Source organism: Nycticebus coucang, chromosome 3, assembly GCF_027406575.1.
Source record: "Nycticebus coucang isolate mNycCou1 chromosome 3, mNycCou1.pri, whole genome shotgun sequence".
Taxonomy (NCBI): Eukaryota; Metazoa; Chordata; class Mammalia; order Primates; family Lorisidae; genus Nycticebus; species Nycticebus coucang.
The window spans coordinates 160,885,192-160,937,960 of record NC_069782.1 but is presented as its reverse complement, the minus strand read 5'-3'; the positions used below and the strand labels follow the sequence as shown (position 1 = coordinate 160,937,960).

At 43.6% G+C, this 52,769-nt stretch overlaps 2 protein-coding genes across 2 annotated transcripts; one reads left to right on the top strand and one right to left on the bottom strand.

Annotated features, from left to right (window-relative positions):
• Positions 1-37,044: 37,044 nt before the first annotated feature.
• LOC128581520 (sterol carrier protein 2-like) lies at positions 37,045-37,778 on the top strand. Its single transcript, XM_053584487.1, has one exon. The coding sequence runs from the start codon at positions 37,084-37,086 to the stop codon at positions 37,513-37,515; it is 432 nt and encodes a 143-aa protein (XP_053440462.1). The 5' UTR covers positions 37,045-37,083; the 3' UTR covers positions 37,516-37,778.
• Positions 37,779-44,902: 7,124 nt separating this feature from the next.
• LOC128581156 (olfactory receptor 287-like) lies at positions 44,903-48,251 on the bottom strand. The gene is made up of 5 exons (XM_053583534.1): positions 47,331-48,251; positions 46,982-47,140; positions 45,343-45,583; positions 45,068-45,141; positions 44,903-44,983 (listed from the first exon to the last, which is right to left on the bottom strand). The coding sequence occupies exons 1-5, from the start codon at positions 48,249-48,251 to the stop codon at positions 44,903-44,905; spliced, it is 1,476 nt and encodes a 491-aa protein (XP_053439509.1).
• Between the last annotated feature and the right edge of the window lie 4,518 nt (positions 48,252-52,769).

Below are 52,769 nucleotides of genomic sequence, written 5' to 3'. Positions count from 1 at the left end.
CAAGGAGTACCAGTTAATTTTTGTAAGAGTGCCCGAGCCTCATGGGGATTACCGAAACCACCTTCATTTTTTCATATCAGGAGAGAGATTCCCAGCAGTAGCCACATCCAGGTGCTCATAGTTACCTGCAAAGAAAAGGAAAGAAAGCCTTCTCAGGGGGTCTCTTGCTCCCTGGATTTAGAGGTAATGATGTTATCTACTTGTTTGACCAGTCGTTCAGGTAACCATCGTGCTGCTTCCACCTTCTGTGAATATATGCACACGGCACATCTACCCCAAATTAAAACTGGATCAGGGCCGTGCCATTTATTAGCTAATGGATCTTTCCATATGGCAGTGGCAAAATCCCGTTTAGTATCTGGGTGCCTGAAGCAGTCTGCTGCAGACCGGCTGTCTTGGTCCAGTGTGAAAAAATTTAAAATGAGTAATGAATGGGATAAGAGATTTCTTGGGGACCCCTTAACAGGGTACCATTCCCCCTTCTTTATTTCTTCCAGAGTGTTTTTAAGAGATAGGTGGGCACGTTCTACTATGCCTTGCCCTTGTCTATGTTTGCCGGCCTCCCCTGACTGGCCAGTGGCATAAATAAATCCACTGAAGGTATCTATGGTTACATGAACATACTTGAGTTTTCCAAATTCAGGTAGGTGAGTAACATCCATTTGCCAGATGGGATTGGGTATGAGACCTCGAGGATTTACTCCTAGATGGGGAGTAGGGAGTAGAATTACACAAGAAGGGCATTGCTTTGCGATGTGGCAGGCTTGTTCCCAGGTAATTTGAAACATGAGTCTAAGGGTGTGAGCGTTTAGATGATGTAATTGGTGGGGAGCGGAGGCTAATGCAATCCTATCGGGCTCTGTGGTGGTTTGGGCAGTACAGACTAAGTGAGTGGCTTCGTCCACTCTGCAATTACCATCAGTTAGGGGGCCAGGTAAATTGGAATGAGCTCTAAGGTGTCCAGTGAAAAAGGGGAGGGTCCTTTGGTGTATAAGATTTTGAAGTTGCAAGAAAAAGGTAGCAGTTTCTCATACATATTTGATTTGCACTGCTGTCTCTAATAAGGGAACTGAATGAGCTAAATAAGCACTATCAGTATAAATATTCAAAGCTCAATTGGGAAATGCAGAGAAAACTGCAATAACTGCTTGAAGTTCTACAATTTGTGCAGAATTTGATTTTACCTGAAATTGTACAATCTCTGTATTAAAGGCGTAAGCTGCATGACCAGAAGAGGAGCCATCTGTGAAAACTAATAAGGCATTGGGCAATGGGGAATTGGAGGTTCTTGTGGGAAATACAAAGTCATGTGTACTAATAAATTGTAATAATATATTGGGTGGATAATGATTGTCAAGTTTACCTGAATAAGAAGCACAAGCAATAGGCCAATGTTCTGTAGTTTGAAATAACCAATTAATTTGTGCCTGAGAATAAGGCTGTATAATGATATCTGGTTCTTTACCAAAGTATTTTTTACTATTTTCTCTTCCTATAATGATGATATCCGTGACAGCCTGATAATAGGTATAAATAACTTTCATGGGAGAAGCAGGTAAGTGGATCCACATTATGGGGGCAGTTTGTCAAAATACTGCTGTGGGTGTAAGAGAAGTTTTACAAATGATGTAGCTCAGGGGCTGAATGTAATCTATGGTTGTAACAAATTGTGAATGAATAGCTTGTTGTACTAATACTAAAGCCTGATGGCCTTCTTCTGTTAATGTTCTAGGAGAATTGGGGTTGCTATTGCCTTGTAAAATAGCAAATAAAGGTTTTAAATCCCTTGTGGTTAGTTTTAAGTAAGGTCTAAGCCAGTTTATATTCCCTAAGAGCTTTTGAAAATCATTTAGTGTTTTTAATTTGTCCAATCTGAGGGCAGCTTGAGTATTAGTAATTCTTGGTCCAGTTAGGTGGAAACCAAGGTAAAGGTAGGGATCTTTTAGCTGAACTTTTTCCGGGGCTATTTGAAGTCCCTGGTTTGTGAGGGAGGATGATAAATCACTGTAACATAGTAAAACCTGCTAAGCATTCTGTCCAGCAATAAGAATATCATCCATATAATGAATGATGTACATGGAGTTCCAGCAAAGCTTAGTTTCCTGAATAGTTGTGGCAACAAATTTTTGGCATAAGGTGGGGCTGTTGGCCATGCCCTGTGGTAAAACTTTCCATTGGAATCTTTTCATAGGTTCCTTGAAGTTAATAGAGGGGTAACTGAATGCAAATCTTTTTTGATCTAATGGATGGAGTGGTATAGTGAAAAAACAGTCTTTAAGATCAATGATAATTTTATAGTAACCAAGAGGGATGGCCACAGGAGTGGGCAATCCAGGTTGCAACACCCCCATGAGGACCATAGTGGAGTTTACAGCTCTCAAATCTTGTAATAGTCTCCATCGCCCTGATTTCTTCTTTATGACAAAGATTGGAGTGTTCCATGGGGAGTTGCTTTCCTCTATATGCCCAGCTTTTAATTGTTCCTGCACTAACTGCTGAGCGGCTTCTAATTTTTGTTTTAAGACAGGCCATTGATCAACCCATACAGGCTCGTCACTTTTCCAAGTGATCCTATCTGCATGGTGTGCAGGAATGTCAATAGCCCTTAAGATAAATTTCCTAGCTCTTTTTGTCTGTTTTTCCAGTAATTTGTAAAGGGCTGGGAATGCCTGATTCCTCTTTTCCTAATCCTTTTCCTGGTCGAAAACCCTGGGCAAGCATTTGCACTGTCACTACATCATTAGGGCTACACATTATGAGTCCCATTTGGGACAAGAGATCTCGTCCCCAAAGGTTGACAGGGATGCCAGGTATAACAAAAGGCTGTATGGTTTACTGATTGCCATCTTTATCTTTCCAAGTAAGTATCTTGGTGCTTTTCTCAGGGTTTTGGCTTTGACCAATTCCTGTTAAATGAGTTAAGGTTGGAGAAAGGGGCCACTGGCTCGGCCATAGTTCTTTGTTAATTATAGTGACATCAGCTCCAGTGTCCACAAGGCCATGAAATTCCTTGCCATCTAGGCTTAGAGTAAGCATTGGTTTCTGGGGTGAGATAGGCTGAGCCCAGTAAACATCAGAGGAGTCAAAGCCTCCCGCGCCTCGGTGCTTTATTTTAATCTTATTATTAGTTGACAAGAAGGGTAATAGTAATAACTGGGCTATTCCTTGGCCATGGGGTATGGTGGAGATATGTCGGGGGGAAGCAGCCATTAATTTAATTTCCCCCTCATAATCATTGTCAATTACACCTGGGAAAATCTGGAGTCCTTGGACGGCACTCCTGCTGCGTCCAATAATTAGCCCAAAGGTGTTTGGGGGTAGAGGACAAAACACACCTGTGGGTAAAATTTGCACTCCAATTTCAGGGGTTAATTCTGTGTGGGAGGTGGAACAGAGGTCCAATCCTGCGCTTCCTGGGGTGGCTCTGCAGAGGTCTGAAACGGATTGCTGTTGGCTGGAACAAAGCTAACTGCCCCATAAACTTGTTTGGGTTTTGGGGCCTGGGGCTGGCCCCTCTCCCCGTTTCCCTGCTGAGAGGGGAGGGGATTTCCTTGATTGTCTGTTTTAGATCTGCACTCATTAGCCCAGTGACGGCCCTTGCGGCATTTAGGGCATAAGCCAGGGGGTGGTTTTTTAGGAGTTGAATATATATCCAGACAAATCTGTCTTCTTTTTGTATGGTTGAATAGCTGCCTGGCATGCCGCATTGGCATTTTCATAAGCCAATTGTTTAACAAAGTCCATTCCAGCTTCTGCGCTACCAAAAATCCTGCCTGCAGCTGTCAAAAGTCTGTAGACAAACTCTGAAAATGGCTCATCAGGGCCCTGTTTCACTGCGGTGAGGGAAGAACTAAAATCCCCTTTCACTGGGAGTTTTCTCCAAGCCCCGGTTCCCGCGGCTTGGATTTGCGCATACAGACCTGGATCATATTGCATTTGAGCGTCTGTACTAGCAAAATGCCCCTCGCCAAGAAGCATATCATAAATCCAGCCATTTCCCGCCTGAGCATTTCTTTTGGCAGTGTCTTTGCAAAATTCAGCATATTCAGATTTCCATAATAAGTAATCTCCCCCAGATAAGGCAGCCCTGGCTAGGGTATACCAGTCACCAGGAGTGAGCCATTTCTCTGCTTCTGATTCTAGTATAGCTAGTGTATAGGGAGCAGTGGCTCCACATTGGGCCACTGCCATTTTTAATTCCTTAACCACCTGAAAATCAAATCCACTGTGATGTCTCCATACCTGACCCTGATTGTCTGTGGTCTCTGTGACCGGGAATGCCTCTGTTCTCTCCTGGTTAACAGGGGCCTCCTCATAACTACACCTCTAACGGAAGATTGGGATACGGGGCCAGCGGATTCTTGTTCTCGAGGCCTCTGCTCCTTACGGTCCAATTTGCCTGTTTTAAGCTTCTCTAATTCACTGATTAGCTCCTGATGTTCCCTCTCAAGTTTTATTTGTTCTTGTAAATGTGCAATTTTGTTCTCTAGATCCCTTTTTGGGTCTATAGCGGCCATTGCCACGGACGGCACGGAGGACACTGCACTGTACAGGGAGGCCGTTTTCCAAGTGGGGGCCGATCTGGATTATGATACTTGGCCGCCTCCTCCTCTAACTCATTCCATTCCTCATCTGAAAGCTTATCATAAGAGTCTATTTTGAAAACTTTCAAGTCTGGGTAGACCCTTCGTTTTGGCTCCGGTACCTTGACCTTGAGCTGTTTTACTCTCTGTTTGTTCTCCAGCTTAACTTTTGGCCGGACAGCAGGGGTCTTTTGTTCCTCCCTGTCTGATTCCTCATCACTCTCTAGTGAGATAAGATCTTCTTGCTCATTAAGCTGACAGCTAGGAGGAGTGCCTCCAGCAGCTCTGAAATCCTGGGATGGATCTTGAGATTTAATATCCTTTTCTTTGCGGTGATGTAACAGTTCTTCTCCCTTTTTTATGACATCCGCAACCACAGGACAAACACTGCAATAGCTAATAATATCATTAATGAGATTCCAGTACGAGAAAGCAGTGACTGGTATTTTTTCAGGTCCAAATACCTGATAAAAAGCATTTAAAGCATCACCTACTCTTTTCCATCTTTTCTCATCTATGGTTCCTTCTTGGGGAAACCAAGGACAGACTTCTTTTAAGAAGTCAAAAAATTGAAATAGCTGTTTAATTTTGACCTTTACTCCTCGCGTCTTGAGTGCATATCTTAACTGTTCCACAAATAACTCATGCTGACTGACTTCTTGCCCCATGATCGCTACTACTCACTGAGATCCTCGTTCCAGCGCAGCAGGCTACTGCGTGGCCAGGTCCCGATGTTTCTCTGAGCCGGCCGGCTGCCTCCAGTAGCTTCTTCACCATTTTCCCTCGTATCTGGGTCCCTGGTCGGGCACCATGTGACCCGGCCTGCCGGTCAGTTGACAGGGATACCTGGAGGAGGGGGTCAGAATGGGAAGGGGCAAGAGGCTCAAAGAATGGAGACAAGACGGGAGTCTGATCAAGTCTTGTTTATTACAATGTTATCTCAGGGTATATAAGGGTGGGTGAAGGAGGAGGTTTGCATCACTGGGTATCCAAGCAACCCGGCCGCAGCACCTGGCCACAGCAGAAAATTCCCACAGGCAAGTTTCCAAGTTTTGCTCGCATGATTTATGAGAAGAGGCCTAGCGTTTGCAGGAAAATAGAAACATAAGTCTGTTAGTATGGGAAATGGCACTTGGCCTACAAAATACATGCTGTGGTGTCAGCCTTCCACAACCTACAAGGGGAAGAATATCAGAATAACTGCAGATCTCTCTGCTGAAACCTTTTGAGCTAGAAGAGGATGGTCATCGACTTTTAATCTCCTAAAACAAAATAACCTTCAACCTGGGATCCTGTACCCAGCTAAACTGAGCTTCATTTATGATGGAGAAATTAAATACTTCAACAACATTCACATGTTGAAGAAATTTGCCACAACTAAACCAGCTCTCCAGGACATTCTTAGACCTATCCTCCATAAAGACAAGCATAATTCTCCACCACAAAAGTAAACCCACCCAAAAAATTTTGGATCAAATTCCAACTTCCACAGTCGCAAAAGGATTAAAAATGTCCATCGGTCTCTCGAAAGGCTTATCAATACTCTCAATTAATGTGAATGGTTTAAATTGTCCTCTAAAGAGGCATAGGTTGGCGAACTGGATACAAAAACTCAAGCCAGATATCTGCTGCATCCAAGAATCGCATCTTACATTAAAAGACAGATATAGACTCAAGGTGAAGGGATGGCCATCTATATTCCAGGCAAATGGAAAGCAGAAAAAAGCAGGGGTTGCAATCCTGTTCACAGACACAATAGGCTTTAAACCAACCAAAATAATTAAGGATAAGGATGGACACTTCATATTTGTTAAAGGTAATACTCAATATGATGAGATCTCAATTATTAATATTTATGCACCCAACCACAATGCACCTCAATTTATAAGAGAAACTCTAACAGACATGAGCAACTAGATTTCCTCCACTTCCATAGTACTTGGAGATATTAACACCCCTTTAGCAGTCCTGGATAGATCCTCCAAAAAGAAGCTAAGCAAAGAAATTTTAGATTTACACTCAATCATTCAACATCCGGACTTAACAGACATCTACAGAACATTTCATCCCGAAAAAACTGAATACACATTCTTCTCATCAGCCCACGGAACATACTCCAAAATCGACCACATCCTAGGCCACAAATCTAACCTCAGCAAATTTTTAAAAAATAGAAATTATTCCTTGCATCTTCTCAGACCATCATGGAATAAAAGTTGAACTAAATAGCAACAGGAACCTGCATACCCATACAAAAACATGGAAGCTAAACAACCTTATGCTGAAGGATACATGGGTTATAGATGAGATTAAGAAGGAAATCACCATATTTTTGGAACAAAACAACAATGAAGACACGAATTACCAGAACCTCTGGGATACTGCAAAGGCAGTCCTAAGAGGGAAATTTATAGCACTGCAAGCCTTCCTCAAGAAAACAGAAAGAGAGGAAGTCAATAACTTAATGGAACATCTCAAGCAAGTGTAGAAAGAAGAACCCTTCAACCCCAAACGCAGCAGAAGAAAAGAAATAACCAAAATCAGAGCAGAATTAAATGAAATTGAAAAACAAAAGAATTATACAACAGACCAATAAATCCAAAAGCTGGTTTTTTGAAAAGATTAATAAAATAGATAAACCTTTGGCCAACCTAACCAGGAAAAAAAAGAGTAAAATCTCTAATTTCATCAATCAGAAATGGTAATGATGAAATAACAACAGACCCCTCAGAAATTCAAAAAATCCTTAAAGAATACTACAAGAAACTCTAGTCTCACAAATATGAAAATCTGAAAGAAATCGACCAATACCTGGAAGCACACCACCTACCAAGACTTAGCCAGAACGAAGTGGAAATGTTGAACAGGCCTATATCAAGTTCTGAAATAGCATCAACTGTACAAAATCTCCATAGAAAGAAAAGCCCAGGACCTGATGGCTTTACGTCAGAATTCTACCAAACATTTAAAGAAGAACTAGTACCTATGCTACTAAACCTCTTCCAAAGTATAGAAAAAGAAGGAATATTACCCAGCACATTCTATGAAGCAAACATCACCTTGATCCCCAAATCAGGGAAAGACCCAACAAGAAAAGAAAATTATAGACCAGTATCACTAATGAATATAGATGCTAAAATACTCAATAAGATCCTAACAAACAGAATCCAAAAACACATCCAAAAAATCATACACCATGACCAAGTCCGATTTATCCCAGGGCCTCAAGGCTGGTTCAATATACGTAAATCTATAAATGTAATTCAACACATAAACAAACTTAAAAGTAAAGACCATATGATTCTTTCAATTGATGCAGAAAAAGCTTTTGATAATATCCAGCATCCCTTCATGATCAGAGCACTTAAGAAAATTGGTATAGAAGGGACATTTCTTAAACTAATAGAGGCCATCTACAGCAAACCCACAGCCAATATCGTATTGAATGGAGTTAAATTGAAATCATTTCCACTTAGATCAGGAACCAGGCAAGGTTGCCCATTGTCTCCATTGCTCTTTAACATTGTAATGGAAGTTTTAGCCATTGCAATTAGGGAAGAAAAGGCGATCAAGGGTATCCACATAGGGTCAGAAGAGATTAAACTTTCACTCTTCACAGATGATATGATCGTATATCTGGAAAACAGTAGGGATTCTACTACAAAACTTTTAGAAGTGATCAAGGAATATAGCAATATCTCAGGCTACAAAATCAACACCCATAAATCTGTAGCCTTTATATATATCAACAATAACCAAGCCGAACAAACAGTCAAGGACTCTATTCCTTTCACAGTAGTGCCAAAGAAGATGAAATATTTGGGAGTATACCTAACAAAGGACGTGAAAGATCTCTACAAAGAGAACTATGAAACTCTAAGAAAAGAAATAGCTGAAGATGTTAACAGATGGAAAAACATACCATGCTCATGGCTGGGAAGAATCAACATTGTTAAAATGTCCATACTGCCCAAAGCAATATATAACTTTAATGCAATTCCTATTAAAGCTCCACTGTCATACTTTAAAGATCTTGAAAAAATAATACTTCGTTTTATATGGAATCAGAAAAAACCTTGAATAGCCAAAACATTACTCAGCAATAAAAACAAAGCAGGAGGAATCACACTACCAGACCTGAGACTGTACTATAAATCCATAGTGATCAAAACAGCATGGTACTGGCACAAAAGCAGAGAAGTAGATGTCTGGAACAGAATAGAGAACCAAGAGATGGATCCAGCTACTTACCGTTATTTGATCTTTGACAAGCCAATTAAAAACATTCAGTGGGGAACAGATCCCCTATTTAAAAAATGGTGCTGGGTGAACTGGCTGGCAACCTGCAGAAGACTGAAACTGGACCCACACCTTTCACCATTAACTAAGATAGACTCTCATTGGATAAAAGATTTAAACTTAAGACATGAAACTATAAAAATACTTGAAGAAAGTGCAGGGAAAACTCTTGAAGGAATTGGCCTGGGTGAATATTTTATGAGGAGGACTCCCCAGGCAATTGAAGCAGTATCAAAAATACACTACTGGGACCTGATCAAACTAAAAAGCTTCTGCACAGCCAAGAACATAGTGAGTAAAGCAAGCAGATAGCCCTCAGAATGGGAGAAAATATTTGCAGGTTATACCTCCGATAAAGGTCTAATAACCAGAATTCACAGAGAACTCAAATTTATTAGCAAGAAAAGAACACGTGACCCCATTTCAGGGTGGGCAAGGGACTTAAAGAAAAACTTCTCTAAAGAAGACCAACCAAAATCTACAAACACATGAAAAGAAGCTCATCATCCTTAATCATCAGAGAAATGCAAATCAAAACTACTCTGAGATACCACCTAACCCCAGTAAGAATAGCCCACATCACAAAATCCCAAAACCAGAATGTTGGCGTGGATGTGGAGGAAAGGGCACACTTCTACACTGCTGGTGGGAATGCCCACTAATACGTTCCTTCTGGAAGGATGTTTGGAGAATACTTAGAGACCTAAAAATAGACCTGCCATTCGATCCTATAATTCCTTTACTAGGTTTATACCCAGAAGACCAAAAGTCACAATATAACAAAGACATCTGTACCAGAATGTTTATTGCAGCCCAATTCATAATTGCTAAGTCATGGAAGAAGCCCAAGTGCCCATCGACCCACGAATGGACTAGCAAATTGTGGTACATGTATACCATGGAATACTATGCAGCCTTAAAGAAAGATGGAGACTTTACCTCTTTCATGTTTACATGGATGGAGCTGGAACATATTCTTCTTAGCAAAGTATCTCAGGAATGGAAGAAAAAGTATCCAATGTACTCAGCCCTACTATGAAGCTAAATTATAGCTTTCACATGAAGACTATAACCCAACTGTAGCACAAGACTATGGGGAAAGGGCCAAGGAAGGGGAAGGGAGGGGGGAGGTTTTGGTGGAGGGAGGGTAATGGCTGGGGCCACATCTATGGTGCATCTTAGAATGGGTACAGGCAATTGCACTAATGTACACAGCTATGATTTAACAATAAAATACATAAATAAATAAATAAATAAATAAAGTTGGTGGTAAAAAAAATAAATAAAATACAGACTGTGGGCTCAGCGCCCATATCACAGTGGTTACAGTGCCAGCCACATACACCAAAGCTGGCAGGTTTGAATCCGGCCTGGGCCAGCTACAACAACAATGACAACCGCAATAAAAAATAGCTGGGCACTGTGGCAGGTGCCTGTAGTCCCAGCTTCTGGGAGGCTGAGGCAAGAGAATCGCTTCAGCCCAAGAGTTCAAGGTTGCTGTGAGCTGCGACACCATTGCACTCTACCGAGGGCAACATAGTGAGACTCTGTCTAAAATATAATAATAATAAAATAAAATACAGACTGGGAGGTACACAGAAGTGGCAGGGAATCCACTCACTCCAAAATGAGGTTTGGGCCCAGAGATCCTTTTCATGCCTTGGATATGTTCAGGTTCCTTAAGGTGTGAGGAATGCTGGCGTCCTGGCATGGGTTAGGTTTTCATGGCCTAGTCGGGGACAACTCTGGGGTAAGCTCTGATGTTGCCAAAAACCATGCCAGGCTAAGCAGACAGCCTGCTCCTTGCAGGAAAACTCCATGGAGACCAGGAATGAGTAGCTGTCCCACAGAGGCCCAGCCCCAGGTGAGGCTGGGGAGGGAACCCACCAGGGAGTTGAAGCATCTATCTCTCCATGCTTCCTGCCTGGCACAAAACCTGCCCTGGAGGGATGGATGTCTCTTGGTAGTAGTTGCCTGTTTGAAATTAATTGATCCCTCTGAGCTGAGTCCCATAGTGACTTTGAAGTTATTAATTGGGATGCATTCAAGTCCCTGAAGATGCTGCCTAATGAGCCAGAGCCGTGCCAGGCCCGCCACCCTCCCACCTTCCTTGTAACAATGCCCCAGGGAGAGCTGCACACTGATCTCCCAGCTCTTAAAAACTTCTCACATCAAGGTTTCCTGGAATCCTTTTGTGAACAGTAAAGTTGATTGGGTACCAAGAGGTTTGTGCACTATTCCCTGACAGCCTGAAGAGCAAGCTATTTCTCAGAATCAGGGTTCAGAACAGAAATATTCCTCGTGCATGCTGGCCCCTGGGGGAGTAGGCCAAAGAAGAGGCAAAGGGTGGGGGTGCCAAGGCTGCCATTCTGAAGGGCAGTGGAGGGAGCAGGGCCTCCTTGGATCTCAGCTCCATGCAGGTGAAGCTGCTGCCAACAGCCACCTACAGAAGCTTGGTAGAACACATCTGCAGAAAGGATGTAATTCTGGGTCACGAAAAGACCCAGGTGTGTCCAAAACCCCCAGGTAGTGATGGGCCAGTCTCCCACAGGTGTCCTCTGTCATTGCCCCTGCAGACACGAGCAGTGCCTGCCTCATGGACAGGCAGGCTGAGGAACTGAGGTGAGGTGTGGGGGCTCCAGGGATGCCCTGCATCCCCACCTGGCTGCACCCCAGACCTAGGGCCTCAGTGTCTCAAGGCACCTTGGGAAGAGTCAGTAGCCCCAGCAGGAAGCCCCCACACTTCCTATGGAGCCCCTGTGATGGCCACGTCCACACCAAGCATGTGCACCCAAAGGCCAGGGGCTGCAAGATCCTGTGTGCAGACCACGTTTCAATCCCAATGCCAACAGGCCAACAGTAAAGGGTAATCACAGAAATTTGGACATACATGATGAAATTGAGGGGATGGCATTTCTTTAGGTGCAATAATCATATTGTGTCATGTTTTTAAAGTGTCTTCACCTCTTAAAAACTCTGTGTAGATAAATATAGTAAATAGATCATGTACTAAAGTTACTTTGCAATAAACCAGCAAGGGAGTGGGAGGGATAACTTACTGGCATCTGATAGGTACAGACTGGTTGATGATGATGTTCCCTACTTGTATGCATGTTTGGATGTGTCTCTTACCAGAGGGTTTGTTTAAGCAGAGCCCTCCCAGGCCTGTGCCCCTGTGGCCTCACCCTGCCTTGCTGCACCATGGCCCAGCAGCTCCTGCCTAGGCCCCCATGGCCACCAGCAGCCCTCCCCCTCCACCCCCCAAGGGTTCCTGGCCCATTAGTGTGCCCCCAAACTCATCCTTCAAATCTCTCCCAAAGGGGGGTTCTACCTTCCAAAGCTTTTCACACATTTGCATGTGTGCTGGAGCACCTGACCCTGACCACAGCAGCCTCCAGAGGGACTCTTTAAAGACAAACAGGATAGGGAACAGGCTCCTTGTCCCCTGTGTGATCACCACAGTCCTTAAGAGAGAAGTTATGCTGGTCCTTGCCTTTCCCTGACAGGTGAGTGACCTCAGGCCTGTCTTCTTAATCAGACCTGCTCTCACACGCAGGCCTTCATGTGACTCTGGCTCTGATGAGACCACCCCTGCCCTTCAACGATGCAGAACCTCTCTGAGGGCTGCTCTTGACTGCAGGCTTCAGTCTATAGTCCTCAGCAAGATTTCTGAATACAACTAGCTTTAATTCTTTGAAAATTTGACTTTTTTTCTTTAGTCCACAACACAATCACGGAAACCCCAAAAGGACTCAATGCAGACTTCTCAGTGTCACCTGGAACATTATGGAGATGCAGGGCCCTGGTACTAACATAATGTTTATGTAACCAGATAAAAGAATCAAAAACACATAAACATCGATGGCAAAATTAAGATTTGATGTGAATTTCTGGGAACAGGGGTATATTTCCCAAACTGGTTCCATGAAGTTTGACTCCTAACCCAAACTGCCCTTTATAAAATTAATAATTATAAAATTAATAAGAGGCTATAAAGTGGCTGGTAGGGCCTGCACTCTGTAAAGTTTTGGGGCATAGTTAGAATATATAGATAACCAGCCATTGTCCCCTCACTTACTTTCCTGTAATTCCTTCCACTCAAGAGTCAAAGCGCTGATGGTCATGAAGATTCTTAGCTTTCCCCATTGCTCCATGGATCATCCTTGTGAAACCTAAGGCTGGTCTGAGACATCTCCCAGATCCTGTGTTCAGGTAGAACTGCTGAACCACCCAGACCAGTGCCCAAGACCTAAGAACCAACCCAGCTGGTGACCTGGGAACTGACTCAGCACAAGATTTCTGCCCCCCAACCCTGTGGGTTCATACCAGGCAATCAATAGATCAGTTCCCCAGCCCTTTGCTCCCCAAACTTATCTTAAGAACCTTGGCCCCCAAATTCTCAGGGAGACGGAAATGAGAACTTCCTCCTATCTCCTTGGTGGGACCTGCAATATTCAACTCTCTGCAGTGCCTTACTGTCTCCATGTGCTAGCTTCCTTGTGAGCAGCAGCAATGAAGCCAGTTGGGTGATTACAAAACAACCAGGACAACACTCACTGAGGACAAAGGAAGCCTTTCTGCAGAGCTACAGGGCCACACCACTGAACTGAAAGGAGGGCCCAGTTGTTCAGAGAAGCTGGCTACTAGGGGATATTTGTTGACTAACTGAAAGTTCTGCAGAGCAAAACATCCTGAAAAAAAAAATGGTGAGAAGAGCAGGGCCTCTCTAACTTTTAAGATCTAAGTAAAATTAGATTAAAACATAAGGCTTTTTCAGTCCCCAGAGTTAGTCAATGTTCAAGTCAGTTTTACAGAGACCCTGGAGACAAGCCCACCATCCAACATCTGTTAGACTGGAAATTGACAAGGACTATGTCAGACCTCAGACAACACAAAGACAGGACATCTAGTAACATAGACACAACAAGACTGGAGCCCTTCTCAAGTCCCTATGGGGTGAACACCAGAGTCTGGGGTTTCCAGATCCAAGAGAAACAACCCTTGCATTTCCCTTGCCCTCAGAGGATTGCTGAAACATTCCAAAAGTCTCAAACACCCAGCTCTCAATGACCAGTGCAAAATAGGAGCTGCTTTCCAGGGTGGGGAAGTTGCTCCAGACCCCCATGCATGCATCCTGGGTGGTGGCACCAGGCTGGCCCCAGCACTGTCCCCTCCATCTCCTGCAGCATGGTCATCCCCAACACCCACTGAGACCATGGTGGCCAGGAGTGAGAAGATGCCTCTCAGCACCAAGAATGGGGCCAATGCTCCTGTCCTTGTCGGTCACCTCCAGCCCGTGACCTCCTGAGCTCCCCCAGGCCCTCCACCAAATCTGACCCCAACCAGCTGCTTATTCACAGCCCCACTCAGCCTCTCAGACTTGAATCTAAAGCCGGGCCTTGAAATCCCCTAAACCTATGCTGGCCACAGCCTTCCCATCTCTGAATGGAGCCCACCTGTTGTTGTTTAGGCCAAACCTGGGTTTTCCATTGCTCCTGGGTTCCTCACACACCCCACAGCATTGAGCGTGGATAGATCTGCTGTCAGGACATGCCTGTCTGCCACCTCCCTCACCTCCCCTCCTCGCTGTCTCCTGTCCAGCAGTGAGTGCCCAGCCAGACTGACCCTCCCACCTGATCCCCTCATCACAGCATCCTTAAGCCATAAAACCAGTGCAACCCTTCCACCTTCACCTCCCCAAAGTCTCCCACCCTGTTTGGAACACAGTGACACCCTCAATGTGACCAACAAAGTCCTCCAGGCTCTGGGTCCGCTGCACTCTGGCATAACCTCCTACTGGAACTTGGATTGCCTCAACCCTGCATACAGGTTTCTTGGCTATTCCTCAGATACTCTGGAAACTATACTGGGGAAGAGGGGAAGGAGTTGTAAAAATCAAAAAAAGAGGGAATTGATGGCTGGATGGCTGGATGGGGGGTGGGGATGGATGGACAGATGGCCAGATGGATGGATGGGTGGGTGGGTAGATAAATGAATGGATGGATTGATGCATGGATGGACAGATGGGCAGAGAGAAGGAAAGATGGATGGATGGGTGAGTGGATGGATGAATTGATGGATGGATGGATGGATGGATGGATGGGTGGATGGACAGATGGATAGAATAATAGATGGATGGGTGAATGGGTGAATGGATGAGTGGATGGATGGATGGATGGATGGGTGGGTGGATAGATGGGTGGATGGGTGTGTGTGTGCATGGATGGACAGATGAACAGAGAGATTGAAAGATGGATGGATGTGTGGGTGGGTGAATGGATGAATGGATGGGTGGATAGATGAGTGGATGGATGAATGAATAGAGAGATGGCCAGATACACAGATGGGTGAATGGATACATGGATAGATGAGAGATGGACAGAGATATGGAAAGAGGGATGGATGAGTAGGTGGGTACATGGATATGTAGATGGGTGTGTAGGTGGATAGACAGAAAGATGGGAAAATGGGCATATAGGTGTGTGGGTAGATGGACAAATGAATAGAGTAATAGATGGATGGATGCATGGATGGATGGATGGATGGATGGATGGATGGATGGATGGAGAGATTGCCAGATGGATGGATGACTGAGTGGCTGGGTGACTGACTGGCTAGCTGGATGAGTGGATGAGTGGAATGGTTGGGTGGGCAGACAGATGGACAGAGAGATGGCCAGATGGATGGCCAGATAGATGGGTCAGTGGATGGATGACTGAGCCTTTAGGTTATAGATAACAACACTGAAGTAGAGACACAGATAAGAGTCACTGACCTCTGCCCCCAGGAGCTCAGAGTCCAGGGCAGCATCAATACTGAAAGACCCTCTTGCTATGAAGTTGGCTTTAGTGTTATTCCCCAGCCCAGAGGCATCTTGGGATAGAGTCAGGGATCACCTAGAGCAGCTTAGGGGAGGGGGCATCTTAATCACAGACCCAGAGATGGTCATCTTGACCAGACAAGCTGGAACAGAAAAGCAAGTCCAAATGCAGCCAAATCCATCAGAGTTCAGCTCAAGACCTGACTTACCAGGTTGCTCTTAGAGGGGGTCCTCAAAAACAAGTGGAGTCCTGGAATGGCAGGCCCATCTTTGGGGTAGCTGGCAGGGGTGGGCAGTGGGCAGATCTTGAGAAAGGAGTGCCCTTGGGATGAGTGACAGGCAGATGTCCTTGAAGGTTTGGAGTGCCTTTAACTTTAAAACACAAAACCAGTGCAAATGGGCACAAGGCTCCTGGGAGCAACAGGGGAAGGGCACATGAAAGCATATACTCCAAGAGCTGAGGCTTAAAGTAGGAGGTGGAGGTAGCCTGTCCCAAGAGTAGGGACAGCTAAAGGGCACAGAGATATGAGGAAGCAGGGACTGCAGAGACACAAGCTGGAGTCAGCATAGTCCACCCACTCCTCCTGTCTCCAGGCCACCATCCCACCATGCCCCCATCACATCCCCTGAAAGCGCAGAAGCCTCCCCTGCCTGTGCCCACCTGTGTGCAGGCTGTCACCCAGACCAAGGAGAGAGTGGCTCTGCAAGCTGAGGTACCTGGGCTTCACTTACTGCTCCCTGCCAACCCAGGGAGCCTCAGGCAAAACTCAGGTCTGTCTGGACTTAGGCCCCACAGGCAGTCCCAGCATCACCTGGCTTCTGTGCCACCTCTCATCTCTAGCTGTGATGGCCAGCCTGTGGAACGGAGCCTGGAACAGCACTTGGCATGTGGATGCCTATGCCAATCTCAGCTCGAACACACACTTCCTGATGCCCCTGCTGGGACTAGAGTCCCCACAGCACCACCAAGGTCTGTCCTATTGTCCTATTGCTGAAGCCCCCCTCTCTCTCTGTCTCATGGACAATAATCTCATAAGGCAAGAGCCAGGACTGACCTCCTCACTGGCTTCTACCCAGACCAAGAAAAGCTGGAGCACAGCAGGAGACCACAGCTTGAAGCCTAACCAAGTTGACCACATCAAGGCTGCAGCCATGAAAACTGACATACAAGAGAATAAGCCAATTTGAAGGAAGAGTGAGTTCCACACTGGACCTGTTGAATTGTAAATCCAACCAGACACTCCAGCAGGCAGCTGGACATGTGAATCTGGGGTCCCAAAGGCATGATCTTGAGATGTTGGAATCATCATGAGCAGGAAGCTGAAAGCCTCTGAGGTGGATGGCATCACCCCCAATGCAGAGTTAGAAGACAGGTCCTGCATGAAGATAACAGACTTCAGCAGCATGGCCAGGTGTCCCAGGTGGCTGGTCTGGTGCCCAAGTCAGGACAGGAACAGGCTTTGAAGCACCCTGTGCTCCCCCAGCTCATATGGGCTTATCCATCCCCAGAGCTTTCCCAATGGAGCAGAAGAAAGAGGCCACAGGCCAGACAGTGTCATGTACCTGTAGCTCCAGCTGCTCAGGAGGCTAAGGCAGGAGGATCACTTGGGCCCAGGAGTTTGAGGCCAGCTCACAGCCTGAGTGAGTACCTGAGGGAAGGGATTCTCTCCCCACATCAGGGAGCTGCACAAGGCTCCCTGTCAGGAGAGGGCTGGGGAAAGAAGTGGTACTGAGGGGAGGCTCTGCTTTACCTGTGCCCTTGAGTATTTTGATTTTGACAAAGGTGGTGTGTTTTCCAGAGGGGGTAGGGGTCAAGTGTCAGGCAATAATGCAAATTGATTTTTCTCTTCAAATCTCTCTGAATTAAAAGAAAAAAATAATAAGGGTTACATTTCTTTATGTAAACTATGGGTTGTAGATTTGTAGTAAACATGTTTGGTGCATCAATTTGCCATGAAGGAAGTTCGAAGCTCCTCCTTCTCACCTGAGATGAGGGTGGGGAAACTTTTCTAGTTAGAGGCCACATTAAATTAGCTGCAATCAAATAAGTCTGCATCCAAGAAATTTTAATTAAGCTGGACAGATTCTCTAAATAGAAATTAAACAAAGATATTAGAGATTTAAATGAGACCCTAGAACAACTGTGCTTGATAGACATATATAGAACACTCTACCTCAAGATAAAGAATATACATTCTTCTCATCATCCCATGGAACATTCTCCAAAATTGATCATATCCTAGGACACAAAACAAACCTCAACAGAATTAAAAGAATTGAAATCATACCTTGCATCTTCTCAGACCAAAAGGCACTAAAAGTGGAACTCAACTCCAGCAAAAACACTCAACCTCACACAAAGGCAAGGAAGTTAAACAACCTTCTGTTGAATGACAGTTGGGTGCAGGAAGAATAAAAAAGGAAATCATTGATTTCCTTGAGTATAACAACAATGAAGACACAAGCTACCAAAACCTATGGGATACAGCAAAAGAAGTCCTGAAAGGAAAATTTATCACTTTAGAAGCCTACGTTCAAAAAACAGAAAGAGAGCACATCAACAAACTCACAAGCCATCTGATGAAATTGGAAAAAGAAGAACAATCTAAGCCTAAACCCAGCAGAAGAAAAGAAATCTACAAAATTAAATCAGAGATTAATGGAATTGACAACAAAAGAATCATTCAGAAAATTAATGAAACAAGGAGTTGGTTTTTCTGAAAAAAAATAAATAAATAAAATACATAAACCTTTGGCCAGACTAACTAGAAATAGGAAAGTAAGATCTCTAGTAACCTCAATCAGAAATGATAAAGGGGAAATAACAACTGATCCCACAGAGATACAAGAGATCATCTCTGAATACTACCAGAAACTCTATGCCCAGAAATTTGACAATGTGAAGGAAATGGATCAACATTTGGAATCACACCGTCTCCCTAGACTTACCCCAAATGAAATAGATCTCCTGAACAGACCAATTTCAAGCACTGAGATTAAAGAAACAATAAAAAATCTCCCAACAAAAAAATGTCCTAGTCTGGATGGCTTCACACCAGAATTCTATCAAACCTTCAAGGAAGAGCTTATTCCTATACTGAACAAATTATTCCCCAAAATTGAGGAGTAAGGAATCTTCCTCAACACATTCTATGAAGCAAACATCACCCTGATACCAAAATTAAGAAAAGACCCAACTAAAAAGGAGAATTTCAGATCAATTTCACTCATGAATATAGATGCAAAAATTCTCAATAAAATCCTAGCCAATAGATTACAGCTTATCATCAAAAAAGTCATACATCATGATCAAGTAGGTTTCATCCCAGGGATGCAAGGCTGGTTTAATATATGCAAGTCCATAAACATTATTCACTGCATCAACAGAAGCAAAACCATAGACTATATGATCCTCTCAATAGATGCAGAAAAAGCATTTGATAAAATTCACCATCCTTTTCTAATTGGAACACTGAAGAGCATAGGCATAGGTGGCACATTTCTTAAACTGAGCTAATCTATCTATGACAAACCCACAGCTAATATTTTACTGAATGGAGTTAAATTGAAAGCTTTTCCTCTTAGAACTGGAACCAGACAAGGTTGTCCTCTGTCACCATTACTATTCAACATGGTGCTGGAAGTTCTAGCCAATACAATTAGATAAGACAAGAAAATAAGGGCATCTGAATGGGAGCATAGGAGGTCAAACTCTCCCTCTTTACTGATGATATAATCTTATACTTGGAGAATCCTAAAGACTCAACCACAAGATTCTTGGAAGTCATCAAAAAATACAGTAATATCTCAGGATATAAAATCAATATCCACAAATCAGGTGGCTTTGTATATGCCAGCAACAGCCATGATGAGAGGTTAATTAAGGACACAACTCCTTTTACCATAGCCCCAAAGAAAATGAAATACTTAGGAATATACCTAACAAAAGAAGTGAAGGATCTCTATAAAGAAAATAATGAAACCCTAAGAAAGGAAATAGCAGAGGACATTAACAAATGAAAGAACATACCATGCACATGGGTGGGAAGAATCAACATTGTTAAAATGTCTATACATCCCAGAGCAATTTACCAATTCAATGACATCCCTATTAAAATACCAACATCCTACTTTCAAGACTTGGAAAAAATGATTCTGTGCTTTGTATGGAACCAGAAAAAAACCTGTATAGCTAAGGCAGTTCTTAGTAATAAAAACCAAGCTGGGGGTATCACCATACCGGATTTTAGGCTGTGTTACAAGGCCATAGTGGTCAAGACAGTGTGGTACTGGCACAAAAATAGAGACATAGACATTTGGATTCAAAAAGAAAACCAGGAAATGAAACCAACAACTTACAACCACCAAATCTTTGATAAACCAAACAAGAAAGTCCACTGGGGGAAAGACTCCCTATTCAATAAATGGTGCTGGGAGAATTGGATATCTATATGTAAAAGACTGAAACTGGACCCTCACCTTTCTCAACTCACAAAAATTGATGCAAGATGGATAAAGGAATTAAATTTAAGGCATGAAACAATAAAAATCCTCAAAGAAAGAATAGGAAAAACACTGGAAGATATCGGCCTGGGGAAAGACTTTATGAGGAAGACTGCCATGGCAATAGCAACAACAATAATAAACAAATGGGATTTAATTAAACTGAAAAGCTTCTATACAGCAAAGGAGACAACAACCAAAGCAAATAGACAAACTACCCAGTGGGAAAGGATATTTGTATATTTTGAATCGGACAAAAGCTTAATAACCAGATAATCTTAATCATCTATACAGAACTTCAATTAATCCACAAGAAAAAAACCAACGACCTCATACATCAATGGGGAAGAAAGAGGAATAGAATCTTCTCTAAAGAATACAGACAAATGGCTAGCAAACACATGAAAAAATGCTCATCATCCCTAATTATTAGAGAAATACAAATTAAAACCACTCAGAGATATCATCTAACCCCAGCAAGAATGGCCTATATCACAAAATCTCAAAACCGCAGATGCTAGCACGGATGTGGAAAGAAAGGAACACTTTTACATTGCTGGTGGGACTGTGAACTAATACAACCTTTTGGGAAGGAAATATGGAGAAACCTCAAAGAACTCAACCTAGACCTCCATTTGATCCTGCAATCCCATTACTGGGCATATATCCAGAAGGAAAAAAACCTTTTATTATAAAGACACTTGTACTAGGCTGTTTACCACAGCCCAATTTACAATGGCTAAAGTGTGGAAACAGCCTAAATGTCCTTCAACCCAGGAAGAGACTGATAAGCTGTGGTATATGTATACCATGGAATATTATTCAGCCATTTAAAAAAACGGAGATTTTGCAGCATTTATACTAACCTGCATGGAGGTGGAACACATTATTCTTAGTGAGGCATCATAGGAATGGAGAAGTATGAATCCTATGTATTCAACTTTGATATGAGGACAATTAATGACAATTAATGACAAGGTGGGGCAAGGGAAAAGGGGAGACCAAACAGAGAAGGAGGGAGGGGGTGAGGGAAAGGAAAAGAAGAAAAAAAAAGGAAAATAGTGGAGATTGAGCAAACATGGCGGCTGAGTAACAGCTTCCTTGCAACTGGGCACAGTGAGTCTGGGGAGACAAGACTCCAGGCATCTCTGGCTGGTGGGATCTGCCCATAAACATCCCTTTGAGGACACAGGGAGTCAGCAAGAGACTTTTGGACCCCAGGAGGAGAACAAAAGCAGTGGAAAACTGGCAAGTGGTTGCGTGTGTTTGTTGGGTGTAATACCGCCAGCAGCTGTAAGTACAGCAGCAGTGAGATTGCAAACTGGAAAGGCCTTACCTGTGAGCTGCTTTGGTTTTTTTGGACTTGGCACTCAGTTGAACTACCTTGGGAGAACTTGGGCAAGAGTGTGGAGGACTTTAAGCATTGTCTAGGACCCCAGACTGAGCTGCTGAGGCAGATGGAGCTAATAGTGTTCAGCTGTGGGCCATGCAGAGCCATTGTGGGAGAAGGGCCCGCAGCAAGTTCCGCCCTCAGGTTGGCAGAGCAAGGATCAGGAGAGAGCTAGTAATATAGTGACTAAGAAGCCTAAAGGCAGGGACTGAGATGCCTTACAGCCTTAACCCACAGGGGCATAAGTGAGACCGGTTTTGGCACACTGGTTAAGTGGAAAGCCACTTCAGGAGTGATCCCAGCAACAAGCACTTTCCTGGGAAAGTTTCTGCTTACCCAAGTTTAGCAGTTTAAAGTGCCTTTTACATGGGCTGAGGAGAGATTTAGGCTCTCCACCCTGCGGGGTTTGAAAAATCAGCAGAGGCCTCCAGTCTCCATCTCATACAGGCATATCAGCATTGTGATTAACATCTCATACCACAGAAGATTACCTGTTGCCCAGACAATATTCAGCAAGATATATATATACTGCTTTGTTTGTTTGTTTGTTTGTTTTTGGGGGGGAGGTTGTTGTTGTTTTGTTTCACTTTTTAATCTCAACATTTTCCCTATAGATTTTTCTTTTCTTTTTTTTCTTTTCTTTCTTTATTGTTCTAGTTTAAATATAATTTCCCATTGTTGCCTTTTTCAACAATTAAAACTTCATTTTTGCTAGTGTTTCTACCCCTATTATTTGGTCTTTCCCCCAATTTTATCCCATAAAGTTTTCTGTTTGCTTGTTTTGGTTTAATTTATACCATTTTTGTCTTTCCCTTCTACTTGCTAGAGGTGGGGTACTATGTCCGAACAGGCTAGCAAAGAGCTGCTGAACTCAAGGGAACCACCCAACCTGGCACCCCCAGAGGTTGGGGATTTTTAAGGTTAGGTCAAAGTACGCTACTGTACACCTATATTGCTCTGTCTCCCTCTTTCTGGGCCCTCTCCTTTTTGTCAATATTCCCTTTTACCCACTGCCTCTCCTTTCTCTTTTTTTTTTTCCCCCTTCTTGCTCTTCAACCTTCTCATCCTTCTGGTCCTGTACCAAAAGGACTCATTAAAACCCTGGACAGAGGCATGGCAACTTAAAGAGCAAGAGGAAGTGAAAGGAAAATTAGGACAAGGAAACAGATAAAAGAAATCACCCATGAGAAAGAACCAGCAGAAAAATCCTGGCAACATGAAGAACCAGTCCAGAGCAACCACTCCAAGGGACCATGAGGTAGCTACTGCAGAGGATTCCACCTATAAAGAAATGTTAGGAATGACAGAAAGGGAATTTAGAATATACATGATGAAAACAATAAAGGAAATGATGGAAACAACGAAGGAAACTGCTGATAAAGTGGAAAATAACCAAAAGGAAATCCAAAAACAGAATCAAATAAGAGATGAATGATATGAAGAATATAGAAAAGACATAGCAGAGCTGAAGGAACTGAAGCAGTCAATTAGGGAACTTAAAGATGCAATAGAAAATATCAACAACAGATTAGACCATGCAGAAGAAAGAGTCTCAGAGGTAGAGGACAAAGCTCTTGAGATAACTCAGATAAGTAAAGAGGCAGAAAAGAAGAGAAAGAAAGCAAAACGTTCACTGACAGAATTATGGGACTTTATGAAGTGGTCAAACATATGAGTTATAGGTATCCCAGAAGGTGAAGAAGAATGCCCCAGGGGAATGGAAGCCATACTAGAGAATATTATAAATGAAAATTTCCCAAATATCACCAAAGATTCTGACACACTCCTTTCAGAGGGTATATCAGACCCCAGGTCGCCTCAACTCTAACCAAGCTTCTCGAAGACACATTGTGATGAACCTATCCAAAGTCAAGACAAAAAAAAAAAAAAAGATTCTTCAAGCTGCCAGGAGTAAGCACCAGTCGACATATAGGGACAAATCCATCAGGGTGACTACAGACTTCTCTAATGAAACTTTCCACGCAAGAAGATAATGTTCATCTACCTTTAATCTACTTAAACAGAACAATTTTCAGCCCAGAATTCTATATCCTGCCAAGCTAAGCTTTAAAATTGACAGAGACATCAAATCATTTGCCACAACAAGACCATCTCTACAGGAAATACTTCAACCTGTTCTACACACTCACCATCACAATGGACCGACAGCAAAGTAAGAACTCAGCAATTAAAGGACAGAACCTAACTTCCACACTGATGCAAAAGATAAAACTAAGCAATGGACTCTAACAAAATAAGATGAATAGAACACTATCACACTTATCAATTATCTCAATAAAGTTAATGGCTTGAATTCCCCACTGAAGAGGCATAGATTGGCTGACTGGATTAAAAAACACAAGCCATCCATTTGTTGTCTGCAGGAAACACACCTAGCTTCAAAAGACAAATTAAAACTCCAAGTTAAGGTTTGGAAGACAATTTTTCAGGCAAATGGACTTCAGAAGAAATGAGGAGTTGCAATCTTATTTTGAGATACATGTGGATTTAAAGCAACTAAAGTCAAAAAAGACAAAGATGGTCATTGTATACTGGTCAAAGGAAACATACAAGAAGACATTTCAATTCTAAATATTTATCCACCCAACTTAAGTGCTCTCAGATTGTTGAAACAGACCTCACGCAGTCTGAGCAATATGATATCCTATAATACCCTAATAACAGGGGACTTTAACACTCCTCTTACAGAGCTGGACAGATCCTCTAGGTTAATCCTCTAAATTAAACAAAGATATAAGGGACTTAAATGAGAGACCCTAGAACAACTGTGCTTGATAGATGTATATAGAACACTTCATCCCAAAGATAAAGAATATACATTCTTCTCATCGCCCCATGGAACATTCTCCAAAATTGATCATATCCTAGGACACAAAACAAACATCAACAGAATCAAAAGAATTAAAATTTTACCTTGTATCTTCTCAGACCACAAGGCACTAAAGGTGGAACTCAACTCCCACAAAAACGTTCAACCCCACACAAAGGCATAGAAACTAAACAACCTTCTGTTGAATGACAGTTGGGAGCATGAAGAAATAAAACAGGAAATCACTAACTTCCTTGAGCATAACAACAATGATGACTCAAGCTACCAAAACCTATGGGATACTGTAAAAGCAGTTTTGAGAAGAAAATTTATTGCTTTAGATGCCTACATTTAAAAAACGGAGAGAGGAGAGATTAAAGATGGCGGCCGAGTAACAGCTTCCCAGCAACTGGGAACAGCGAGTCTGGGGAGACAAGACTCCAGGCATCTCTGGCCGGTGGGATCTGCCTATAATCATCCCTTTGAGGATACAGGGAGCCAGCAAGGGACTTCTGGACACCAAGAGGAGGACAGAAACAGTGGAAAACTGGCAAGTGGTTGCATATGTTCGATCGACCTAATCACGCTGGCAACCGAAAGTACAAGCAGCAGTGAGAATGCAAACTGGAAAGGCCTTACCTGTGAACTGTTTCGGTGTTCTTGGACTTGGCACTCAGTTGAACTGCCTTGGGGAGAGCTTGAGCAGGAGTGTGGAGAACTTTGGGCATTGTCTGGGGCCCCAGACTGAGCCACTGAGCTGGGCGCAGGAAGCCATTGTGAAAGAACTGCCCCAGCAAGCTCCACCCTCAGGGTCTCAGAGCAACAACTGGGCAGGTCAAAGTAACCTACTGACTGAGCAGCCTAAAGGCAGGGACTGAGCTGCCTTACAGCCTTAATCCTAAGAGGCAGAGTGAGACGGTTTTGGCACACTGGAGGCTTGGGCTGTTGCCCTGGGTAGAGTGCCATGATGTCAAAGCTCATAGCAACCTCAAACTCCTGGGCCTGGTGCTGCCCAGACCTCCATAAGAGCTGTGCAGTGACCCCCGACCGGTGACCCGCACCCACCGGGCCTCCGCATTCCCTGACCAGGAACTGTGGGAGCCACGCAACCCTGCGTTCTCCCTCCTGTATCCTCCTAGCTTCCACACTAGCCCGTTCATCTGGACAGGGACTCTGGTAGCTGCATGCCCTTTGGAGCCCTCCCTGCCTCTGCGCAGAGGTCTTCTCCTTGCCAGAGACTGCTGGAGCCTTGGGCTCTCTGTGCCAAAGTCACTGGGCGCCTGGAACTCCCAGAACCATGCGCACCACGCCCAGCCCTGTTGCTGGATCTGGGTGTGTCACAAACCGGAGCTGCTTCCACAACCAGAACTCCCTAGCTAGAGCAGCCCCAGAGGAACTACACAGGGTCACTCCCTACAAAGATCCAGCAACAATAGAGTGATCCCGCTGGGGTCCAATCTTGGAGAGACACCTCCCCAACTCTGAGGATAGCCAGAGGCAATGGTGAAAAACAATCATGAAGTGAAATCAACAGAAAAACTCTGGCAATATGAATAATCAGAGTAGATCAACTCCCCCAAGGATCAACGGGGCAGAAACAGCACAAGACCCCATGCACAAATACCTGAGATGTCAGAAATTGAATTCAGGATCCGGATAGCAAATAAGATCGAATTAGAATTCCAAAAGTTATCTCAAGAATTCAACAGCTTCAAAGACCAAATGACCAAAGAGTTCAACACATTGAGACAAGAAGTTGCATCCCTCAAAGATCCGAGAAACACAGTAGAATCCCTCAGTAACAGAATGGAGCAAGCAGAAGGAAGGATTTCTGACACTGAAGACAAAGCTTTTGAACGCTCCCAAACCCTCAAAGAAGAAGAGAAATGGAGAGCAAAAACAGACCACTCTCTCAGAGAGCTCTCACATAATTTGAAGAAAACCAATATTGGTCTTATAGGGATCCCTGAAAGTGATGAAGTGGCTTCACAAGGCACAGAGTCTCTTCTCCATGAGATTATGAAGGATAACTTTCCAGACATGCCAAGAGATTCTGAAATTCAGATAGCAGACAGTTTCAGAACTCCAGCACGACTCAACCCAAATAAGACATCCCCCAGACACATCATAATCAATTTCACTAAAGTTAACATGAAGGAGAAAATTATGAAAGCTGCCAGATGAAAGAAAACCATTACCTACAAGGGGAAGAATATCAGAATAACTGCAGATCTCTCTGCTGAAACCTTTCAAGCTAGAAGAGGATGGTCATCGACTTTTAATCTCCTAAAACAAAATAAATTTCAACCCGGGATCCTGTACCCAGCTAAACTGAGCTTCATTTATGATGGAGAAATTAAATACTTCAACAACATTCACATGTTGAAGAAATTTGCCACAACTAAACCACCTCTCCAGGACATTCTTAGACCTATCCTCCATAAGGACCAGCATAATTCTCCACCACAAAAGTAAACCACCCAAAAAATTTTGGATCAAATTCCAACTTCCACAGTCACAAAAGGATTAAAAATGTCCATCGGTCTCTCGAAAGGCTTATCAATACTCTCAATTAATGTGAATGGTTTAAATTGTCCTCTAAAGAGGCATAGGTTGGCGAACTGGATACAAAAACTCAAGCCAGATATCTGCTGCATCCAAGAATCGCATCTTACATTAAAAGACAGATATAGACTCAAGGTGAAGGGATGGTCATCTATATTCCAGGCAAATGGAAAGCAGAAAAAAGCAGGGGTTGCAATCCTGTTCACAGACACAATAGGCTTTAAACCAACCAAAATAATTAAGGATAAGGATGGACACTTCATATTTGTTAAAGGTAATACTCAATATGATGAGATCTCAATTATTAATATTTATGCACCCAACCACAATGCACCTCAATTTATAAGAGAAACTCTAACAGACATGAGCAACTAGATTTCCTCCACTTCCATAGTACTTGGAGATTTTAACGCCCCTTTAGCAGTCCTGGATAGATCCTCCAAAAAGAAGCTAAGCAAAGAAATTTTAGATTTAAACTCAACCATTCAACATCCAGACTTAACAGACATCTACAGAACATTTCATCCCGAAAAAACTGAATACACATTCTTCTCATCAGCCCACGGAACATACTCCAAAATCGACCACATCCTAGGCCACAAATCTAACCTCAGCAAATTTTTAAAAAATAGAAATTATTCCTTGCATCTTCTCAGACCATCATGGAATAAAAGTTGAACTAAATAGCAACAGGAACCTGCATACCCATACAAAAACATGGAAGCTAAACAACCTTATGCTGAAGGATACATGGGTTATAGATGAGATTAAGAAGGAAATCACCATATTTTTGGAACAAAACAACAATGAAGACACGAATTACCAGAACCTCTGGGATACTGCAAAGGCAGTCCTAAGAGGGAAATTTATAGCACTGCAAGCCTTCCTCAAGAAAACAGAAAGAGAGGAAGTCAATAACTTAATGGAACATCTCAAGCAAGTGTAGAAAGAAGAACCCTTCAACCCCAAACGCAGCAGAAGAAAAGAAATAACCAAAATCAGAGCAGAATTAAATGAAATTGAAAAACAAAAGAATTATACAACAGACCAATAAATCCAAAAGCTGGTTTTTTGAAAAGATTAATAAAATAGATAAACCTTTGGCCAATCTAACCAGGAAAAAAAAGAGTAAAATCTCTAATTTCATCAATCAGAAATGGTAATGATGAAATAACAACAGACCCCTCAGAAATTCAAAAAATCCTTAAAGAATACTACAAGAAACTCTAGTCTCACAAATATGAAAATCTGAAAGAAATCGACCAATACCTGGAAGCACGCAACCTACCAAGACTTAGCCAGAACGAAGTGGAAATGTTGAACAGGCCTATATCAAGTTCTGAAATAGCATCAACTGTACAAAATCTCCATAGAAAGAAAAGCCCAGGACCTGATGGCTTTACGTCAGAATTCTACCAAACATTTAAAGAAGAACTAGTACCTATGCTACTAAACCTCTTCCAAAGTATAGAAAAAGAAGGAATATTACCCAGCACATTCTATGAAGCAAACATCACCTTGATCCCCAAATCAGGGAAAGACCCAACAAGAAAAGAAAATTATAGACCAGTATCACTAATGAATATAGATGCTAAAATACTCAATAAGATCCTAACAAACAGAATCCAAAAACACATCCAAAAAATCATACACCATGACCAAGTCCGATTTATCCCAGGGCCTCAAGGTGGTTCAATATACGTAAATCTATAAATGTAATTCAACACATAAACAAACTTAAAAGTAAAGACCATATGATTCTTTCAATTGATGCAGAAAATATCCAGCATCCCTTCATGATCAGAGCACTTAAGAAAATTGGTATAGAAGGGACATTTCTTAAACTAATAGAGGCCATCTACAGCAAACCCACAGCCAATATCGTATTGAATGGAGTTAAATTGAAATCATTTCCACTTAGATCAGGAACCAGGCAAGGTTGCCCATTGTCTCCATTGCTCTTTAACATTGTAATGGAAGTTTTAGCCATTGCAATTAGGGAAGAAAAGGCGATCAAGGGTATCCACATAGGGTCAGAAGAGATTAAACTTTCACTCTTCACAGATGATATGATCGTATATCTGGAAAACAGTAGGGATTCTACTACAAAACTTTTAGAAGTGATCAAGGAATATAGCAATATCTCAGGCTACAAAATCAACACCCATAAATCTGTAGCCTTTATATATATCAACAATAACCAAGCCGAACAAACAGTCAAGGACTCTATTCCTTTCACAGTAGTGCCAAAGAAGATGAAATATTTGGGAGTATACCTAACAAAGGACGTGAAAGATCTCTACAAAGAGAACTATGAAACTCTAAGAAAAGAAATAGCTGAAGATGTTAACAGATGGAAAAACATACCATGCTCATGGCTGGGAAGAATCAACATTGTTAAAATGTCCATACTGCCCAAAGCAATATATAACTTTAATGCAATTCCTATTAAAGCTCCACTGTCATACTTTAAAGATCTTGAAAAAATAATACTTCGTTTTATATGGAATCAGAAAAAACCTTGAATAGCCAAAACATTACTCAGCAATAAAAACAAAGCAGGAGGAATCACACTACCAGACCTGAGACTGTACTATAAATCCATAGTGATCAAAACAGCATGGTACTGGCACAAAAGCAGAGAAGTAGATGTCTGGAACAGAATAGAGAACCAAGAGATGGATCCAGCTACTTACCGTTATTTGATCTTTGACAAGCCAATTAAAAACATTCAGTGGGGAACAGATCCCCTATTTAAAAAATGGTGCTGGGTGAACTGGCTGGCAACCTGCAGAAGACTGAAACTGGACCCACACCTTTCACCATTAACTAAGATAGACTCTCATTGGATAAAAGATTTAAACTTAAGACATGAAACTATAAAAATACTTGAAGAAAGTGCAGGGAAAACTCTTGAAGGAATTGGCCTGGGTGAATATTTTATGAGGAGGACTCCCCAGGCAATTGAAGCAGTATCAAAAATACACTACTGGGACCTGATCAAACTAAAAAGCTTCTGCACAGCCAAGAACATAGTGAGTAAAGCAAGCAGATAGCCCTCAGAATGGGAGAAAATATTTGCAGGTTATACCTCCGATAAAGGTCTAATAACCAGAATTCACAGAGAACTCAAATTTATTAGCAAGAAAAGAACACGTGACCCCATTTCAGGGTGGGCAAGGGACTTAAAGAAAAACTTCTCTAAAGAAGACCAACCAAAATCTACAAACACATGAAAAGAAGCTCATCATCCTTAATCATCAGAGAAATGCAAATCAAAACTACTCTGAGATACCACCTAACCCCAGTAAGAATAGCCCACATCACAAAATCCCAAAACCAGAATGTTGGCGTGGATGTGGAGGAAAGGGCACACTTCTACACTGCTGGTGGGAATGCCCACTAATACGTTCCTTCTGGAAGGATGTTTGGAGAATACTTAGAGACCTAAAAATAGACCTGCCATTCGATCCTATAATTCCTTTACTAGGTTTATACCCAGAAGACCAAAAGTCACAATATAACAAAGACATCTGTACCAGAATGTTTATTGCAGCCCAATTCATAATTGCTAAGTCATGGAAGAAGCCCAAGTGCCCATCGACCCACGAATGGACTAGCAAATTGTGGTACATGTATACCATGGAATACTATGCAGCCTTAAAGAAAGATGGAGACTTTACCTCTTTCATGTTTACATGGATGGAGCTGGAACATATTCTTCTTAGCAAAGTATCTCAGGAATGGAAGAAAAAGTATCCAATGTACTCAGCCCTACTATGAAGCTAAATTATAGCTTTCACATGAAGACTATAACCCAACTATAGCACAAGAATATGGGGAAAGGGCCAAGGAATGGGAAGGGAGGGGGGAGGTTTTGGTGGAGGGAGAGTAATGGGTGGGGCCACATCTATGGTGCATCTTAGAATGGGTACAGGCGATTGCACTAATGTACACAGCTATGATTTAACAATTAAAAAAAGGAAAAAAATAAAAAACAGAAAGAGAGCACATCAACAAACTCACAAGCCATCTGATGAAAGTGGAAAAAGAAGAACAATCTAAGCCTAAACCCAGCAGAAGAAAAGAAATCTACAAAATTAAATCAGAGATTAATGGAATTAACAACAAAAGAATCATTCAGAAAATTAATGAAACAAGGAGTTGGTTTTTTGAAAAAATAAATAAAATACATAAACCTTTGGCCAGACTAACTAGAAATAGAAAAGTAAAATGTCTAGTAACCTCAATCGGAAATGATAAAGGGGAAATAACAACTGATGCCACAGATATACAGAAGATCATCTCTGAATACTTCCAGAAACTCTATGCCTAGAAATTTGAAAATGTGAAGGAAATGGATCAATATTTGGAATCACACCATCTCCCTAGACTTAGCCAGGAAAAAATAGAGCTTCTGAACAGACCAATTTCAAGCACTGAGATTAAAGAAACAATAAAAAACTTCTAACAAAAAATGCCCTGGTCCAGATGGCTTCACACCAGAATTCTATCATACCTTCAAGGAAGAGCTTATTCCTGTACTGCAGAAATTATTGCAAAAAAAAACTGAGGAGTAAGGAATCTTCCCCCAACACATTCTATGAAGCGAACATCACCCTGATACCAAAACCAGGAAAAGGCCCAACTAAAAAGGAAAATTTCAGACCAATCTCAATAATGAATATAGATGCAAAAATTCTCAACAAAATCCTAGCCAATAGATTACAGCTTATCATCAAAAAAGTCATACATCATGATCAAGTAGGTTTCATCCCAGGGATGCAAGGCTGGTTTAATATATGCAAGTCCATAAATGTTATTCACCACATCAACAGAAGCAAAACCAAAAACCATATGATCCTCTCAATAAATCCAAAAAAAAGCATTTGATAAAATCCACCATCCGTTTCTAATTAGAACACTGAAGAGTATAGGCATAGGTGACACATTTCTTAAACTGATCTCAGCTATCTATGACAAACCCACAGCTAATATTTTACTGAATGCAGTAAAACTGAAAGCTATTCCACTTAGAACTAGAGCCAGGCAAGGCTGTCCTCTGTCACCATTACTTTTCAACATAGTGCTGGAAGGTTCTAGCCAATACAATTAGGCAAGACAATGAAATTAAGGGAATCCAAATGGGACCAGAGGAGGTCAAACTCTCCCTCTTTGCTGACGACATGATCTTATACTTAGAGAACCCCAAAGACTCAACCACAAGACTTCTGGAAGTCATCCAAAAAATGCAGTAATGTCTAAGAATATAAAATCAACATCCACAAATCAGTTGCCTTTGTATATGCCAATAATAGTCAAGATGAGAAGCTAATTAAGGACAAAACTCCCTTCACCATAACTTCAAAGAAAATGAAATGCCTAGCAATATACCTAACAAAGGAGGTGAAGGACCTTTATAAAGAAAATTATGAGCACAACTGCCGTACCCACGGCAACTGGAACTGCCGGCTTCCCGGCAAGTGGCCGTTGCGAGGCGGCGCTGTCCGCGTTGTAAAACGCATGGAAAGGTGGTTAGTGCTCTCGGGAGCGAAGCCCCCAGCACCTCCAGTGTGCACAGCGACAGAAATGTTGCCTAGCATACTATTGTATGAACGCAATCAGTCAAGAGAACTATGGCACGTTGGTAACAAACCTTTCTATGTTTGTTGAATACTTGTTTGTCTTGTCAGAATGAACTATGAGAGTTTAAACAAACACAGTGATTTACTGATCCAGGTTAAAACCAGCGAGAACGGCTGTGTCAGACTCAGTGGCTCCAAGAGAGCCTGCACAACAGCACATCCCTACCATAAATGTCAGTGACTTGAGACAATGCAGGCACAGCAAACAAGATGTTCCAACATGACATACACTATCACCACCTGCAATAAAACTTTACTTAGAAAAACATCTTACTTCACTAATTTTCATATGTAATACAAATCAATAGAGTAGTTTGACAAACAATCAATTATAAATCAAAGTATAGTTACTAATAAGAATAAAAATATATAGAAAATATATATAGAAGTAGTCAAGCATTATACATAAAAGAATATGTTCAGCTATTTTTCAAAGAGATTATAAGAAACTGAGAACAGTTACAGGGCTAAGAGAAGTCACAAGCCTTGACATTCCTAGATAAGAGGGAGTAAGCAGGTGTTACTGATAAACCACCTCCCTCCGGAGAGCAAAACCTTGAAAACATGTAATGCATGATAAACCACATATGCAGACACAAAGATAATTTACAAGCATAAGCAAAATAACGATTACATTGTTTGAACCTTGGAAAGAAAATGTATAAATACCAACTTCTAAACTCAGTAAAATTTACAGCTGCCTACTTCACCAAGTGCTGTGTGCAGTCTGTCATTTATCCTGCGTCGACCTCTCAACCAACCTGTACCGTTCACCCTGAGCACCCTCGGACTGAGGCCCATCGACCGGCGGTCCGCGGCAGCTGGCGCCCTCGAACAGGGACCTGAAGGACAGGTGATCTTTCTTTTCCTTTCTTTCCTTCTTTTCAGGTTGAAGGCGACTCTCACCAGGGAGCTCGAGTCCCGCCGGTAAAGGCTGACCGGTTACGTGTGAGCAATCAGCAGGTACCATGGAGCACGCATTGGTTAAGGAAGAACGTATGTTCAGTGTCATGCTACAGCGTTTGTTAGTTAAAAATGGGTTCAATGTGTCCCTCAAACGGTTGGAGGAGCTTATACATTTTCTTATTAAGCACGGTACGGAGGAGCCGTACCAAGACTTTATTTCAAGGCTGGAAGAAGCCATTAACAGAATGCTCCCCCCGTCTGAGGGCACATCACTGTTGCTCAAACAGTTAGAAGCATGCATGGATGCCTCACCAGCTATAGCCCAGGGTATGGCTTATGCTGCAACAATGCAAGGACAGAAATTCAGCGCCTATGTTAAAAATACCTTCAATAAAGGAGGTAAGGGGCCAACAGCTCCTACTAACACTTGCTACAATTGTGGCAAGCCAGAACACATGCAGAAGGACTGTAAACAGTCCCATGCCAATAAGCCGAGGGGGGACCCACCCGGCTTATGCCCTCGTTGTAAGAAGGGGCGACATTGGAGAAATGAATGTAAATCAAAATTTCATAAGGATGGAACCCCCTTGAATGACAAGGGAGACACTGATCCTGAGGATCAGGACGTATGGAGATCAAAAAACTAGCAAAGGGGCATTCTCCCAGCCCAGGCCCCAAGGGAGAGCAGGCTGTAACTTGTAAAACACAGCCTTTATCTACTTTAAATCCTCAAGCCCCTGAATTTACTATTCATGACCTTTCACGGGGCACGCCTGGAAGTGCAGGTTTAAATTTAGCAAGTGAAAAGAATGTCTTATTATCCAAATGGGACGGTGTTACTTTAATCCCCACTGCAGTAAAAGGGCAACTTTTGCCGGGGACAGTTGGAATTATAATTGGGAGAAGTTCAAATTATACTAAAAACTTTGAAGTTATTCCAGGAGTAGTTAACTCAGATTCAGAAAAGACAACGCAGAAGAAGACGCCAGCGGCTGCTGCAAGATCTCACCCGCCGCTTGGAGAAAATGAAAGTACACTCGCCGATAGCAAACAAAACCACCGGCGCATTTCCACTGGCTCCAAGACGGCTGAAAAGGCCCAGCGGGGAAGGAAGCTGAGGGCCCCCCTGCCCTTCGTGGGGCGGGCCTGCCTCCCAAGTGTTACAGCCCCCAAACAGCAGCACTGACGAAATCCCAAGGGTGAGGTTTAGAACCTTTATTATTGGCCCTTTGCCACTAGTAATTTGTATAAATAAGAAAAATATTTTTACAAACTGAATCTTTGTCAACGAATAAGATTCTTGCCTTTTAAACCTTCTAATTATCAGTTTAGCTGAGTGAATAAGTGACTTCATGGTAAACTGGGATCCTGTTTGGTGAAAAGTGAGTTTTTGAGAGTAAGAGAAATTAAACAGAAAGGAGAATGACATTGTGTAAAGAAAGAATCTTGTGTGATGAATTTTGTCCTGAAACAGAATAGTTATGTAAGAAAGTAAAAGGCAGAGCAAAAGTTCAAGAAAGTTTAGAATGTTTGTAGATGGTCTGTGCAGGTTAAATGAAACTCATAAAAGAGAATTTGTGAAAGAATTTACATGTGATCCAGTTGACTATGTATTTCCTTTAAAATCTTTTAACTTGTAAAAATAACCAATTGTATTGCTTCTTCTGATATATTTCATGTAAATAATAGATTGCTGAATGTTATGTTAATTGTAAAAAAAAACCTTCTTATGTAATGTTACCTGTTGATTTACAGAATGATCCATGGTATGATAATTCTGCTCTACAAGTTTTACAAACAGTGAATGAATTAATTAGACCAAAAAGATTTATAGCAGCATTAATACTAGGCATTTTAGCTTTAATTTCTATAGTCACTACGTTTGCAGTAGCCACAACTGCTTTAGTGCAAGAAGTGCATACTGCACATTTTGTTAACACTTTAAGCAACAATATTACATTAGCTTTAATGACACAGGCCAATATAGATAATAAACTTGAGGCAAAAATAAATATTTTAGAAGAAGTAGTTTTAGCTTTAGGTCAGGATATAAAATTCATACAACATAAGTTACAAACAAAATGTCATTCAGCATTTCAAGCTATTTGTGTCACTCCTTTAACTTATAATCTTTCTACATCTTGGGACAAGATACAAGCACATCTTCAAGGAGTATGGAAAGATAATGACATAACACATGACTTACAAAACTTACAGAAAGACATTACAGCTATAAGTGAAGCCCACCTACCTACCACATCTCTTGATGCATTGGCTCAATCTTTAACTAATAATTTTAAGGCCCTTAATCCTTTAACTTGGATTCAGTACATTGTGTTTATAGCTATTATTGGATGTTTAATCTTTTATGTTGTCTTAATTGTACCTTGTGTCATGCGTTGTTTACTCTCCTCTATCAAAACCATACGCCAAGACCTCTTTGAATTGCGTTTCATAAACAAAAAAGGAGGAACTGCCGTACCCACGGTAACTGGAACTGCCGGCTTCCCGGCAAGTGGCCGTTGCGAGGCAGCGCTGTCCGCGTTGTAAAACGCATGGAAAGGTGGTTAGTGCTCTCGGGAGCGAAGCCCCCAGCACCTCCAGTGTGCACAGCGACAGAAATGTTGCCTAGCATACTATTGTATGAACGCAATCAGTCAAGAGAACTATGGCACGTTGGTAACAAACCTTTCTATGTTTGTTGAATACTTGTTTGTCTTGTCAGAATGAACTATGAGAGTTTAAACAAACACAGTGATTTACGGATCCAGGTTAAAACCAGCAAGAATGGCTGTGTCAGACTCAGTGGCTCCAAGAGAGCCTGCACAACAGCACGTCCCTACCATAAATGTCAGTGACTTGAGACAATGCAGGCACAGCAAACAAGATGTTCCAACATGACATACACTATCACCACCTGCAATAAAACTTTACTTAGAAAAACATCTTACTTCACTAATTTTCATATGTAATACAAATCAATAGAGTAGTTTGACAAACAATCAATTATAAATCAAAGTATAGTTACTAATAAGAATAAAAATATATAGAAAATATATATAGAAGTAGTCAAGCATTATACGTAAAAGAATATGTTCAGCTATTTTTAAAAGAGATTATAAGAAACTGAGAACAGTTACAGGGCTAAGAGAAGTCACAAGCCTTGACATTCCTAGATAAGAGGGAGTAAGCAGGTGTTACTGATAAACCACCTCCCTCCGGAGAGCAAAACCTTGAAAACATGTAATGCATGATAAACCACATATGCAGACACAAAGATAATTTACAAGCATAAGCAAAATAACGATTACATTGTTTGAACCTTGGAAAGAAAATGTATAAATACCAACCTCTAAACTCAGTAAAATTTACAGCTGCCTACTTCACCAAGTGCTGTGTGCAGTCTGTCATTTATCCTGCGTCGACCTCTCAACCAACCTGTACCGTTCACCCTGAGCACCCTCGGACTGAGGCCCATCGACCGGCGGTCCGCGGCACACAACCTAGGCCTTGGGTTAGCTGTGGTTGTAACACTCTACAGGATGGGTTTTCCTGAAGCTGCCAGTTCTTTTAGAACTCGTCAAATTGAGGCTGCTCCAACCAGTTCTCCAGATGATGGATTTAAAGCAAATGTTGTCTTTAAGGAGATTGAGAAGAAGCTTGAAGAGGAAGGGGAACAGTTTGTGAAGAAAATTGGTGGTATTTTTGCCTTCAAGGTGAAGGATGGCCCTGGGGGTAAAGAGGCCACCTGGGTGGTAGATGTGAAGAATGGCAAAGGGTCAGTGCTTCCTAACTCAGATAAGAAGGCTGACTGCACAATCACAATGGCTGACTCTGACTTACTGGCTTTAATGACTGACAAAATGAATCCTCAGTCTGCTTTCTTTCAAGGCAAACTGAAAATCACTGGCAACATGGGTCTGGCCATGAAGTTGCAAAATCTTCAGCTTCAGCCAGGCAAAGCTAAGCTGTGAAGAACTCCCTTTGGCTACTTTTGAAAATCAAGATGAAATATATAGCTACATATCCATATATTTCATTGTCAGAATTTAGACTGAAACTACACATTGGCAAATTGTGCGAGACAGATTTGTTTTTCAATTGTATGACCAATCCTGTTTTTCCTAAGCTCTGGATGGATAGAGCCTGATGGTGTACAGCTGCTTTGCTGAGCTGTATACAATTGTGCATTACAAAGTTAATATGGTAATTATGGTTTGGGTTAAAACTGAGTTTCAGAATAAAATTACGAAGAGTAAAATCCAAAAAATTATGTAGATAAAAGCTCTTATTATGCTTATAAAGTATATTTAGGGATTATTCTGCTGAATATTCAATTTAAGAGTTTTCCTTGGGAGAACTAGTGAAGAAACAGTTCCAATAACTGGTCAGTAATTAGTGTTATGCACTTAATGACATTAATTAATCTCTCATGAATGGTGCTTAAAATTCTGCACTGCGATGATAAAAAAAAACCAACTTGAGCATTTCCCATTTCAAATAAAATTTTGCATTTCATGCCATCAGAAACAGTATTTTCTTCCCAAATTAAAATAAAAGAAATATGATCACTTCTTAGAAGGGGAGATGTGTTGCTGAACACAGGCTTATTTTTAAAATAAAAATGTTTTAAAACTGGGTTTCCTTCTTGAAAAATATGTGTATTAGAGTCATAAAACATGCTGTTAAAAATAAAGTTTGCTTTGAGATGCACAGTTTTAAAATTATAATCTATTCAAATTTATAAAGCTCTCCGTCTGTGTTGTAATTTTCATGTGTGTTTAAGTATCTGCATTTATATTTTTTCCTAATTTTCTAATGCTAATGTTATTTTTTATAATTCAGTAACAGAGGATAAAATAATGCTTTTGGAATAATGTTTAATAGAAAATTAAAATGGCAAAAAAAAGAAAGAAAATTATGAAATCCTAAGAAAGGAAATAGCACAGGATATTAACAATTGGAAGAACATACCATGCTCATGGCTGGGAAGAATCAACATTGTTAAAATATCTGTACTTCCCAAAGCAATCTACCTATTCAATGCCATTCCTATTAAAATACCAACATCATACTTTCAAGATTTGGAAAAAATGATTCTGTGTTTCGTATGGAACCAGAAAAAAAACCCATATAGCTAAGGCAGTTCTTAGTAATAAAAATAAAGCCAGAGGTATCACCATAGCAGACTTTAGGCTGTACTACAAAGCCATATTGGTCAAGACAGCATGGTACTGGCACAAAAACAGAGACATAGACATTTGGAATCAAATAGAAAACCAGGAAATGAAACTAACATCTTACAACCATCTAATCTTTGATAAACCAAACAAGAACATACGTTGGGGGAAAGACTCCCTATTCAATAAATTGTGCTGGGAGAACTGGATATCCACATGTAAAAGACTGAAACTGGACCCACACCTTTCTCCACTCACAAAAATTGATTCAAGATGGATAAAGGACTTAAATTTAAGGCATAAAACAATAAAAATCCTCCAAGAAAGCATAGGAAAAACACTGGATGATATTGGCCTGGGGAAAGACTTCATGAAGAAGACTGCTGTGGCAATTATAACAACAACAAAAATAAACAAATGGGACTTCATTAAACTGAAAAGCTTCTGTACAGCTAAGGAGGTAACAACCAAAACAAATGGGAAAAGATATTTGCATATTTTGAATCAGACAAAAGCTTGATAACTAGGATCTATAGAGAACTCAAATTAATCCACATGAAAAAAGCCAACAATCCCATATATCAACAGGCAAGAGACATGAATAGAACCTTCTCTAAAGAAGACAGATGAATGGCTAATAAACATGAAAAAATGCTCGTCATTCCTAATTATTAGAGAAATGCAAATCAAAACCACCCTGAGATACCATCTAACCCCTGTGAGAATGGCCCACATCACAAAATCTCAAAACTGCAGATGCTGGCATGGATGTGGAGAGAAGGGAACACTTCTACACTGCTGGTGGGACTGCAAACTAATACTACCTTTTTGGAAGGAAGTATGGAGAAACCTCAAAGAACTCGGTCTAGACCTCCCATTTGATCCTGCAATCCCATTACTGGGCATCTACCCAGAAGGAAAAAAATCCTTTTATCATAAGGACACTTGCACTAGACTGTTTAATACAGCTCAATTTATATTTGCCAAAATGTGGAAACAGCCTAAATGCCCACCAACCCAGGAATGGATTAACAAGCTGTGGTATATGTTCACCATGGAATACTATTCAGCCATTTTAAAAAATGGAGACTTTACATCCTTTGTATTAACCTGGATGGAAGTGGAAGACATTATTCTTAGTAAAGCATCACAAGAACGGAGAAGCATGAATCCTATGTACTCGGTTTTGATATGAGGACAATTAAAGACACGGTGGGGGTGGGGGAAGGGGAGAGCAGAGAGAGAAAGAAGGAGGGAGGGGGTGGGACCTTGGTGTGTGCCACACCTTTTGGGGGCAAGAGACGATTGCAAGAGGGCCTTTACCTAACAAATGCAATCAGTGTAACCTGGTTTCTTGTACCCTCGATAAATCCCCAACAATTAAAAAAAATAGTGACTAATTGTCACATAAATTGGATTTAATTTTGACCAAAGTACATTACTTGAACATTAATTTTTAATTCAATTTGTTAATATGTTGTTTAGGATATTACATCCTCATTTATAAGTGAAAGAGGTTTGTAATTTCCCCTTTATAATAATATATTTTCTCCAATTTTAGTATCAGGTGTATCCAGATTAAGTAGAATGATTTGGAAGTATTTCTTCTTTTTCTATTGTCTATACGATTTGGCATGATCTGTTTTTTGAAATTATCTTTTACTTTTATTTTTATAAATATCATAATATTTATAAATATTAGTTGTCTATTTTTTGAGACTTTGGAAAAAAATAAGAAGTTAACTGATGACTTCATACTGAACCTCAGAGTCAAAGCATTCTATAATAGACATACTCTTACTTGCAATGTGAATATTACTTTCTTTGCATTATTATTATTAGTGCTTAATATTTCAATGCAGTAATTGCCTGATTTATTTTCTGAATGAATTTATCTTTGTTCTTTACAAGGTTTTTATTTCTAGTCCTTATCTTAAACATTGTTATTGTTATTATATTTTAAGCCTTTTTAATTTTGTGAAGGCAAAAAGTGGAAACCTAATAAATACATGTATATGTAAAAAAAATTTTTTTAAGAAATTTTAATTAGATATACTTAAAATGTACATTGTTTTGTAAAAATCTAACTATGTATGTTGGGCAGCGCCTGTGGCTCAAGGAGTAGGGTGCTGGTCCCATATGCCGGAGGTGGCGGGTTCAAACCCAGCCCCGGCCAAAAAAAAAAAAAAAAAAAAAAAAAAAAATCTAACTATGTATACTTAATAATTTCCAAACAATGAAAGCTATTTGTTAATTTTAAGTAAACTGACCTTTTCATGACTCTGTTGTATCTGCCTTGTGTTGGAAAGCATTTGTGTTTGGTTGCAACATGGAGGTCTGACCCCTGGATGGTGTCAGTCATTTGTGACCTTAAGGGCGTCTTGATTTGGGTTTGGGAGGAGAATGTAGATTCACAGCAGTAACTGGTTGAAAAGCAAGAAAGCGTTTCTCAGGTACGTTGCTGAAGGCCTGGATACTCCACTACATTTTTACTATTTCAGTTGGATCTTCCCCAGCATCAAACAATGACTTTAAAATGTCACCTCCTGAGAACTTCATCGATTCCGTCTGCAGTTCTTTAGGTGCCTTAGTGATATCAACCGGGTGAGTATGAAATGCTAGCTTGAGTGTGATGTTATGATTTTCGCAGTCCAGGAGCCTTTCACCGTAACCCAGTTAACAAGCCTAATACAGCTGGGTGTTCTTTAGATGACTCCTGTATGTCATCCTGCTCCTCAGTGACCTTTGCTAACTGGGGAAATGCTCATCTCAAATTTCCTTTGGAAGAAGAGTTTTGAAAAAAGATAGCTGTTTTGGGCGGCGCCTGTGGCTCAACAGAGTAGGGCACCAGCCCCATATGCTGGAGGTGGCAGGTTCAAACCCAGCCCCAGCCAAAAAAAAAGAAAGAAAGAAAGAAAGAAAAGAAGAGAAAAAAGATAGCTGTTTTTGAAATGCTTGGATTTTTTGGCACATACCACATATAGACTTAGTTTTACCTTGCAAAGAAATATTAAAGTCGTTTTGACTTGACATGATATCACACAGAAATGCTGCATTCCTATAGAAACCTTTTTTCAATAATTCACATTGCTGATACTGTTCTTCATAAAACTTAACTATTTGTTCTCTCAGAGATAAAATTTTTGCTGTCCCTGTGATAGTCAATGCACTTTAGAATGATACAGTAAATCCACACTGAATACCTCATTGTTCAACTTTAGCATGATACAGTGCCATGTTGCATTGCACAAATATGATTAATGATACTTTAAATAACTTAATAACTTTTTGCAATGTTTTCCTTAATAGTAACTTCAGCAAAGAGATTTTGCTGATGCAAGATACAATGAAAAGAAGCAAGAGCATCTGGATCAGTTAATACTATTTTTTATTTGTGCAATAAACCTTTCCTATTTTCCTGCCATGGAATGTGCACCGTCTGTATATACACTCACTAAATTTACAAAATTCAGTCCAACTTCACAACGCTTATCTTGAAAGTTGTTGAAGGTATCTATTCCCCATGTTCTATTCACAGGAGTGTCCAAAGTAATTAACTCTTAGTAGTCTTAGTCTTCTGTTATGACCTGAATGAAGTATAAAACCTGCATCAAGTCAGTATTATCAGTTGATTCATCCAAACCAATCAAATAATACACATTTTCCTTTTGAAGTATTGCATGATGTTCTGTTAACTTGAAGGATAATTCATGCTGCCTCCTTGAAAGAGGCAGTTGTTTGTACTTTAAAACATTGTTGGGGTCTAAGCATCCTGCAACTTCAGTGGTTCATTCTTTCATGACTTCTACATCATCAAATGGCTTCCCTTTTTACTGAGTATATAAACTACTTTATAGTTATAAACTACTTTATAAGTTTCTTCAGTGGCATTATTTCCAGGTTTTATTACTGCTTAAAATAATTGCTTTGCTTTTGCTTTTCATCTTTTAATTTCTGCAATACAACTTTTCATGCCTCTTCCCCTAATTTAAAATATTGTGGTCCTTATGAGTGTTATAATGCTGATGAGCATTGAATTTCTCTAATGTTGGTATTGCAATGTCACAAAGCAAGCAAATCATCTTCTCTGTAGCAGAAGCAAGACAATATTGCAATTCCCAACTCTCAGTAAAAATCTATTTTCCTCCCTCAGTATTCCCTTGATCTTCATTGATGTGATGGCTGTTAAGCAGACAGAATTAAAAAATACTGTTGAGCTGTGCAACTATTCACAAATTCCACTTCAAACAGAAACATAGGGCACCATTGCTAAAGGCTGATAACAGACCAGTGTACTCAACCCCATGAATTCTCACCACACAGCCTCATGCAGTAGTGGTGACACTCAGACAGGAAAGTTAGATAATATTTATTCACTTTCTGGTGAACCAGTGAGAGAAGGCAGTCATAGTAATGGTGGGTAAAATCAAACAAGAAATGTTTGCAGAGTGAATATTATAAAGAGTACCTCCTTCCTTCATGCAGTTCAAAAACAATCCCAAAGAGGACAGGCTCCTGAACACATTTATATGGCATCCTTCATTGCCACACACTTGTGTGATTATCATAGACTTTACATATTTTCAGTTAACAATAATGTATATTCATTCATTGATTCATTTTCCAGCCCATTTATTCCATTTTAGGATCTTGCTTGACCAGAGCTCATCCTGGTAGCTCAGTGTGCCAGGCAGGAGCCAATCCTAACAGGACACCCCCCTGCCAATGCACACTTGCCCACACTCAGACTAGGCACAGCTTTGGGATGTGGGAAGAAACCAGGGCAATGGAGAAAACTCATATACATGGGGACAGTGTGCAAACTCCACAGACAGCGGCATCAGCCAGGAATCTATTTTTTCATCAACGTCCTAAAGAAATGTTATTGAACAAAATGAGGTATTATTTGAGGACCAGCTACACATCCATATACTTACACAAGTGCTAATTTAAAGAGGAGATGCAGTACCATTACTTGTTGATCTGAAATATATATGTATATTTATTTACATATTAAATGGAAAAGTGATTGCAAGCTGTTGGTGTCCAAAACACATTTGAAGCCATCCTAATATACACTAAGCCACTAACATAGTTCTTTCTGAACCACCCTTACAATGAGCATGTATGCTTTAACAATAAGGAAAATAATAAGATTATTTCTCCTTTTAAATAACTTGCATATAAATTGAAACTAACCAATGAGCATATTTGTGCACAAAGGGAAGTAAAACTCAGGAGAAATCAATGGACGGGTGGGGAAGGCAAAAATCTACCTAACAGGTACCATGAAGAGTATCTGCATGATGGGCACAATTATAGCCATGACTCAAGCATTACAAAAGTGATCCATGTAACCAAAAATATTTGTACTCCCTTAATATTGAGAAATAAAAAAATACTTTTCATATACAATTAAAAGAAATGTCAATAAAAACCTTCCAAAAATAAAGCCCCAGGCCTAGTTGGTTTCACTAGTGAAGTCTACCAAACGTGCAAAAAATTAGACCAATTCTCTACTAGCTCTCCCAAGAAATATTAACAGACTACTTCCTAACCCATTCTCCAAGGACAGCATTATTCTGATATCAAAACCAGACGAAGACAGTATGGTTGAGGAAAAGTACAAATTATTTCTCAAGAACATAGATCCAAAACTCCTCAACAATACTTACCTGGCAGGGGAGATACCATGATCACAAAACTCCTCAACAAAATATTAGCAAATCTTTGCTCATTCCACAATGTATTAAAGCATCAAATGGTGCCTCACAATTATATAAAATTATTGTCAATAAAAATAAAATCAAATCCAACATATATTGAAAAATTATGCACCACTACCAAGTGGAATTTATTCCAAAGCTAAGCACCTGAAAACCAATTAATGTAATACAGGGCATCAACAGACCGAGAGCCAGGGTGCTCTGAAAGCCACTGAGGGTGGGGGCAGGACCCCTAACAGGTGTCGCCTCCGCCCAGGCTGTGCCTGCAGCCCCTCTGCTGCCACCACCTCCGCCAGGACCAGCCATCTCTCAGCCTCCTGCGCTTACTCGATGGATTTTTCTCATCACGTTGTGAGGAGAAAATCACACCCACTAAAAGATAACAAAAGATGGCGTTCCCTTTCAGCCTTCAAAACTAATTTCTAAACCTGAGAAAGAAATTCCACCCAAAACACCTAGTAATGGCCGCGCTCCTGGCGAGGGAGGCCCAGGACAGATAGAGGTTTCTGGACCAGAAAGGCGCTGTCCAGGACTGGCTGGGGGCCAGAAAATGAAGAGGAAGCCAAAACCTGCTCCCTGAACCTGCTCCTCCGAGTCCAATACGCGCAAAGCAAAGGTACCCAGAGCGCACGCGGACTGATGGCCAACAGGCGGGAGGCAGCAGGCACTGAGCGCGCCATCTCTTGCTCGCAGTCTTTAGCCGGAGAAAACCTCAGACGTCAGTAAGGACCAGGCATGTTGGACATTGTCAGTCGAGTCCACGTGGGTGGAGACTTCTGCCCTGAGGCTACACCTGGTCCTGGGCGGACTGCCCCGGGGCCCTGACCTGCTGCACTGGAGGGGTTCTGGAAGGGTCACAGTCCCCACCCAGAGAGAAGGAGCCTTCAGAAGTCACCTCCACGCTTGGCTGAGGATGTAGGCTTGGGGAGCCACGAGAAGCGGGGTACAAAAGCGTAGGCGGAGGCTCGGCGGCGGGGAGAGGGCCGCCCCGCGGGTGCAAAGGGAGCCCCGGTGCCCCCGCCGTCCCTCAGGAGCACCCACTGACCCACCTGCCTCGGAGGAAAGGAATCTGGGAGAGCAGGCGGCGCCGACTGAGAAGCGGGTGGACTCTGGAGGCTCCCGTGTTGCTGCCCCCGCTGCGGGGGTTTGGAAGTGCTCAGCGTCTCTGGGCCTCTTGTGCTGCAGAGATGATGGAGCAGAGTGGCCCTCATTGGGGCTGCGCGGGCTGCCCGAGGCACTGCGGTGTGGGATAAGCCCCTTCTCCTCCCTTGCGGAGCCCGCCCTAGCTGTGCTAACCGGGGCTCCTTAACTTGCCAATTAAATCTGGCTGCTCTTTAACTCAGTAGTCACAAAAGCACCGAGACTACACACGCGTCGATTCCCGCTAGTGAGTGAGGTGCCTGGACCTGTGGGCCCTGCAGAGAATGATTGCCAGAACCCCTTGCCCCACCGGCTCCCTGTGCCGGAACCAGCAAGGAGGGAGATGGGGGCCAGGCACAGTTCGAGATGAGTCAGGGTCTCTGATGGGTCATGAAGTGGTGCGTGAGCCAAGGCAGAAGCAGCCACCCATCACAGGACCCTGCTCCAGAGCTGCATGGGGAACGGGGGTCTGGACTGAGGACCCAATGCACGACAACACAGCAGCACTGCACCCCTCCCACTGCCAGGCCAGGCGGCCTCAACCCAGTCCTGCCTCCCACCTGGCCCTAGGTGTGGCCACATCTCTGGTGGATGAGGGCAGAAACTTGCTCAATGTCACTAAGACCCTGCTAAAGTCCAGATTACTTGCCCTTCATGTTTGGTCTGGCCAACAGGGGGAGTCTGGTTCCTTCTAGGGTCCCTGCTGGCAGCCAGATTAGTGAGGACACTGGTCAGAATACAACCCTGTTAAGTTCTTTTTTACCCATGCCTGAGTGAAAGGAGTGTTGAGGGCACAATCTGTGCAACATTTTATCTGCTAAATTATGAAAATATTACTACAGCACTTCCTATGAGCTTAATCCATCAGACCTGTTCCAAACATATTAACTCATTTAGTGCCCACAGGGCTCCAGGAGATTACACTTTCATCATCCCATTCACAGATGCAGACACAGAAGTTCAGAGTGGTTATGTGACTTGGACAAGTCATGCTGGCAGTGGGTTCAAGACACCCAGCTCCAAGGCACCTGTGCTTCCAATCCCAGCATACTTTTCCCAAAATAAACAAGGACAGGCTGGTGGGTCTGACCAGGTACCTCCTTCACTTGGAGGCCCCATGAAGACCCACCCTCTCTCTCACCTCCCCACTCTTCCACAGTGGGGTGGGGGGTCCAAAGGAGGTGTGAGACCTGGCATAAGGCAAGCCTACCCTCTGAACCAAAACAGCCCAGCTTCCTGAGAGATGCCTACACACTTGTCCCTCTATGTTCTCAGTGCTGTGGCTCAGCCCCACCAGTTGCCAACCCAGGGAGGGTCCAAGGATGCTCTTTCCAACAACGGACCTCAGGAGACCAAAGGTGTCAGTAGTGGTGAGAAAACAGGGTAAGACTCACAAGAGGCTGTTTCCCCAAGACCCAGTCCTCCTTGGGGTACTTGGAACAACACCTGGTGCTGCAGGTGCCACAGGTAGCACCCTTGGGGGCCACCAGTTCCCATTTTTCTTCCAGAATCTGTGCCTGGAAACTCAGGGCCAAAGCATCCCCTGTTAAGGTCTGTGAGAGAAATAGAAACTCCTTCAGGCCAGGAAGGGGACTTCAGCGATGTCCAAAGCCCAGGTCCTGGTGATGGTGGACGCTTTTTCAACTCCTGCAGGGAGAATCAGATATGTCCCGCCTACAGAGGCGAGCCTCTGAGGGCGTGGGCAGCCCCACACAGCTCACTCTGTACTCAGTTCCCCCACACCGTCCTCCGGAGAGCCTCCTTCACATCCTTGTTCCTCAGGGTGTATATGAAGGGGTTCAGCACCGGGGTGACAATGGTGTTGAGAACTGTGATGCCCTTGGTCAACTCCAAGGAGCTCTCTACCGAGGTCCTCACGTGCAAAAAGATAGTGGAGCCGTACCAAATGAGCACGACCGTGAGGTGGGACGAGCAGGTGGAGAAGGCCCGGTGGCGGCCGGCGCCCGAGGGTATCCTGATGATGGTGCCAATGATGTAGATGTAGGAGACCAGCGTGATGAAGCAGGACCCCAGGATGACGCAGAAGGCGATGCCAAAGGAAGCCAGCTCCACCGCCCTCGTGTCGGTGCAGGACAGCACTATCCAGGGCGCGATGTCGCAGAAGAAGTGGTTGATGACGCGAGAGCCGCAGAAGGACAGGCGCGCGACAAGCGCAGCGGGCCCCGCGATGGCTGCAAAGCCACTCAGCCAGGAGCCCAGGGCGAGCCAAGCCACGAGCCTGGGAGTCATGATGCTGCAGTAGCGCAACGGCAGGCATATGGCCAGGTAGCGGTCGTAGGCCATGGCGGCCAGCAGGAAGTACTCGGTGCAGCCCAGCGAGAAGACGAAGTACATCTGCGCGGCGCAGCCGGCGAAGGAGATAGCTTCGCTCTGGGAGGCGAAGGTGGCCAGGGCCTTGGGCACGCAGGCCGTGGTGTACCATATCTCCAGGAAGGACAGGTTGCAGAGGAAAAAGTACATGGGCGTCTGGAGGCGCCGGTGCGCGGCAACCAGGGAGATGATGGCCGTGTTCCCAGCCAGTGTGAGCACATACATGAGCAGGAAGAGCAGGAAGAGCCCGGCGCGCAGTCTCTGAGGGCCTGGGAAGCCCAACAGGATGAAGGGCCCCTGCACCGAGAGGTTGTGGCCCCGGCTCCAGGCCATGGGCGCTGTCAGGACCACACCACTGCGCCGCATGGAGCGGGTACCCCCACCCCTGGAGGGAGCCCCACTGGGCGCTGGGCCCCTCCCCCACTCTGTGGGGGCTGCTCACCTTATCCTAGAATCCAAGGACCCCGGCCAGGTCCAGCATCCCCGTGATATCGTGGGATTGAGCGGACTAGGGAGCAAAAGCGGTTCAGTGAACACGTGGGTGTGGCTCGTGGTTGCTTCTCACCTGAGGGGTTCGTTATTTTCCTCTTCTGGAGTCAAGATGGCTGGCACAGGGCAGGAAGTAGGAGTTTTCACCAATGAAATTATGTATGCCCTAACTGTGGCATTTTCACCCAACTAAACCGGATGGGATGCTGGGGGAGCACTATGCTCTGTAAAGCTCCCTACCAGGACAACAGCCTCCAGGCCTAGCCCCTGCGAGACGCCCACTTCCTCTTGACCTGGGCCTCCAGCCTAGATTAGGTGTTGACTGAGAATGGAGGGAAACAGATTTCCTAAAATGTGATTTTTTATTTTTTTATTATATTTATCTATTTTTGCGATTTTTAGCCTGGGCTGGGTTTGAACCCATCACCTCTGGTATATGGGGCCGGTGCCCTACGCCTTTGAGCCACAGGCACCGCCTGTGATTTTTTTTTTTTTTTTTTTTTTTTTTTGAGACAGAGTTCACTCTGTCACCCTGGTAGAGTGTTAATGGCGTCATAGCTCACAGCAAACTCAAACTCCAGAGCACAAGGAATCCTCCCGCCTCGGCATCCCAGAGTGCTGGGATCACAGGTGTGAGCCATGTGCCCACCCAAATGTGAAAAAAAAAAACTTTTTTAAGACGGAGTCTCACTTTGTAGAGTGATGTGGAGTAATAGTTCACAGCAACCTCAAACTCTTGGGCTCAGACCATTCTCTTGTCTCAGCCTCCCAAGTAGCTGGGACTACTTGGGCCCCCGCCACAACGCCCGACTATTTTTAGAGACGTGGTCTCGCTTTGGCTCAGGCTGGTCTCCAACTCGTGAGCTCAGGCAATCTACCCGCTTCAGCCTCCCAAAGTGCTGGGATTACAAGCGTGAAATTTTTAAACAGCTGGACACCAGCGCCCCCTCCTAACCAGGAGCTGGTGGGCGGGGCGGCCGGCGAAGAGGTGCGGCGGCCCGGGAGGAGAGTGGGGTCTGACGGCCTCAGCCTGGGCCTGACTTGGAGTTCTAGGGCCGCCCGCCCGCTGTTCCCGGCCAAGGAGCGACCCAGGGGATAGCGAGCGGGCCGAGGGCCCTCAAAACAGCAAGGGAGGAGACGCGGGAGTTAAAGCTCAGTCGCCATAGCAACGGGAAGCATTCTGCGCACGCTTCCTCTCCGCGGCCACGCACACGCACACAAATGCTGCTCACCTGTGCACATGCGCACACCACCCAGACCGGCCCTCTGCTCCCAGGAGTACTCACCCTGTTCTTGGAGGAGAACTCGCGGCGTCTCTCACCCAGGGGTCTCTCAGCTCTGTGGGCTCCCCAGACCCACAGGGTGGTCAGTGCAGCAGTCCTTAATCAGCGCCAGTCTGTAAGGAAATGACTGATGCTACAACCCACACCTGCACGGGACTTCTGCCCAGGCAGAGAGCCCACCTGCTGCTGTCCCGCCCCAGCCCCATGAGCAGGCAGTCTGCTTTTTCCGGGCAAAAGCAAAGCCCCAGGGAAGCCCCTGAAAGCATGCAGGGGCCTAAGCAGGCACCCCTCCAGGTGGGGCCAGGTGGACAGCGCCCTAGAAGGGACAGTCTTTTCAGCAGCACCCCCCATGACGCCTTTTGCCAAGGGCCTGAGTGTCCCTGTTGGAGAACAGGCCTGGCTGCCTCCTGAACACCCAGGGTGGGGCAGACCCGGCAGGGGCTGTGGTGGGGCTATCATAGGCCTGGGGCTCTAGAGCTGCAGGATCTAACCAGCCCTCACACCGCACCCATAGGGTCTCTTTTTGTCCCAGGGGACACCACGCTGCCCAGCAATATGGGTGTCCAGATTGAGGGCATGGGAGAATAGCACTATTTTTCCTCAGCCCTGACTTGGACAAGCCTTGCATTTAGAAAGACATTTTTGCCAACAACCACTGCAAGGGCTGAACGGAAAGAAAAGAAACCCCCACAACACCTGCTCCTTCTGGGACCTTGCCCTTCAATCCCAGATTTCCCATGTTACCTGCTTAGGAGCCAGCGTTTCCTCCTGTGTCCTGGCTTGATGCAACCCTGCTTTCCCCTCCCTGTCCCCTGCACTGTGTGGTGTAAGGACCAGGACCCACCTGCCTGTGCTGAAGAAGAACACCCAGGTCTTAAAGAAGCCTCCTGCCCCACATCTTGTTGCATCCCCTGAGGCCCAGAAGAAAATGGAATTGAAGTCAGGGAGCTTGGCCTAGACCAAAATAGGGTCTGGGAACCCTATGTGCACAGGGGGTCATGGCGGGGGCAGGGTGGCAGGCAGAAGTGAGCCCACCATGAGCCCAGAGGCCCAGCTTCTCTGGGGGGAATTGACCCGCAAGGGAGAGCACCCACCCAGCTATAAGGTCAGCTCAGGACCAGCCTCAGGCCTTCCTGGGGGTGTGTGGGATGTGGGGGCCCTTCACCAGCTTCCAGGACTTGGCCCTAAGCAGCCTCAAGGTCAGTAGGTCAGCTCACCCTAAGAACCCTCTGGCAGGGACATGCCCCAGGCTGGAGCTCAGTAAGCTGCCAGTCATCCCAGCCAGCCACTTCCTGACTTGCCACAAGGGTCTCCTATGGGTAGAGCTGCCCACCTCCTTCTGGAGATAAGCCAAGAAGTAAGGGGTACAGGGTCATTGGACACTCTGGGGACAGCTAGAGTGGCCAGAGGTTGGCCCCAGAAAGTATCCCGACAGCTCCAACACTAAGACCCGAGCAAAGTCCCTCAGTAGAAGTTCTGAGTCCCAGGCCCATAAGATAGCTCTACCCAAGTGACACTAGTCACTCAGAGAGGCCAGCATTGGCTCTACCTAGTTCAGACCCCAGCGTGTGGGGTGAAGGCTGCCCTGGCCCCATCTCATGGAAAGGAAGTTGTCAGCACCTCTGCTGTTAGCCTGCCTGCTGTCAGCTAAAAGCAGACACCTTGCCTCACATTGTGTGCCCACCTTGCCTCAAATTGTGGCCTCATAGCACCTGCTGCCCCCATGATCTCATAGGGCAGAGGCCCTGGCAGATGGCAGTATCTTCACTAAGTCCTACTGGCCATCACCTGATGTGCTGGCCAAGAGCCCAGACCTGAGGCCACTGGTACTCAGGCTCCCAGTACAGGCAGCAAATGCATCAGATAGAGGTGGCAGCAGAGTGGCCCCACCTTGGGCAGCTGCTGTGTCCCCAGCCATGCCCACCCAGGTGGAGAGCACAGGGTGAGGCTGCACGCAGCAGCAGCAGGCCTACCCAAGCTGGGTTACTTCTGCCTTCCACCCAGGGCTCCCTTGGGCTCAGGCCTGCAAGGACCTTCTTGCCAATTACACACTTGCACACTTGGCAAGAACCTGGCCCTAGGGGCTGGGAAAGGGCCCCAAGGGTATTTTTGGGTGATGCCCAGCCAGCCTAGGTCAGGGCTCCTGCTCTTGGACTATGCCTGACTTTTCCCAAGGCCCACCTGTCTCCAGAGGCCACGCCCTGCACCAGGTCCACACATCTACTTTAGGGCAGCAGGACCCAGTCACCCCTGGGCATGGTCTGGCTGCATAATGGATTGTGGACACTATAGGCAAATGCTCTATGCCTCGGTTTCCTCTTCACTCTCTGGGCATGTTGAGGGGCAAACTGCAGGCTGCCCACATCCTCGACTTCCCCAAAGCTGTTCAGAAGCTACTGCCCTGACAAGAGGCAGGCAAGGGTCTGTTTCCCATCCTTGACTGGGGCCAACTCATGGAAGGTGGGGACCCCCAGCCAGTGGGAACAGATGGTAGCTGTGACCCAGGAGGTGCTGCTTTCCTCAGATGTGTGGCTTTGAGGGAACCTAGGTTCTCTGAGTTCCTCCAGCATCAACCCTGGGAGGACCTGAAGGCCACACCTATAGGCTCACTGGGGGGAACCTACAGCCAGCGCTCAGCTTGTGCCCATGGTAGGACTATGTGCAGTCACACAGGGTCTTGACCTTGGTGGCAGGGACTCAGCTTCTGGGGTGGGGACTCAGCTTCTCCCCACCACCCTGCCCTGAGGTGGTGGCATATTCCCTACCCTCCCAGCCCATTTTCCCTGCCAGCACATTGGGGCAGGTGTTGACCAAAGCAAATTCTAACAAGGCCCCCAGGGCAGGGGGTGCTTGGCAGAAGTTCCAAAGTATATGGACCCTGGCCAGTAACACTTAGGCCCGAGGGTGCCACACTTCCCTGGGGACTCCAGGACCACCTTTGGGCCACCACAGCACAGGTGCCTGCTGCCTCTAATTGGGAGCTCATTAGAATTGGTTCGGAGGCTCCTCCAAGGCCTGAGCAAGAACAAGAACTAATTAGCACTCGCTGCAGTCCTGCCCGAGTCTGGAAAAGCACAGA

What these genes read in the sequence shown, in the direction of transcription:
- LOC128581156 (XM_053583534.1), bottom strand. Translation starts at nt 48,251, where the DNA reads ATGGCCTGGAGCCGGGGCCACAACCTCTCGGTGCAGGGGCCCTTCATC. An exon ending in TCTTGGGGAAACAGCCTCTT is followed by an intron (nt 45,584 to 46,981) that starts GTGAGTCTTACC and finishes AAACCCCCGCAG; the next exon opens with CGGGGGCAGCAACACGGGAG. An exon ending in TCAGTCCGCGTGCGCTCTGG is followed by an intron (nt 44,984 to 45,067) that starts GTACCTTTGCTT and finishes TCTGGCCCCCAG; the next exon opens with CCAGTCCTGGACAGCGCCTT.
- LOC128581520 (XM_053584487.1), top strand. Translation starts at nt 37,084, where the DNA reads ATGGGTTTTCCTGAAGCTGCCAGTTCTTTTAGAACTCGTCAAATTGAG.